Below are 72089 nucleotides of genomic sequence, written 5' to 3'. Positions count from 1 at the left end.
CAAGCCGTAGTTAGTATGGCACGAAGTGTTTAGAAAGGGAGATGTTGCTACCTTCAATAGCGTGTGAAATAAGCAGAGAAAACCATTTTCATGGTACGTCGATATAAGGTATAGGGTTAATATTCTACCTGTTGCTGAAAAAAGTAATTATTTGAATAAAACATGATACACACATAGATAGTGAGAAAGGTTTGGCCATCAAACAATCATGCATTTTTTCGTTGTGGAAGATGATGGATAGCAGATAAAGGGTTTTTGAAAGTTGTATCGGGATTGGGGCAAAATGGTCCCTTAAAATTGTACAGGGGACCAAAATATCCCGTGTCGAAATGAGCAGGGTAATATATTCCCAGTGAATAGTATGAAGTCAGCGCTCCCTGTTATTGAGTGTGTGTCCTTATTTTGTCATTTGTTGGCATGTTAGAGACCTAGACTCGAAATTTTTTGATAGCCCCTCTATTCCACTTCGTATTTTCTTTTTCATTTAGTTTTATTTTAGTATTATTTTCGTTTTTATAGTTTTCCGCTCATTGTTTTATAGTTGTACAACTAATTGTTTCATTAACATTTTCAATGAATAAGGAAACTAGCATTTCTTATTGAAACAGAACATAATTTTGGTTAATATATACGTATATGTTCCAAAGATGGGGCCATTTTGCCCAGGGGGTTGGGGTAAAATGGTCATTCACAATAGATCCATTTATTTGCACATACAACTTGTTTGGTAAAACTTTCACTCCTTCCACCTATTGACATATGTAGAAGATAGAATAAAGAATAATGTACTGCAAAATCATCGACTTTCCATTCTTAGCAACGTTGATATTTCAATTTCAACCTTAAGGTGTCCATTATGCCCCCATCTCCCCTATTCTTGGGAAACTTAATTGATTATGCTCGTAGAAGACCGCTTCTCGTTATCAAATGCGTTTTTTTAAAATGCTATAACAACATACATCGAAAGTGGTTCATTTCTGCAAGTTTCGGTTTGAATAAGTAGCTTTAAATAGGAGATAATGCCTATTTTTAGAATGCTAAATCGATTTTAAAAATAATTGCTTCTCGCTATATATCGTTTCTGCTTCATGTAGAAACTGCTTCCCGGAAGCCCCGCCCGGAAGCCCCCACCCCCTAAATACGCCACTGCTAACTATCGACCCTCTGCATTCCGACCAAATTTGGTGGTGATTCATCCATTAGTTCTTGAGATTACTTGTCTCCTGGGCGGATGGACGGACAAGGTAAGAAGTTTTGGTTAATAATGAAGTAGTAGAGTTTCCAGTTTGTGATATAAATGAAGAAAAACAATTTACATTATTGAAAATAAAAAGTTTAATATTTTAGCTTCTGCATTCGACGATTTTAGAGCCATTTATTTCTTTGTGGTACTAATTGAAACTACCTGTGACATCTAGCGACGGATTCTAGAAGTACTTGAAACAGCAAGTTCATCTGTAGTACGCAGGGCCATCTATCGATTCAAAGTTGTACTTTTTCCATTTTCGTAGCAAATTAAACTTGGGGCAACAAATTTGGGAAATGTGAGGGGAGTGGAACATAAATTTTTGCAATAATATTGCAATTATAACACTAATTAATTGTGTGTAACAAATTTTTTTAAAAAATCGTTGTTGTCTAAATCATGGACATTGGCTTCTGCAGGTTTGGTATGGAATGTCTCGTGTTAACGATTAACCACAGAAAACAACTGGTGCTAGATGTGCGGAACAAGTTTACCTATATCCACTAGAAATGAAAGATACTAAAATAATTGACAAGGACTTTTACCTTCGTATACTTTGAAGTGTAATACAACCCTGATTGATTAAAAAAGATTGAATTACAACATGCAGTAATAATTGAATGCATAGACTTCTGTAAAATCGAATGCATACACCCAACATACATAGAGCTCTGTAGCTTCGAATAGTGTCAATATACGTATATATACACAGAGCCTTGCCTACGGGGGGAGGGGGGGCGAGCGGGGCCGTCACTTCGGGCGCTGATAGCAAAAGAACACCGAACGAACAAGAAAGAAAAAGTGTTGGAAATGAGCAAACAACATGTCGCCCTGTAGAAGTATTGGTGCCCTATTAAATCAATATTGTTATTGGTTTGCAAAGAAATAGATTTGTTAAAAATTTTCTTGCTCGCTCCGCTCGCAATCCAAATGTTTCAATAAAGTTTTTTACTTATTGTTAGAGAAAGAATAATGTAATATTTAAGGTGCCCAGTAATGACTTCCAGTTCGCAGAAGCATTTTGAAAAACAAAAACCGTTAGTCTGAAATACGTGTTCAGTGCGTTGGTGATCAGTAGAGCAACCCACATTATGCTTTATTTTTTGCTTAATTATGCTTTATATTTTTCCAAATTATGCTTTATTGCTAGTTTCAATCATTGTTTAACATAAATCGTGTATAATATACAGATGGTGATCAGAAAAATGGAAACACCTGTAGTTGGTAACACGTCAAATGTATGGGTTGGCAGTGGTGTCGTGGCGCCCGAAGCGCCGGACCGCTGGTGGTGGTGTGTTAGGTCGGTCTCCATACTACGTCAGGCGCAGTGGAACAGCAGTGTCCAGTGGCTGCAGTAGACGGCGGTAGTGTAAAATGGGAGACCTCTCAGATTTTCAAAGAGGGCAAATTGTTGGTGCGCGGTTATGTGGAGTGAGTGTGACGCCAGTGGCTACTGTGTTAGGTGTGTCGCGTGGGACAGTGTTGAAGGTGATGACGGCCTACACAACACACGGGAAAACCACATCGGGGAAGCGGAACAGTGGGCGGAAGAAAATCATGAGTGACAGGTCACGCCGGGTATTAAAGCGCATTGTTACGCAGAACCGTCGTGCCACTGCGGAGCAAGTGACGGAGGAACTCAATCAGCACCTCCCCCATCCTGTTTCGACAATCACAGTCCACCGCGAATTACATGACATGAACTTACGGTGTCGTGTTGCACGGGCCAAACCGCTCATCAGGGACCATAACGCTTTCGCATGCCACAAATGGTGCCGCGACCATGCAACAACTTGGACTGTTGAGGACTGGAAACGTGTGATATGGTCGGATGAGTCATCCCTCACCCTATTCCCAACCACGGACCGTGTTTATGTGTGGAGAACGCCCAAAGAAGCTTATGATCTGCAGTGTCTCCGCCCAACTGTGAAACATGGCGGCGGCTCGGTGATGCTGTGGACCGCCATATCATGGTTTTCATTGGGTCCTGTGGTCACACTTAGCGGACGAATCACTGCCAACGATTATGTCGCAATTTTAGGAGACCACTTGCATCCTATGGTCCGGATGTTGTTCCCGGACAATGACGCCATCTTCCAGGATGATAATGCACCCATTCACACAGCTGGCGTTGTTGCAGCGTGGTTTGAGGAACATTGGGATGAAGTTCAACACCTCCCCTGGCCCGCCCAATTCCCAGATCTCAACATAATTGAACATATGTGGCCCGCCTTGGAAACACGACTCCGGCGACGATTTCCACCTCCATCCGCTCTCACAGAACTGGGCGATGCCCTGCACGAGGATGGTGTAAAATTCCACTTGTTACTATTCACAACCTCTATGCCTCCATCTCACGTCGCATCAAGGCTGTTCTGAAGGCGAAAGGTGGCCTGACACCATATTAATCTGGTAAGTTGCAATTTCGTTCAGGTGTTTCCATTTTTCTGATCACCATCTGTATAATATTTGCTATACATTAAATATGCTAAATATCTTGATCTATTTATTAATATTTTATGCAACTAGTTCCTTTCATATTTAACCCTGCGTTAGGCGCGTACGTTTTGATTGCGCCATTAGGCGCGTGGATGACAGGTGTCACCTACCTATTAAAATGTAACTAGAATAAGTAAGATTATCTTTAAATGGTGATTCTGTCATTTATTTGATAAAACGTTAATCACAGGTTATATTTTTGGTTGTACACAACATTGTACTGAATATAACAGACTTTTGTTTATGACTATTAGACTGATTCCAAGCATGTTACACAAATGTCTTTTAGATGTCCTCCACTCATCCATCTCTTACATATCAAGCACCTGTGTCTTTTAGTTTTGGCTCTACCTCTTCCATAAGTATGTCAACATCCTCTGGAGCATGATGGCATTGACCATTTCTTCTTTTTTAACATCAAGTAACAGTCGCAGTCGCCCCTCTTCCTAATTTCTAGTGTCATTTTTGGAATACAGCATATTCGTTGTATCTGAGATTTAATCATTTCCCAGCCAATATCCTCAAAAAAAAAAAAAAAAAAAAATCCTTCGTGACAATTGAAGTGAATTGGTATTGAATTTCAGGATACAAAGTGCATTAATATCACATATTTTTAGAAAATCAAAATATTACACCATGGACCATCTTGTTCCGACTCTCCGACTCAATGTTGTGGTCACTTGCACTCACGTGATAAATTTCATAATCACTTTCATCAGAACATACCCCCAACTCCTCCTCTTCCTCCTCAAGCCACTGCAGAACGACATTCTTATATTTTGTCATCTCTGTCTTCCGGCGTTTCGACATTTTACTTGTTACGTATATAAGCGCGTGGTTGACAATTGTCACCCAAACACGCTGCTGCAGAGAGAGCGTGTTTTCTTACAAACTGTAGACGGTAAACAGAAATGTGTTACTGCAGCCATAACAAACATCAACAACTAACGTTCAGTTACTAAAAGGCGCGACTCCGAATACCAACGCACAGTGTTACAAATTTGAGATAAAAATCACTGGGTGACACCTGTCACCCACGCGCCTAATCTAGGATTAATGAACTTCCTACTTAATGCACTGTAAGGAGATATGCTTTATTCGAGTCAGTTTTTCCTATCACTTATGTGCGCCTTAGAAGTGCTTATATGCAGAAAGGGAAAGTAAAAGATGCCACCAAAAGTGCTTAAGTTCAAGAGGTACACACGTGGAGTTATTGTGCGCTTTTTGTACATTTCGATTCATCATACATAATTGCGCAGTTACACTTAGAATAAAACTATTAGTGGACTAAAACAGTCAGAAAATATTTCACATCTGGCTACCAACGTGCCATTCGGAGTATAGTTAGTGTATGAATACCTGAACCTAAAAAGCCCAAGACAAAAATTTTTCTACGTCTCCTACCTCGTGTATGACGTTACCAAAATGGCTGTCAAAAATAGTAAAAAAATTAATGAAATGATTATTTAGAATGTAAATTCCACGCAACAATTTTTAAAAGGGAGTTTGGCTACTGGCATATAAATTGTCTGAAAGTACCTCTATAAAAATTGTTGAGGAAGTACCTTAGGATTCTGAAACATGGATATTTGGATAGGGCACATATTAGTGAAGTCTTGACCCGACTACGGTAGATCCCGTAGTCTTGGAACTATGAACCTTTAAAGTTCATTTTTTCATGTTTTCTGCAGTCTGTAACTCCGAAAGGAAGCATTTGTGCACCCAGGTTGATCTATACTTTTTGTCTTATTTTGGTGTCAGGAATCACTTCCCAAACGTTGTCGGTGTTGTTTTAAAATACCCTGTATATTCTAAGGGGCTCAGCCCCCTTGAATTCAACAGTGCTTCTATCCAATCTGATTCATCACTACGGTGAGAATGGAGGTATGAAAATGATAGGGGTGTAGAGACACATGCAAGTTGTTGTTTGTGCAGAAATTTTAAAACTGGAGGTAAACAAGAGGAATAATAACATTTTCGAGCTTGAAGCAGTTGTAGAATAATGGTTAAAGGGGTCAGAACTTAACCCAACGAATTTAGTCTTTTTCAAAGACTGGCCACTTTAAGTATTTTTTTTATTCCATTGATATGTGAAATGCTTCAAATGTAAAGGAATTTATTGAGATCATTTCTCCATCGACTACTTGTATCGCCAGATTTTTTGTGCACATGTATCAAGTTGTGTAATATATAGCCTGTGTGTTAGTGTACTTTTTTAATATGTCCACTAATAATAAGTAACCTTTAATTAAGAACTTCCATTCATTCATTAAGAAAATAATTACTGTAAATACAAATAATTCAAAGATATGTTGTACCCAAACTACGATTTTGAATTTTAAACACAAATATTAAATATGTTCTTCAGCTCTATCAATCAATGTTGAGAAATTCCCAAAGAAGGCTCCTTCTGAATTTCTATTATATATCACAAAATACTTTTTTCCGTAAAAGAATTGAATTTAAAATGCTATTTGTGAGATCACATACAATGAAATTACAGAAGTTTACAATTATTACTGGAAATTAATATCACCCATTTCGAACATTTTAAAAGCACATAGTTTCTAATGTATTGAAATTTCATTTCGTTTAGATAATATGAAATGTTATAAATTTCCATAACTGTTCTCCAAGCGGATTTGTATACAACCAATGTTAGTTCTATCAAATTTAACAAAAAGTCCAAAATAAACATCTTGAAAAGAGTCCTTATTTGTAAAATAATACATAATAATTGCTTTTGGTAGTTTCAGTGGTCTGTCCAAGCAGCTTGATAAAAAATTCAAAATAGCATAATAACAAAAGTTGCTTCTCTTGTATATAAGAAGAAAAAAAAGAAAACGGAAAAAGCTTGGTAAGGTGAGTGTAGGGGGTACTGAATTCTACTTCGCCCCGGGCGCCGAAATCCCTAGCTAGAGCTATATTATATACTAGCTGGGGGCTCCGCCCTCAGACCTCCCGCGTTTACTCGGCCTCTTATGTATCAGCGTTTGCATCAACAGTGAATTTCGTGTATTTTTCTCTTCATATTTCCTGAATTTAAATCGACATTCACAGTTCCTTTTCACCCTTTTGTTTCTTTGCCTTAGGAAAAGGTATTTTACGAACAAAGGAAATTAAATTCTTTCAATTTTATCTATCACAGAAAAAGATAACTTCCAACATAACTGGTTATACATAATAGTTTTACATATTCATGTTTACTACAATAGTTTTAATGCCTACCATTTTAGTGCGTTTAGAGTAACTATTCTATTTACTCAAAACATTGATTTTCATGTCTGACCAATGAACAAAATAATGCCCTATTTACATATTTACAAGAACTTAAACCTAAGATAATAAAATTGAACCCGTACAGGTTAACTTTAGTGTCGCCAAACACAAAATGTATATTAAAACGAATTAGAACAAAATAAGGAACAAATATAGATCACAAAACTGAACGAACAAATTTTCAGTTCGTTACACGTGGGATAATTTTAAGTGAAATATTGGTACTAAAAGAGTGAAAAACAGTGCAGAGAAAACCAAACATGGATTTGTGAAATCTTATACGTCGGAAATCTTAGTTCAAAAGTTAACGGATAAAAACTAAGTTTAGAACTAAGAAAGAAGAAAATGATGGAAAATGGCATAATTTAAATTATTTGTAAATTTGTTACTATTTTCTTTATTAAAATATATGTATAAAGTTGTAGATATGCGTAAATGCTTTCGTGTAAGAACATACACATACCAATATATATATATATATATATATATATATATATATATATATATATATATATATATATATATATATATATATATATATATATATATATATATATATATATATATATATACGGATGTTTCAAAATGTATACACAATTTAGGGGAAGAAGGAAATGTTTTAAAGTTTTCATGTTAAGATGTGTATGTATTTATCTGAAATTAAGGTTACACGTCAATTTACATGTTTACAATAAGTAATATCCTCCACCATTCTTACATTTCTGAGTACGGTCCAATATTGCATCAGCAACTCTTCTGCAATCATTTCCTTCACCTGTTTTCAGAAACTTAGGCCCACAAACTAGAATACATATCAGTGTCTCGTCGTGTGTGGATGGCGCTGCCATCGGTCTTGGAACATGACGTCATGGGTTGTCATAGTAACCGGCGGATTGTTTTCGTCTGCTTCGCATCTCAGTGTTAGATGTAGTGCAGAAATATCAGTTAAATAATGTTCACTTTTTCTTGTACTGTCTCTGGACTGGATGTTCCTTTCCAGCTTTTTTTATATGATAAAATTTTCTTCCTTTTAAAGGAGTTGACTTTGAAAGCATTGTTTACACCACAGAACACCACTGATAGATTTACATGCTAAATGAAGGAAATAACTGATTTCATCTTGTATCACGTATATTTAATGTGACAATCAATTATTCCCTCCAGTTATCAGATATAGCAGTGAAATTAAACCGTTTATCCTTAAAATAATCTAAATACTACTATCAAATATTACGATTGTTTAACAAAATGGGGAAGAAGAAAAATAATTTACTCTGTAGTTACTTTCGAAATTTCCACGTAGGTGACTTCAGATCGACTAGTTAGTTCCGTCGCCGTCTGTTAGAGGCGCTACTGTCCCCAAGTTTCCAGTTTTTCGCTGAGTGTGCGGTCTGTATATTTTAGTTTGTGCTTAGGGGATACCTACCTTACTTACTATTAGATATGTTTTTATAGGGAGAGAAAGGAAATAATCTCAACTACATTTTCTATGTTGTATTTATTTATTTCTGCAAACTATTAACTCAGTTATTGATTGTTCGAATTTAAACAGCACTATTTTAAGGACTAGCTCAGGAGAGTAATGCTCCCGGAAGTAGGAACGGAAAACACAGTTCTGATTGGTTGGCGGTATCTATGTCTTGCCATGTTGCATTCAAATAGGAGAATTCAGACACTTGTTATTGTCGGTCCTCGTGGCCGAGTGGGCTAGCGCTATATGCTAGTAACGAAAATCTCTTTTGGCGTGAGTTCAAACCCGGCCAGAGGAAAGTTTTTTTAAACATTTTTTTTACATTTTTATAACACTTTTTAAATTAAAATAATACGAAAATAATACACAAAAATGTGATTTACTTACTTTTGTGCAGATAAGTAGTAGTAGTAGTAGGAACGGGTTAGAAGCCCCGCAGCGCTAGTTTTGTTGCCCTTGTACTCCATGATATAAGGCTCGTTTTGTTCCCCTTGTACTAAATGATATAGATTTTGTGACCAACTTAAAACAACTGACTAGGATAGCGCGTAAAACAACTGTCTAGAGTAGCGCGCGAAAAAACTACTTCCGGGAGTATTACTCTCCCGAGCGGGTCGTCTATTTTAGACCAGAAATAAAGTATTTTCTTGGAACTTATTCATTGTAAAACTACGAAATACGTTTCATTGAAACCATGAAACACCTTCTTTCATTTAGTAAAGGAATCTGATTGAGTTTGTTTAGTGAATAGTGTAATGTTTGGTAGAGTGACAGTACACGGGCTTTTCTCTCACTTTCTTTATAAATTAAAGTTTTATACAGTTTGTACACTACATTACAAATAAGTAATTTCTCTAATAGTTCTTTCCTCTATAAATTGGATCTCCTACCCACAGCAGTTCGCAGATTTTATAAGGTTTGCTGGTTAAGAACGATCCTGCCCGTTGCAGCTGGGCCTAAAGGAATCTCCTGCCCGATTCAGCGCGGAGATGGGTAAGGAACCTCTTGCCCGATGTAGCGTGAAGATATGGGAGGATGCCTGTTGCCTGATGTAGCTAAGAGGTAATGTAGAGGAGTCTCTCCCGCCAAGTGTAGCTTGGAGAGATAGGTAGGATATAACTAGTTGATAACTTATGTCTTCTGCCTCGAGGTGTCCGCTTTTATAGCTCGTCTTCGAAGACGGACCCCGTTAGAGGGGTTGAAGGGGTACTCTTCGTATTTCTTCGTGTCCTCTTCGTATTTCCTTGGAGATGGCATTCGTCGGCTGCTTGCTGATGCTTATGCCAAAGCACGTGGTGGGGATATTACAACAGATTGAATATGAGAGAATAGTGCAATAGATATAAAGTTAATGTCTTAGCAAGACTGGAATATCACTTCTCGTGGGATAAGTCGAGTACAGTGTTGCCAACAATACTCGTATTTTGGCTAAGTTCCTACAACTAAGTTAAAATGTCCCTACTTTTCAACAAGAAGTCCCTGCAGAAAGTTTTAGCTCATATATTAATACTGAATATTTTATCATACATTACAAATGTCATTATGCATGACTTCGTAAATATTATTGTAGAATTTCGTATTTATAAAATTGTCTAATATGTATTTTTACCCATCAGAAATCTTTTATGCATGCTGATGTTGTATTCTTAGATTATGTTTTTCTGAAAACATTGAACGGTGAGCTTGTACTTCACATAGGGCTCTTTTCCAGTACCATATAACTGGGTTTGAACCTCTTAAAGAACAAGTGAATCTTTATAATAATTTGGTTATGGAGAGATATGAGCTGATTTGTTATGTCAAAACACTCTACAGTCTCTTTCTTGTGTGTTCAGGGAGAAAGTGAATTAAAAAGCTCTGGCCCCAATTTTATTGTATATATATATATATATATATATATATATATATATATATATATATACAGGACCGTATTTAGGGGTGCACCTCCTTCGTTGTAAATATACATTATATAAAAATGAGAAGGTAGCAGTGAAAATAGCAACACTTTCATACGGATTCTGTACTATACAATTATCCACCATATTCCAAGTGTCATGATTAAAGAAATTCCTGAAAGATAAGAAGCAAACTAATTATATACTGAAAATTATACCGATACAAAGTGGTCGTGCCTCAATTGCTACAGCGTTGATTTTTATTCGGAAAGTCGTGCGTTCGATTCTCAAGTACAAATACTCACAAGAGAAGGTCACGAACTGGCTCCGCTTAGATCCGAACGAGACAATTGTCTTTGCATTTAATATGTTATAACTAGACGAATCCCAAAGTTATATGTGCCACCGGGCGGGATATCGTGAGGTAGAACATTTTGTAATGTAGAAGCTATCATATTAGCTGGCAGAATAGTTTGAACCAGATTATTTGTTCGGAAACGGTTGGGTAGGTGGAAAACTCGGTGAACACGTATCCCATCATTTTCAAGGGCACACTTTTCAGATAAAAAATTTTGCCCCGGGGTCCCAGCTAGTCCCAGCTGGGGGTCCAACTCAAAAGTTTCAAATGGTAAGGGGGGTTAAGTAGCACATCATTTGAAAGCTGTTGTGAAATGAAAGAAGATGGAGCAAGTCTAGGCTCTCTATAAGAACCCTATGCAAAATGGCGGTGGATCAAAATGTAAACAAAAACTTAATTGATAAGTCCATGGCCACCCCTATAAATCGGAAACAGTGAGACAAATGTGACAACAGGAAAGCACATTTGGCATTATTTTCAAAGTACTACTATTTAAAGTAAAAATGTATTGTTCCAGGGCCCCCGGAGAGTTCCATGTGGGGCCCAACTCAAAAGTTTCGAAGGCAAGGGGGTTAAGTAGTGCATCGTTTGAAAGCTGTTGTGAAATGCAGAAGGATGAATTCACAATGACAGACTAATTTATGTATGATACAAAGAAGATAGATAATCAAAGTGAGAAGAACGAGGAAGTAAGAAATGGTAAATCAATAAAAACAATAGTAGTCTCCGTTCTATGATGCTTCCAATCATCTGCTGCGGCGGTTAGAGCTGCCGCTTGGTAGCAACAACTTCTGTACTTCGATCGGATCACTCGTAGATCTCTTTACTTTAACGGGTCGAATGAATGAAGATGCAACATAATTGTCAACTGTGATTATCAGATGCAACATAATTGTCAGCATTTATGTACAAACTCATTTTTCACGACGGCAGTCCTATTGGATTACAGGTAATAGTCTTTGACCTTTTGTGGAAATCTACTATTGACAAAAAGATTAACACATTCGAGACGGAGCCCGCCACATAGGCGGGCTATTTCTTTTCCTTCAGTGGACGGAGCCCGCCTACCAGGCGGGCCTAAGGTTTCGTTACTTTGAATGGCAAACGCATGTCCATAGCTGGGTTTCGACTTCTCAGTTATACTTTGTGATGCTTCTAGTACTTGTAAAAAAATCGAAATGGCAGTGCGACCAGTCCAGAATGAGGGAGGGTCGTTGACCTTGAGAGACTGTTTCCGCGCAAATTTGTCAATTGTACTTCAACCGAAGCAGCTGTGAATGATTGCTCTTGCTGTTTAGTAGCTTCTTTTCATTCATAATGGACAATTTGGGCGAAGAAGAGATACGAAATATACTATATCAGATGGATTTGGATTCTGGATTTGAAATCGATGACTCGGACAATGACCCGGATTACGTGGACAATGATAATATGCGCGGTAAGTTCTTTTTTTATTTACTCGGCAATAATTGCAATAATAAAGTTTTGGCATAGGGACAAAAATCTGTCTTTGTAATATTCCACAATATACAGCGATAGTGTGTTCAAATATGGAGCTATCCACACGGATAGACAGTGGCGTACTTACAAAAATATTGGGGGGGGGGTGAATTAGAAATGTTATTTTATAGAAGTCGCGGATATTTTGACATACCACGTGGATATTTTGTCGTACCAAAGTTTCGAGTTTACAGGCATTGATAGGAGCGTTTCGTGCATCTGGCTGTTTATAGCATTTTCTTTAGATAGTTAGTGGCGTATCTAGAAAAATATTTTGGGGAGCTTTGGGGAGAAATATATTTACCGCGAATGTAAAGTCGGTGCAGATAAAGGCGAAGTGTCCACAGGTAAAAGGGTACGAAAAGAAGCTGGGAGTGTGCTAAATGTTGTGTAGCTCTATGTATGCCAGATTGTTTCAGCAATTACCATAAGAGAACGTGATATGAAAAGTAAAATGACATCAGTATATAAGCAGCCAATTTTGTGCATGTTACGCGTGTAGCAATCAAGTGCAAGGCTAACTACTAAAACTTTGAAAATAAATGCCTTGTACAGTCAGCGACTTTAGAAAATGGAGGTTGGATACATAAGAAATGATAGCTTTTTCCAGTAGCAGAATAGTTTCACTGTATGTCTGATAGTTGGACAACCAACATGACAGCAAATACATGCCCGAAAACATAACATGCCAGGATATTCCTCCATTTGGAGGAAAAAGTATTACTATCTGAGAGCATCACTTAGAGAAACAACCACGAGATAAATCTACAGAAATTCCATTTACTTTAAGATCAAAGAGATAGGAATTAATGCAAAGGAAACGAAAAGAATAATACGCATCATGCAGAGACCGAAAAAGTATGGAAAGCTAAACAAAATGAGAAAAGAAGGAAAGAGGGAAAGGAAAGAGCAAAAGGCATGGGAATAAATTAAATTTTAACACTTAAGGATAAACAGTGTCCGTCTTTCCCCCTGACCCCATCGTGGGTTTTCTCCCTTCATAGGATAAATCTCTTTCAGTATCAAACGCGAACATCATTTATAGTGTTGAAAAAAAATTAACTCAGTCTAGGCCGATACTCGAACCCCACACCCTTAGAATGACAGTCTTACGCGGTATCCACTTACCTACACAGGCTCTATCGATAAACCAGCTATTACCCGCGCTGTTATCAAACATGTTAAATCAGCCATTGTCGGTGAATCACCCCAGTTCCATTTGAAGTTTAAATTTTATTTACCTCACTTAGCCATCTATGGGTAGCAGTCCCCTTGCTTTCATAAAAAACATTTGTTCTGTAGATTAAAATCAAGAATGAATTAATCTGTACTCTTGGGAGCTTACTTGTGCACCAACATATCTATCTATCTATCTATCTATATCTATCTATCTATCTATCTATCTATCTATCTATATATATATATATATATATATATATATATATATATATATGTGTGTGTGTGTGTGTGTGTGTGTGTGTGTGTGGAATTGATTTTGGATTAAAAGAGCGACTTCGTAAATTTACGGAACGCGTGTTAACACGACAGTAAGGACATCTCGTAACGTTGTTAGGTAACACACGCAGTGTAAATGAAGTTTCAAAACCAGAAGTCGGAAGATATGCCGTGGGTAAGTCGGTAAGACGTCTGCTTGCTGAGTGGAGAAGTTCGGGTTCAAATCTTGGCTGTTACTTTTTTTTTTGTTCTGTTGAAAATACATTTCTATATTTTTGCGTTTGAAATTGCTTTCTTTCATTTTTTGTAGATTATCTTAAATTAGTGAAGGCCAAGTAAGGTCAGATTACATATATGTCTGATTTATCTGTGTGTACAGTCCAGAGATGGAGTGAGTCAATTGGGTCAAAATTTGTGAGTAGGTCAGTGGATCGTGGGTCAACAGGACGTGACTCACTGTGACACACCACCCCCCGTGACCTCTCTGACTCACACTGACCCTACGTTTTAAATTTTAAGGTCTCCCTCTTTATTCGGCCTCCCTCCTTATTATTAAATTCAATGTATAGATAATTATTGAGTTGAGTTGATTTTGAGTTTAGCGCCCTTTTCAGCAGCGAGGCTATATGAGATGGGACCTACTGATTAACATAGAAACCGAAAAACGTGAGCTCCCGTTGGGAATCAAACCAGGGTCTTCCACGCCACAGGTATATAATAGTGTCTTATATAGCAGTTAATATTCTTGCTATAAAGTATCAAATAACTAAACATTTGATGTAAATAAATGAGAAACCTAAAATATTGCAGATTACTGCAATTGCGATTTAATTCAATTTAAGCATTATACATCCATATGATTGTTAAAGTTGCTTTATAAAGATGCAGATTATGAATTATAGTAATTTTTTCAATGAAATGAAATTAAATTAAGTTTGACGTCCCATGCTTATGTCGGCTAGGTAAAGGAGACGGTGATGATGAGAAGTGAACGAAAATTGTGCAACGATGTAGGTAGAAGGAAACAGGAGAATCCTGAAGAAACGAACGCACACGGTGTTTCTTCAAAACAAATCTGACTTTGTGCAAGCTGGGATCGAACCAAGGACCCCATACACCAGAGGTGAACGTTCTACCACTAAGCCACTTTGGCCCTATGAAAAATACAACCATATTTATTCTCTCTCTCTCCCTCTCCATTTTTATATAGTTATCAGAAGCATGAATAATTTTCATTTTGGGGGGTGCGGTGGCTTAGTGGTAGAGCGTTCACCTCCGGTGCTTCGGGTCCCTAATTCGATCCCAGCTCGCGCCGTTTGGACTTTGTGGTGGACAAACGCCGTGCTGGTGGGTTTTCTCGGGGTTCTCCCGTTTCCTCCCACTTTCTTCATTCCACCATTTCACTCCTTTCTCATTATCACCGTCTCCTTTAGCCTAACCGGCATAACCATGGGACGTTAAACATAAAGATTTCATTTTATTTCAATTTTTGCTTTGAACGTATGGTTTCAAGTTGGTATTAAACTCAGAACTCTTATCTTAATGAGTTGAGTTGATTTGGAGTTTAACGTCTCTTTCAACAGCAAGACCATATATGACGTGGACATATTGATTAACGTAAAACCCGAACCATGTAAACTCCCGCCGTGTGGTGGTGATTGTGATTTTGAGTTTAACTGCCCGGTCAGCTGCGTGGCTATAGGAGACGTGGACCTACTGATTAACATGGAATACGAAACACATGAGCTCCCACCGGGAATCGAACCCGGGTCTCCCAGGATAAAGTCGTGCGTACGCTAACTCCCACCGGGAATTGAAATCTGTTCTCATTGTAAGAATGTTAACGTTCCTTATTTTACCGGTTTTTGTATAATTTCATGGACCAAATTTCACAGAAGTAAATCCCCATGGTAAGCAGGTTTGCATATCCAGACTCCTAAGTATGAAAACATTTACGCTCACTTCAACCTCAAACAATTCATGAATTGAAGAATAAAGGATAATATTCCCGATAAAGTATATGGTTTGAAAAATACCATATAGGAGAGGGACATATCAGTCCTTTCTGCTCATGGAGTTATTAAAACAGGATCATCGGGCAGTGGTCTTTACCATTGAAAGATATTGCTTCTAAAATATTTCCAAGTAACTTCCAATTTTCTTGTTCTTGTTGTGGGGCTCAATGGTAAACCGCTTACGCTGGTGCGTGTGGTCTTTATTGTTTCGATCCCCGGGCAAGTAAGTTTGCGTTGGACAAGATCGTATCCGTAGGTTTTCTCAGGGTACTCCCGCTTTTTGCCACTTTTCATTCAACCAATTCTTCTATCATCATTGACTTGCTTTAAACATTGGAGAGGTCTTGGTCCCTTGAGCATTGCGGTGATGTAAGAATTCAGATTCGGTCCCAAGCATTTGGGTTGTGATGTAAACCTTTGCTGTGGTTCAGTCTCAGTATTTTATTACGCGAGGTAAAACCATCCATACAGCTATAAATGTTGTTTTATCTTACGCAACCAGGTATTGATATTGAGCCAATGCGGAACCTCATTTTTGGCGCTTTGAGGCCAGGAACTGACTTCGGACATTACGCTGTTTTCAAACGACTAGGATCTTTCCAATGTTACCATCCGCGTCCAACAACCCCATGTTTAAAAGGGGAATAGAAAGAGCCCGTGTCTAAAACTTCCGGACCCAGTTTCTTGACGTTCAAGTTTAGGGATCGACTTCTGACATCACAATTGTGCTCAACGGATCAAAACCTTTGAAATGCCGCCAACGCCGTCCAACAACTTCATCTTTAATAGGTGAATAGAAGGGACCCGAATCCATAACGTCAGGACCCCATTCCTTGAGTTGCGTGGCCTGGGCCAGACTTCTGACATTACTACTGCACTCAGGGGACCCGGGCCTTTCCAACGCTACCACTCGCGTCCAGCAACTCCATGTCTAACATGGTCATCCTGACGTAGGAGAATCGACTCCATGCTTTTTTCATAATTATTCTCCAAATGGATTTGTATACAAGGTAGTTTGGCAAGTTTAGCAGCAGGTCTAAAATAAGCCTCTTGAGAGTGGCTCTTATTTGTTAAAGAATACATAACGATCGGTTTTGGCTGTTGCAATGGTCTGTCTAAGCGGCTTGATAAAAAAGAAAGAACAGCGTAGCATAACAACAAAAAGGTGTTTCTCTTATATGTTAAAAATAAAAGCGCAGAAAGAAAAAGTCAAAGTTTGGTAAGGTGAGTGTCGGGGGACGCCGAATTCTACTTCGCCCCGGGCAACGAAATTTCTAGCTACGGTTCTGAACTCCAACACTTATCGGTCATTCAGAGTCTCATCCCTTACCTACAACAGCGTAGTTTGATTAACCTGTTATACCAAAACGTTTGGAAAGAACCTTTGAGTGTGACTTATTGATAGCTATGCAATATGTTGACAGAGTGCTAGTCTTCAGTTTAGCAATGAAGGTGCCCTTAGGCGAAATTTCACGTTGCTCTCTACTTTTGTCTGTGCCTTGTAAACCGTAACATTATGTTTAAAGGCAAGCAGAAACAACGTCAGTTGTTTAGTACTTCTTTGCAGAGCCACTGATAAGGCGTTTGTGTCTTTTACACAAATAATTTTTGCCTGATTGCTGTTTGAAGCCTTTTTGTATTATACACTATAAAACAACATATCCAGATTCAGAGAAATACACAGAAAGTTTAAAGAAGGGGGGTTAAAAATATCGTTATTATTCAGATGCTTTATTATTATTATTATTATTATTATTATTATTATTATTATTATTATTATTATTATTATTATTATTATTATTATTATTATTTTCTTGAGTACAGAGATACAAAGAACAAGGACTCCGTCACCATTAACATGGAAGCGAAAATGACTTCGAATTGGAAATAATAGATCAATGCATTTAATTTCGAGGAGAGGCTATAGGGCAGACACGGATCCAGGGAGCGATCGGGGCAATCGCCCCCTTCCCACGGAAGAGGAAGCTTTCTTATTTTATATATAAATAAAACCCATCCCAAAATTTGGAGCTCTTAAAACTAGCTAAGTAGCAGTATTACAATCCACGCCCCCCCCAGAAGTCCGTTCTGGATCCGCCCCTGCTACAGGGGTACTTTAGAGTTCACTGCTTTTCCTTGCAATCCACGCTCATTGCTGGATAAGTATTATATTTTATTATATTATTTGTCAAATTGAGCGAAATAGTTTTACCACAGCGGCAAATTCAACAATTAGGTTTAGGAAAAACAACTCATTGGTTCAAACACACACAGAAAGAGAGAGTCCATTTGTTCGGGATGTTTTTTGAGGTTCGCGGCGTCTCCCAAGAAGAAATCTTGCTAAAACATATGTTGTTTTTAACAAGGAACGTAAATGGGTATCAGGTATATCAGTACTTCAAATGGAAAGCAAAAAGAAAAGAGAGATAAAGATGAGTAATTTCCTATACTGTATTTTTGGCATTGAAGAATACCGTTACTGTTTTATTGATCTACTGTACGCACTTCTGCGTTTTACTAACCAACCCACAATCATGCTATATATACCATATATCGGCTAGGTCCAATCTGCTGCCAATGCGCCTTTTCTTCAAGGAACATTTTTTTTTATTATTACACGCTCAGAAACAAGGATAATCACCCGAAACCTGAGAAGATCTGGAGAATGACCCAGTAACAATAAACTGACAAAGGGAAGGAAATACAAAAGTGGAAAACTATTGTAATTCAAAGTCGAGGCATTTTTTCTTGCAATAACCGACCCTTCAAGTCGGGGGAAGTTTCTTGAAATAATAGTAATATATTTTTAACTTGCTCCTTATTTTAGCTTATGTAGTAATTTAAGACACAAAGATGTATCGCAATTTGCAATACATTTTTCAATTTGCAGTGCAAACATGTAAATGCAATGTTGCATTTCCATGTTTGCGCTGCATTGCATTCCCATTTGCACTGCAAACTGCGATGCGATACTCCATTTAAAAATGCAAGGAGATTCCTGACCAGTTGTTCTTTCAGAAAAAATGTTCAGGGTGAGGGGAGCACTGCTGGTACTATTCTATTTATTATTGTATTATAGACGTAATATTTTGGTCTCCTCCGGGGGCACTCTCAGAGCTCCGGGAGGGGGGCAGTGACCCAAAAACATATCTGGAAGAAATACTGTTCCTGACACCAAGATAAGGCAAAAGGTAATAACAAACCTGGGCGCACAAATGCTTAATTTCGGAGTTATAGGCTGCCAAAAAAATGAAGAAATGAACTTTAAAGGTCCATAGCTCCAAAACTAGGCGACCTACCGTAGTACGGTCAAGACCTTATTTAGGAACTAGTACGTGCGCTGTCCAAATATCCATATTTTAGAATTCTAACATACTTCTGCAACAATTTTTATACAGGTATTTGGTGAGTACTTCAAATTATATGCACATAGCCAAAGTTCCTCTCTAAAAATTGTCGCATGTGTACTTTAGATTCTGAAACATTGTATTTTTGGATAGCGCACATATTAGTTTCTAAGTGAAGTCTTAACCCGACTACGATAGGTAGGGATGCGCACGAGACAAGATTTGAGGCTTTCTCGTCTCGAAAATGTGCTGTAAAAGTGATGTCTCGACTCGAAAAATGTATTCTTTTTTATTGCAAGAGCTGTGTCTCGACTCGAAATTTGTCAGGAAAATTTTGTCTCGACTCGTCTTGTGCACATCCCTAACGATAGGTCCCATAGTTTTACAGCTATGAACCCTTAAAGCCCCGGATCCAGGATATGATCAAGGGAGTGACTAAATCACTGTTTGCCGCTTTATCCAGTGTAAAGCAGGATTGAAGCCTATTTTATCCAGTGTATACCTGAGTGTCAAGAGGGCTGTAGCTCCCCTTCAATCCGCACCTGTATAATATATATATATATAACTGTTTCTGAGTGATTAGTTTCTTCAAAACTATTGTTAAAAATATGTGAAGAGTTTTGAGACATTCGAGTCGAATCAAGATTTTTACGAGCAGTCTCGATTCGACTCGAATTTTACAAATTGTGTCTCGACTCGTGCACATCCGGTTCGGTTCTCGGTTCGGTTCGATATTGAATAAGCTGTGAGCCAAGCCGCACAAGTCGTTGACAACCGTAGACCCAGGCAGAACAGTTTTAAACATGTTTTCCTGGCACGCTATAACTTTTAACAAATTTTGGCCCAAGCACGAATACTTGATCCTCCGGAACTCAAACCCAGAACCTCGTGAACGATGTCCTTGTGTCCTAGATTTCACGACTACCGAAATCGGCAGTTAACTAGTTTTTAGTATTCAGATGGAAACCGCCTATCTTTCAAGCTTAATTACAGAATTTAATAATAATAATAATAATAATAATAATAATAATAATAATAATAATAATAATAATAATAATAATAATAATAATAATAATAAGCTGTAGTGGAAGTAGCAACATTGATAATAATTATATTGTTTATGCAGAATAAGTGAAAAAGGAACTTGAAACTACACACAAGATTTGGCTCGATTTGGCTCGACTCGACTCGAAACTCGATCCAAATTCGAGTCCAGTTTCGAGTGGAGTCAGAAGAAATTTTTCGAGTCGAGTTCCCGAGTCGAGCTAAAAGATGTCTGTTTCGAGTCGAATCAAGTTTAAAAAAAAAACACTCGAACTCGCTCGTGCCCATCCCTAACCACTGCCCCTGAGTGCAGTAGTAATGTCAGAAATCAGGCTCAGACCACGAAGCTCAAGGAATGGGGTCCTGACGTTATGGGCTCAAGTCCCTTCTATTCACCTGTTAAAGATGAAGTTATTGGACGGCGTTGGCGACATTTCAAAGGTTTTGATCCGTTGAGCACAATGGTGATATCAGAAATCGATCCCTACTCTTGAACGTCAAGAAACTGGGTCCGGAAGTTTTAGACACGAGTCCTTTCTATTTCCCTTTTAAACATGGGGTTGTTGGACGCGGATGGTAACATTGAAAAGATCCTAGTAGTTTGAGGACAGCGTAATGTTCGAAATCGGTTTCTGGCCTCAAAGCGCCAAAAATGTGGTTCCGAATTGGCTCAAAATCAATACCTGCTTGCACAAGATAGAACAACATTTATAGCTGTATGGATGGCTTTATCTCGCGTAATAAAATACTGAGACTGAACCACAGCAAAGGTTTACATCACAACCCAAATGCTTGGGATCGAATCTGATTTCTTACATCACCGCAATCCTCAAGGGACCAAGGCATCTCCAATGATTAAAGCAAGTCAATGATGATAGAAGAATTGGTTGAATGAAATGTGGGAGGAAGCGAGAGTACCTGGGAAGACCCACGAATACGACCTTGTCCACCACAAACTTACTAGGCCGGGAATCGAAACAATAAGGACCCCACGCAAAAGAGGAAGCGCTCTACCACTGAGCTGCCGTGCCGAATGATTAAAGCAAGTCAATGATAATAGAAGAATTGATGGAGTGAAAAGTGGCAAGAAGCGGGAGTACCCTGAGAGAAGCTACGGATACGATCTTGTCCACCGCAAACTTATTTGGCCGGGGATCGAAACAATAAGGACCCCACGCGCCAAAGTAAGCGGTCTACCATTAGCCACCGCGCTCAACAAGAACAAGAAAATTGGAAGTTACTAGGAAACATTTTAAGAAGCAATATCTTTCAATGGTAAAGACCACTGCCCGATGATCGTCTTTTAATAACTCCATGAGGAGAAAGCATTGATAAGTCTCTCTCCTATATTGTCTTTTTCAAACCACATACTTTATCCGGATACTATCCTTTATTCGTCATCCGGATGTAATCAGTTATCCGAATGTTCTATTATCCAGATATTATCCGTTATCTTAATTTTATAAATTATCCGGATAAATCCATTATCCGGATATTATCCGACATCCGGATAACATCCGTTATCCGGATCTTATCCGTCATCCGTTATCCATCATGCGGATAGTATCCGTTACCTCTATATTATCCGTCATTCGCTATCCGGATATTATCAGTCATCCATTATCCTGATATTATCCGTTATCCGTCATCCGTTTTGTTGTCCGTCAACCGGATATTGCAAATCCGGATAAGTTTCTATCCGATATCAGTATAAAAATTATCCAGATGTTACAATCCTTAATCACCATCGCAGGAGCTAAATATCTTCAAAGTCTGCTACACAAGAGCGGGGGCGGATCCAGTGGGCGATCATGGCGATAGCCTCCCAGAAAGGGAATATTTGTGTTTTTATATAGAAATAAAACCCATTCCAGAGTTTGGAGCTCTTAAAAGTAGCTCTAAATAGGAGTATTACCAACCACCGAGCCCCCAGAAGTCCATCGTAGATCCACCTCTGGACAAGAGAATGGGAAACACTTATTATTCACATTCAGTTTGCGCATCTCAACAAATAAACAATATTTTCTTTCACTTCTGCATTCTACTACTGCATTCTAGTGAACTGTAATGCCTTTTATGTTTAAAAATAATTATTCATTTTTCAATAATTTTCAATGTTTATAAGTTCAGTAATTCACCATGAATAGAGTCAACTAGAAGTGTTTTTGTAACGAAGAAATAACAACATGAACTGTGAAATATCTTCTTACAAACTGTCGAGAGTTGAGAGTCGACAAACTTTGCTCTTTCGTTTACCGATTACCTCGAAACCGCGGTAGCCAGAATTAGCCCAGGATAGGGGACTTATATTAAGAAAATGAAAATCTTAGGAAAATGCAGAAGTCTTTTAGTCTGAGAGAAAAAAGGAATGAAATCTTTAATTTCTAGTTCTGTTAGTCTTGTAGCTCTTAGTCCGTACCAAAGTACTGATAGAAATATGGCCAATGAATTATGACTATTTTGTAGAATATTCCACTTTAATATTACAGGAAATTCATCTTCCGGCTTGCTTGGTTGTGAAAAGTTATAGAGTGTATTGGTATTGGTATACTATGTAAAGTATGTGTACTGTCGCTGATTTGTGATAACAATCAGAAACAGAAGTAAAAGGTAAATTGCAGTAGTAGTTTTCTGTTAATTTTTATATTCAAGGGGAGAAAGAAAACCTACTTTTATCTTAACATTTGTTTTTCTTAAAATTTCTATTCGGGTTCACACTCTTCCCCCTCAACATTGAATAGGGAAATGGAGAACTTATTTAGAATTTGATTGTTGATTCCAGTATATTTCAAGCATCACTTCTCGGACCTGGGCCTGTGATATGTCGATAAATCGCTATCGTCGATATATATATATATATATATATATATATATATATATATATATATATATATATATATATATATATATTATCATATATCAACATTCGATATCGCGAATATATGGACATGAATATATCATTCGAAACTTTCGATATCGATATTCGGGGGGCGGCGAGGTATAAGGGGCCCCTAAGACTGGCGATGGATGAAGAAATTAAACTTACTTATTACAATATTGTTTTCTAATCATAATATCTTTATTACCACAAATTGCAATGTAAATACATCCACTTGCAAATTTGCAATATTATATGGTATAATTTCTTAGGCGCCAGAACTTTTCTGTTCCCTGAAAAAAGAAACAAAATATCACGTGCAAAAGCAAGTGCTTCGAACTTTGAACTAGAATTTACCAAAAAAAACTTTTTTTATTTCTCTCTCTTGGAGATTGATTGATTGATTTTGAGTTTTACGCCCCGTTCAGCAGCGAGGCTATATGAGACGTGGACCTACTGATTAAGGTGGAATCCGAACCACATGAACTCCCTCCGGGAATCGAACCCGGGTCTCGTTACAAATCGGAGGATAATAATGGAAAACATACTTTATATTTTGTTTTCAGCTATGGATTTTAGATTTGCAATTGATATATTGTTCCGTCTTAGCCGAATTTGAAACAAAAGAAGTTTCCAATGAGTTATTCAAAGAAATGTTTTCCGCCTCCAAATGAAAATAGGAAGACACTTAGAGAAACTTATTATCGGGTTTTAAAACACAAACATATGATTGATAGAGTATCGACCTAAACCACTCGACCATTTTGCATGCTTTTGCAGGCTTTCTTTTAACCTTTGTGAAAGCAGTTTACTGTTCCATACTCGCTTTTGTTTATTGCGATACGACTATGAGTTCTCAGTGAATATTTAGACGTCACAGCTCTTGCAATGTATAAAAGTGTTTGTAGAATAAATCACATTCAATTTTACGTCCTAATAACATATGTAAATCAGGTTGAATTCATGAAATGATTGAGGTTGGAGTGAACGTAAATGTTTTCACACTTACAAGGAAGGGTCACGCAGTGGCTCCGCTGAGATCGGAACGAGACCATTGTGTTTGCATTTTATATGTTATAACTAGATGGATCCCAAAGTTATACGTGCCACCGGGCGGAATATCGTGAGTTACAACATATTTTGTAATGTAAGAACTACAAAAAATTACCATGCAGAATAGTTTGAACCGTCATTTGTTCGGAAATGGTTGAGTAAGTGAAAAACTCTGCCAGCACTTATCCCACCATTTTCAACGAGAAACTTTTTGTGGTAAGAAAAAAATGCCCCAGGGTCCCCCGCGGGGTCCCAGATGGGGTCCAACTCAAAATTTTCAAATGGCAAGGGGGGTTAAGTGGCATATCATTTGAAATCTGTTGTAAAATGAAAGAAAACGCAGCAAGTCTCGACTCTACAACAACCGTGTGCAAAAGGGCGACGGGTCAAAGTGTAAACAAAATCTTAATTGGAAAGTCCATGACTACCCCTATAAATCGGAAACGGTAAAACAAATGTGGAAACAGGAAAGAAAGCGTGGCATTATTTTCAAAGCACAACGTGAAAATGTCTTGTTCCAGGGTCCCCACATGGTCCCAGGTGGAGTCCAACTAAAAAGTTTCAAATGGCAAGAGAGGTAGGACATCGTTTGAAAGCTCTTGTTAAGTGAAAGAAGATGGAGCACGTCTCGACTTTCTCCGACAATCCTGTCCAAAATTGCGGCGGGTAAAAATATAAGCAAAAGCTTAATTGAAAATCTATGGCCACCTTGAATCCAAGAGACAGCTTAAAACCTATATCGAAAGGATAGGCATACCAAACTGCTGAAGCTAGGAAAACCAAATTTGGCATGAATGTTGATCAGTGGATGACGAAAAGATGCGAAATGTTCAAAAAACGAAACGTCTTGAGTTCAAAATGCCATAGGATGTATCGAACGCATGTCCAGCTCAAACCACTGGTGTTGGAGGTAATCCAATATAGCTGCCAGCGTGAAAAATGAGTTTGTATATAAATATGTTATTTCTTGGAATACCGTAATTAAACCAACAAAGTTTGGCGCAACTCGAAATACTGAAATGACTTACACATGGTTTGGTACTACTCGCCAATCTTGCAAATGATTTTTTTTTTTTTTTTTTTTTTTGTATATTTGGTATTGCTTGGAGTATTGTGATCAAACCAACGAATGACATACAAATGTAACCGCCACGAATGCGCAGTTACGAATTACAATAGAGCCACCCACCTACTGGTGCATCAAGTCCTTTATGCATGAACTACGTATGACAAAATTAGAGGAAGTCAGAGTTGTGTGTTCATCGCATATTCGTTATATTAAAGTAAATGATGGCGAGGGAACCAAACAAAACATATATGTGTTGTTACCGAATGAAATTATAGTTGAGGTGAATCGAAATTCAATTGTTCTTTAATCTCCCTATTGTTTCTAAATATATAATAGAGAAAAATAGAGATTTAAATTTGTACTGTTATGAACGACATAAGTTTTAACCGGCCATCTTGGATTCGAGGTGGCCATAGTTTATCAAATAAGCTTTTGATTACTTTTTGACCCGCCGCAATTTTGGACAGAGTTGTCGTAGAGAGTAGAGACTTGCTCCATCTACTTTCATTTAAGAAGATCTTGCAAACGATGAGCTACTTAACCCCTCTTGCCATTTGAAACTTTTTAGTTGGACCCCACCTGGGACCATGTGGGGACCCTGGGACAAGACGTTTTACCTTAAATTGTTGTACTTTGAAAATAATGCCACACTTCCTTTCCTATTTTCACATTTTTCACCGTTTCCGATTTATAGGGGTGACCATTGACTTTTCAATTAAGTATCTGTTTACATTTTGACCCTCCGCCATTTTGCACAGGGTTGTCGTAGAGAGTCGAGACTTGCTGCATCTTCTTTCATTTTGCAACAGCTTTCAAACGATGTGCTACTTAATCCCTCTTGTCATTTGAAAATTTTGAGTTGGACCCCATGTGGGACCCTGCGAGGATCCTGGGCAAACTTTTTTATCCGAAAAGGTGTGTTCTTGAAAATGACGGGATACATATTATCCGAGTTTTCCATTTACCCAACCGTTTCCGAACAAATGATTCGGTCAAAATATTCTGCCAGCTTTGTAGTTCTTACATTACAAAATATATTGTAACTCACGATATTCCGCTCGGTTGCACGTATAACTTTGGGATCTGTCTAGTTATAATATATCAAATGAAAACACGGATCGGATCTCAGCGGAGCCACTGCGTGACCCTTCCTTGTTAGGAGTCTGGATATGTAAACCCGCTTAACGTAGGGATTTATTTCTGTGAAATTTGGGACATGGCGAATAAATACCAGTGAGCTTGGAAATGTGAAAGTTCATCTGAATTTGTTTTACAATCACTTCAAAATACAACTTTATATATACTTTTAAAAAGCCATCCCTATTTTGAAAAAAAAAATTACTGTACTTAGGCTCGAACCGCCGCCCTCCGGTTCTAGAACTTTAACAGCGCTATTAAGCACGCTTGACCACAGAGGCAACTCACGAAAATGCGTTGTGATATAGCTAATAGAATCGCTCCAAGCACAGGTTTACACTTGGAATTTTAAATAACCAGTTTCTGTCTTTTTCAGTAATTCCAAATGAAGATATTGACTGATTTCCCATATTGGAACTTTGCGTGAAGTGTGAATTGTATGCTCATTTCAAAAATGCACTATTTTCTGTTCTTTCAATTTTACGTATTTGCGAGTGTTCCTAAGACCTGTTGTGTGCAGCGATTTTCACACAGTTAAGCGTTTTACTAACCCCCGGAGGCATAATATGTTAAACGTAGGCAGCATTCTGTTGTTATCATAGTAGTCACTTGTAAAGGCACACCTAGTATTAGTTTTTCATTTTTGTTCTTGTGTTGACCTTGAAGGACCAACAAATGCCTTTCGTGAAGCTACAAGTTTTCTTTAACTTTATACTTTATAGCAAGAATATTAACTGCTATATAAAACACAATTATATACTGTGGCGTGGGAGACCCTGGTTTGATTCCAACGGGAGCTCATGTGTTTCGGATTACATGTTAATCAGTAGGTCCCGTCTCATATAGCCTCGCTGCTGAAAAGGGCGCTAAACTCAAAATCAACTCAACTCAATAATTATCTATACATTGAATTTAATAATAAGGAGGGAGGCCGAATAAAGAGGGAGACCTTAAAATTTAAAACGTAGGGTCAGTGTGAGTCAGAGAGGTCACGGGGGGTGGTGTGTCACAGTGAGTCACGTCCTGTTGACCCACGATCCACTGACCTACTCACAAATCTTGACCCAATTGACTCACTCCATCTCTGGACTGTACACACAGATAAATCAGACATATATGTAATCTGACCTTACTTGGCCTTCACTAATTTAAGATAATCTACAAAAAATGAAAGAAAACAATTTCAAACGCAAAAATATAGAAATGTATTTTCAACAGAACAAAAAAAAAAAGTAACAGCCAAGATTTGAACCCGAACTTCTCCACTCAGCAAGCAGACGTCTTACCGACTTACCCACGGCATATCTTCCGACTTCTGGTTTTGAAACTTTATTTACACTGCGTGTGTTACCTAACAACGTTACGAGATGTCCTTACTGTCGTGTTAACACGCGTTCCGTAAATTTACGAAGTCGCTCTTTTAATCCAAAATCAATTCCACACACACACACACACACACACACACACACACACACATATATATATATAATATATATATATATATATATATATATATATATATATATATATATATATATATAGATAGATAGATAGATAGATAGATAGATAGATAGATAGATATGTTGGTGCACCAGTAAGCTCCCAAGAGTACAGATTAATTCATTCTTGATTTTAATCTACAGAACAAATGTTTTTTATGAAAGCAAGGGGACTGCTACCCATAGATGGCTAAGTGAGGTAAATAAAATTTAAACTTCAAATGGAACTGGGGTGATTCACCGAGAATGGCTGATTTAACACGTTTGATAACAGCGCGGGTAATAGCTGGTTTATAGATAGAGCCTGTGTAGGTAAGTGGGTAACGCGTAAGACTGTCATTCTAAGGGTGTGGGGTTCGAGTCTCGGCCTAGACTGAGTTAATTTTTTTTCAACAGTATAAATGATGTTCGCGTTTGATACTGAAAGAGATTTATCCTATGAAGGGAGAAAACCCATGATGGGGTCAGGGGGAAAGACGGACACTATTTTTTTAGCTTTCCATACTTTTTCGGTCTCTGGATGATGCGTATTATTCTTTTCGTTTCCTTTGCATTAATTCCTATCTCTTTGATCTTAAAGTAAATGGATTTTCTGCAGATTTATCTCGTGGTTGTTTCTCTAAGTGATGCTCTCAGATAGTAATACTTTTTCCTCCAAATGGAGGAATATCCTGGCATGTTATGTTTTCGGGCACGTATTTGCTGTCATGTTGGTTGTCCAACTATCAGACATCGAGTGAAACTATTCTCCTACTGGAAAAAGCTATCATTTCTTATGTATCCAACCTCCAGTTTCTACTGTCGCTGACTGTACATGAAATCTTTTCAACCTCCAGATTTATATAGTTTTTAACGATTTTGATTGATTACTAATAGAATAAAAATAAGTATACTGCAAATAAATAATTATCCTTGTATTTGTAAATGCAATGAATGTAATATTTTAGTGCAAGGCAAATTACTTGTTTGTTATAAGGAAAACATTGTAAATGTTATATACAGAATGGCCCTTATCAACATACAATAGGGTATATAGAGATTCGACGTCATCAAGATACATAACTTCTTTACCTTGGTTCTGTCGGTTTGATTCATTTGCAGCACAAATCAGCCTTGCACTAAATTCTTAGTGTAACCCAATATTTTGCAATTTCATGATATGCAATCGCTGTAAGGTTCTTGTATTTCATTATAAATGATGTAACTGCTTGTAAAAGTTATAATATGTACCTCAGTATTCAATTGTATTGCTCGTCGGACTTTTTTTATAATTGCAAAAAGGGTCATTTATAACAAATAAATAAAAATATATAGAAATGAACAAATGATTTCAGATTTGTTTACTAAATAGTTCTAAGTGTATATGCTCAGAAATAAAAGATTTTGTAATTGTATTCTTTGTAGCAGATTTTTTACAAAATTCCAAAAACATGGTGAAACCGCCGTCCTGAGGGAGAAACCACGCAAAGAGGGCCCCCGACTTGAATGTGTTAAATGCCACATTTCGCTTTTCCAGCTCCAGTGGTTTGAGCTGGACATTTGTGTGATATATAGTGTGGCATTTTGAACTCAAGATATGGCGTTTTTGAACATTTCGTATCTTTTCGTCATCTGCGCTTACTGATCAACATTCATGCCAAATTTGGTTTTCCTAGCTTCAGCAGTTTAGAGTGCCTATACTTTTGGAATAGATTTTAATCGACCATCTTGGATTCAAGGTGACCATAGACTTTTCAATTAAATTTGTGTTTATATTGACCCTCTGTCATTTTGCACAGGCTTATCGTAGAGAGTCGAGACTTATTCCATCTTCATGTAACAACAGCTTTCAAACGATGTACTACTTAACCCAGCTGGCCATTTGAAAACTTTGAGTTGGACTTCACATGGGACCCTGCGGGAACCCTGGGACAATAGTTTTTACTTTAAATCGTTGTACTTTGAAAATAACGCCACACGTGCTTTTCTGTTTTTACATTTGTGTCACCATTTCCGAATTATAGGGGTGACCATTGTCTTTTCAGTTAAGTTTTTGTTTACATTTTGACCCACCGCAATTTTGCGTCGTAGAAAATCGAGACTTGCTCCATCTTCTTTTATTTCGCAACAGCTTTCAAATGATGTAATACTTAACCCCTTACCATTTGAAACTTTTGAGTTGGACTATCTGGGCCCTTCGGGGAACCGTGGGGCAAACTTTTTTACTCCAAAAAGTGTGCTCTTGAAAATGATGGGATACGTGTTCGCCGAGTTTACCATCTACTCAACCGTTTCCGAACAAATAATCTGGTTCAAACTATTCTGTCAGCTAATAGCTTTTAGATCACAAAATATGTTCTAACTCACGATATCTCGCCTGGAGGCACGTATAACTTTGGGATTCGTCAAGTTATAACATTTCAAATACAAACACCAATTGTCTCGTACAGATCTCAGCGGAGCCAGTTCGCGACCTTCTCTTGTGAGTATTTCCAGGGCAATTCCTTATTCACACCACACATGCCTAAAGGCATTTAAAAATTCAAATTTAATTTAAATGTATTGGTAGTTATTGGTGCACCCCTCGTCAGAAAATCCTGGATCCGACCCTATATACATATATCATAAAATGTTACATGTTTAAAGATTATGGTGAAAGTTTATTCCTTTTGAATGAATGAGGAACCGGAACTCGTTCATTTGATGGAATACTAACGTGATGAAAAGTTATTTGATTGAAAACGAACGTAAATGGAGCGGTAAACATATTCCAAAACTATCTTTGATCTATTGTATTTAGCAACACGGAAATTTTTGAAAATGGCAGTTAATTTGGGATTACAATATATTTTTGCAAGGGTAATAAACAAAATTTCATTGCAAAATTTTAATATTGCTCAATAGTATTTACAATATGTTTTCGAAAACAAATACAAAATATGTTGAGGAATACAATGAATCCTTCATCGAAGTCAATCGAATCCGCACTTGATCTTGAACCAATGGCGTACGGAAAGATGTTTTAACCTTCTTCCTTTAACAAGATATTATGGGTAAAAAATAGGTGTTTTCATACAAAATATGTATAGACACAAAATTCACGTGTGATAATGTGATGACTTTGAATGTTTTTGACCTCCTCAATGAAATTCTGTGTTCACTGCTCTGAACGATATTTAATATATTTTAATTATAATTTTACACCTAATTTATGCATAATCTGATAGAGGTTTTCGAACCACACGTGTGAGACTAAAACACCGGATCATTGCAGTGTGGAAATCAGCTGGAAATTATCACACTTATTTCCGTAATATGTAACTCGGATAGTTACGTAAGATTTTCTTTTTTAATGAGAAAGATAACACGAAGGAAGAAAGGTTCGAAACCTTTAATATATTACAAATGTCATTGTATGATTAGAAATGCAAATGTATGGTAGTTATCATTAACTTCTCGTAAATCTTTATCTCTTAAGCACTTATGGTATAACTTGATTGCTCTCTGTAGAAACACAATTATCCTGACTCATAGCAAACATATAGTTGAGATCAATGTCGTATCGAGGCAGCTTTTCCCTGAGATATCTCACCACATTATTCCCTAGCTTCCTTCTACGACTCATGATGAAGCTGGAGAGATATCGAGTGCTACCAGTCTTTTCAGCACAGTGAAGCAGCAGTGCCCAAGAACTATAATCAGAATCCAAGACATATGTGTTGTAAATTCCTTCATCTGAAATAATAATAAAGAGAGAAAGAAATAAGACAGAAAAACAAAGCTTTTATCTAAGGATATAAAAATTAAGACATAATCTTGTTTACAAATGACTATTACTGCAAGGGGAAGTCAAAAAGTAAAGGGACTTTTGCAATTTCTCGCACTATGATTTGGTAACACTGCTAGAATCCAGCGCTGAATTATTGTCGTCTGCAACACATCTATGCAACGTGTCACTCTTATTCCAGCATTAGTCGTTGGAGTAGTGTAGCAGACCGTTAAACATGGCAGCTCCATTGTCAATCTGCACCGAGGAGGAAATGAGAGCAGTGATTCGCTTTTTATTTGCAGAAGGTAGTAAACCTGCGGAAATTATTTGTCGAATGCAAGCGCAGTATGGTGGCAGCTATTTATAGCGAAGTAAGATTTACGAATGGATACAGGGAAGAACTTCTTTATGTGACAAGGAAAGATCGGGCAGGCCATCGATGTCAACGACTGAGAACAATTTGAGAGTCGTTGAGAGTATTGTGATAGTCCGCCATACAGTCTAGACCTGGTTCCTAGCGATATTCATATGTTTGGATCATTGAAGGAAGAGCTCAGGGGAAGTAAATTTGTAACCGATGTAGAAGTCATTGATGCGTTGCAAAGTTGGTTGCAGGTGCAACCGAAAACCTTTTTTCCTACGAAATCAAAAAACTTGTGAAACATTGAGAAAAGTGCGTTGAAGTACAGGGAGATTATGTAGAAAAATAATGTATGTTTTAGCTTTCTATCATTAGAATGAATGTACCTTTTCTCGTCTCTTTACTTTTTGACTTCCCCTCGTATTTTACAAAGCCCTTTACAAGTAATATGTGCAGTGATTATTTCCGATTTTTTTCGAGGGACTTATATGTAATCACGTATCATACAGTATGTAACAAACTTGTTTGTACACTTCGAATTTACTGGAGAAAATGCTCTGTAAAAGCCAGAAAATGAATTTAGTCATTTTTTTTTTTAAGTTTAAGGAAATATCACAAGCAAAAATATATTAAAACTATGAACCAGAAAAGAATTTAACAACCTAAAAATATAATTAATTGGACAAAAGTATATTTATTCTTGCAATACAGTTGTTCGTATACCAATGATACTCTCAGATCGGAAAAAAATTTCTTTTATGCTGTTAGCTTCCTTGTCGCCCCTACAGCCAACATTGTGCATTATAGAAGGCGATAGCACATTGTGCTCTATTCTGTGAATCTGCTTTCGACGAACTGGAGCGTCGAAATGATTTAAGCAGTTGCTTGAAGAGCATGATTCTGGATCTTGCGCTAAAAGATAAATCATTTAGAGACATAGATAAACTTGCTTAACTATTCATTACCTAGTGAAAATATTTAAATATAACGGCTCAACCAGAATTTACCGTGCGGCAGAAGTTTGCACGGACCGGAATTTTTAGCCCGGGCCCGGCCCGTGAATTTACAATGTGAGGCCCGACTCGAGTCCGGAATATGGTTTAGCATTTAGGCTCGAGCCCGGCCCGAGCTCTGTGATAATCAAATGAACCCGAAATAAGCCCGAATTACAGAAACGTAATAATTAAGGGGAAAGACTACTAAATATTTTTGAAAAACTAATATTTTTTCTTTTGCCCATTTTTCGTAAGTGGAACGAGGTAATAAAGTGTCACATACCACAATAATAGATAATGTTATTCTACACCCGAAAATACGAATTGGAAGAATTTTCAGTGCTGCCATCCATAGAAATTATAGTATGAGCAAAATTTGAATTACTCAAAAATCTAGGTAAAGGCAGCGACTAGAAAAATGAACTCATCGGTAATTGATGACTTATCATGCTGTCTATGTTCCTTGTTTACTACTTTTTAAATAATGTTTCTATTTATTTTGTAATAACTTATTTATTTTGTAATAATTTATGTAAGTATTACAAAATATATAGAAACATTATTTAAAAAGTAGTAAACAAGAAGCATAGACAGCACGATAAGTTATCAATTGCCGTTGAGTTTATTTTTCTAGTCGCTGCCTTAACCTAGATTTTTGAGTAATTCAAATTCTGGTCACAGTGTAATTTCTATGGATGGCAACACTGAAAATTCTTCCGATTCGTATTTTCAAGTGTAGAATAACATTATATATTATTACGGTAAGTTACATTTTATTATCTCTTTCTACTTACGAAAAACGGGCAAAAGAAAAACTATTAGTTTTTCAAAAATATTCAGTAGTCTGCCGCCTTAACGCAAAATTGTATTTCTGTTTACAGCAATTAGAAGTTTAAGTTTGCAGTTGTGCTTTAAAAGTTCTCCAGGAAGAACGGTGCAATATGTATCATTGTACAGTATATTTACAAAGTTAGATCCGAAAAGGCCCGAGAAATATGGTTGTATATTTAAAATTTACGCCCCGGACCCGCCCCGGGCCAGAAGTGATATATGCCAAGGCCCGAGCATCCGGACGATACATAGTCAGAAAGTTTGGGATTATGCCATGTGGTCGGAAAATACAAAAATAAATTTATATGGCTCAGATGGGGTCACAAGAATGTGCAGAAGAGCAAATATAATGATCCCATAACACTCTTCCGACTGTAAAATATGGTGGGAAATCGTTCTTTTGTCATTGGAAACTAAATAGGGATTTCTCGGTATGTCATACCGTTTTTATTCCATGCACAACAGTACTGAAACCGCAAGTAATAGCCAATTTTTACGTCTTCCAGTTTTAGTACAGAGATAAGGATAGAGATGGACTTTATTGTTAGGACGCTGAATGGATTTTAAAAAAGGACGCTTCTCACTATCTACAACCGCTTTTGTTCTATGCGATCAATGTTGAAACCGGAAATGGTTGATTTCTATACTGCCGGTTTCAATAAAGGGTATATTGAAGAAGATGGAACCTAGTCTTAAGATGTTGATAAATTTCAAAAATACGCTTGTCGCTATCCCTCACCGTTCTTCCTCCGCTACTTGTTGACAGATGCAGCACCAGATTGTATATACAAGCGTTCGCCCATTGTATGCAAACAAAGACACATTGCAGTTTTTCTTGTCACAATACATTTTGCTGTTGAATTTGGCTAGCGTTTGGATCACTTCCAGCAGTGGCGGCCGGTGGATTGTGGTTTCGGGTGTTGCAGTACGAGCGATAAGAGACAGAAGATATAAAGTTGACTCATTGACTAATCAGCATAACTTTATATGCAAATGCTATGTGACATGCTAAATTAAATAAAATTCTGTTTTTAAAAAATAAAAATGCAGAACATTTTATCCGATTAATCACCTTAATTACTTAGTAAGTTCATTCTCCTCTCTTTGATTGGAGCAAATCTGTCTAATACATGCTGGTTGAACTCTGGTATTCTTATTGTCAGGTCTTTTTCGATGGAAAGCATAACCAATGGTGATAACCTTTCTTTGGACATTCAATTCCTTGAAAGTGTCAATTCTTTCTCATGTGGAAAAAAACTTTTCGTCTTTTGCTGACGCCATAGGTACTGTTAATATTAATTTCAAAGCTTTGTAGATTTACTAAATATTTTTTCTAGATTATTGCGAACGATTCATTCTAGCAAACTCAGTCCTTGACAGTGATCCGAATTCCTCTTCAGCGTTGACTGAAGAGAGTTCGTAGCAGAGATTAGTGTTATTAAAAAAAAATGTACATTGAACACACTTTATTCACAGTTTATCCAGGAAAATTTAAAATAAATTGAGGAAATGTATCTGGTGCAAACAACACTACTGCATAAGATATCCTGTAAATTTAAACTGGATTTTTTTTTTCGAACACTCTCCTGAATTGCCCTTTGCTTGTTTTGTCTAAGCCTTAATTGCAAATTTTTCCTCAGTTGAAAGCTGGTCAATGTTTTTTGTAAGTTATTTACAGAAGTCATGGTATACAATTCATTCAGAATTTGTAGGTTATTTACAGAATTAAAGCACACACAATAAAATTAAACCTAATAATTAAAAACCAAAACAGGTGATACAAAATAGGTACTGGTATATGAATTCCAAATGTCACATATTCATACATCAACACACACACACGTGCGTAAAAGAAAAAAACTACATTCCAAATCATCCGCCTTGCTTGTTACGCAATGCACGATGAACAAAATATACTTCCACATGAGGCGAAACAATGCCTACCAATGTGATATGTTATGGAAAGGAAACCTCGAAACCCGCCAGATGAAGGATCAGCATGTAACAGAAGCCAAAAAAATCAAAGAACATCAAAACAAACAGCACTGCCAGTTCTACACCCAGAAATGTTAACTGGGAGGGGTCCAAAGTATTTGAGGGAGGTCTAATACCTCTACATAATATGGAACCTGTCTTATACTGCACCCGAAAAGACGATAAGTAATTCATACTTACTGTCACCTATATTTTTAGAAAAAATGATAGAACGATTATTTTTATAAGAAAAGAAGAGTACATGATGAGGCGTAAAATAAAATATTTAGCCTACATCAATCGTTTCTGTGTTAGAAAAGTATAGTTTATTAAGAAAGTCTACAAATGTTAGTCAAGTTTCGAAATTTTTGGGAGGTCCGGACCCGGTGGACCACTTCGTGGCTACGCCCCTGAGCATTGCTAATTAGTCCCAAATTCAATGTGGAGTTCCCCATCAAAATATACTTATTTTATAAAAGAAATATGTTTATACTAAAATACTATCCACAGAGGAGGGGGGGAGCGATTCTACATACTGACTTATTAATATTTGATTCACAAATTACTGTAGAAGAAGCCTTCATTATCAATATAAGCTAAGAATTAACTTGTAAATGTGGGTCTACTTTCATTTGTTTTCTCCTCTACTAGATATTTTCTTTCTTATTTTGTAATTTTACAATCACTTTTTTTAATTGTCATTATATTGATTTGCTTCAGTATGGTCCCGTAATTTAAAAATATGAATGCATAAAAACAAATTCCATTTGTTAATTGCTAGTGAAAGAAAATTCAGAAATCTTATTTAGCGTAAAAAACCTTCTCGTTCACTGGAAATCGTGCTGTGTTGCAGAAGCACTGCAACGACCAGTCCCTTTAACTTCTGAGATAGGGAAAAGGAGACTTAACATTTGCTCCAATTCCCGCGCTGAAGGAATCTGGTCGTTGCATGCTCGCTGCAACACAATGTAAATTAGAGACTCTATGACGGATTATTTTTCGCTTTTTAAAATGGATTAACGGAACGGATAGTTACAGAAGTAAAAAATAAGTTATTTAAAGTGTATATATGCAAGTATTAAAAAGTATGTTTCTGTTCTTTACTGCTATTAATAATAATATTTATTTCTTGACATACTTTGGTCGTTGCGCAACGCTGCAACACTTACATTAGCCGCCACTGACTTCCAGAAAGAATTATTTGTATGCTCGTGTCAGTCGCATACGCGAATCACTTACGTATTCAGTGGACAAATAAATTCTCTCATGTTAGACCGCTCAATGTCAGAATTTGCATGACAATAACAAATGGTTTCTGTCATGTCTTCTAAGATACTGTGACTATTTTGCCACATTATGGTAGCTCCAAAGAAAATCTTAAGAATAGTGCTTTTCACATGTTTTTCGCATGGAAGAACTTTTTTTCTTTTACATTAGAAAATAACTTAGTATATATAAGACAAATTTGGATGATAGCCCAACTTGCTGTACATAATATTATCAACGAAAGTGTTCCCTTTTATGAAAGTGAGTGTCCGCATCCGTAGCCGCGAAAAAGTTTTACGTCCTAGTTACGAAAAAGTTATGCCGGCTAGGCTAAAGGAGACGGTGATGATGAGAAATGAGTGAAATGGTGGAATGAAGAAAGTGGGAGGAAACGGGAGAACCCCGAGAAAACCCACAAGCACGGTGTTTGTCCACCACAAAGTCCACATAACGTGAGCTGGGATCGAACCAGGGACCCCAAGCACCGGAGGTGAACGCTCTACCACCACCGCGTCCCCTCGCAGCCGAGTGGTCTAAAAATGTTATGTAACAACGTGTTCTATTATGAAGAACAGAATCCCCAATTAACAGGGCTCCGAACAACGGACGAAGCTTGAATACCAGTCCAGTGGCTGGATGTGCAGATCGTCCTACAAGACGATCCGATCATAGTGCAAGCCGTTCCCCACCCACTACCTCGCTTCCAAATGAGCTAGATTACAGAACCACGTCACCATCTTAGTAATAATACGAGTGTAGATCAAAAAGTAATGCCTCGTCGCTACAATTTTGTTTCTGTTACAGCTATTGAACTATCTGTACATGATATCATAGAAATAGCCTCACTCACTAATGTTGTCTTTTCTTTTCAGATTGACTGATTAGAATCATGGATATGAAGCTAAAAGAATGAGTCGTCATTGAATTTCTGGCAAAACAACATTGTCTACTTAAGGAAATCTATAATTGCTTGAAAAATGTTTATGAGGACGCTGTAGTGGACATCAGCAATGTGCAGTGTTGGATAAAGAAGTTTCGAAACAGAAATTGCAGATAAACCAAGAAGCAGCCGGCCGACATCAGTCACAGATGCAAATCGAGAACGTGCTGATGAATTGATTTGAGGAAACAGGCGCATTACAGTTCAAATGCTACTGATGTATTGAATGTCTCGTATGGGTCTGCCCAAGGAATAATTGCTGATTTGGGTATCACAACGTTTGCGCTAAAACAGCTTTAAAATCAATGGTCAAAAAGCAAACCTTTGAACTTTTTCAAAATGGTTTCGATACCTGGGATGGTGCAAATTTGTTCAAAATCATGGAGTCTGTATTGAACGGTAGTTTTCGTAGAGGATGGTTCAGGCCATGATCTGTAATACATTTTGTTGTTGTATGTCCATTAATAAATTTTTATGCCACAGGAGGCATTACTTTTAGATCCATCCTCGTAAAAGTGGCTTCTGAAGCGTTAACTTCTGTCATAGATTCAAGTACCACTCCGGGTGTGGATGTTTCTAATAGTTTTTCAAGTTTCTGTATTCAAATCTCTGTCCAATTGCTTCAAGTAAATATACAAAACAAACGGAAGACGATCAGTGTTTTAGTTTTAGACTAGTGTCCCCATATTTTGAGACTAATAAACCAGGAGACTCTTTGAAAATTACACTGTATTAATAGTTATACACTTGCTCTTTCCTGGAATCAACATGGTCAACCCTTGTAGTAGTAGAAATCTAATGCACATTGCAAATAAGTTTAGTCGTATCGTACAATCTCATTTAGTGACAGAGAGTAGATATTTCCTATCAGTACGGAATTGATGACAAATAAATCCGGGATTTTTTTTCTTTCAATATCGCACGAATGATATTCATTGATGATTTGGAGAGAAACCAGGACATTGGCAGCCCCGAGTAATTCGTTTGGATCAGGAGAAAAGATGATAGCCAAAACTAGAGGTCTGAGCGGAAGCGGATAACCGCCGATATATCCGCATCAAAATGAGTATCTGCGGATATATACTATATTTCTTTTCTGTGCTGATAGCAGATAAAGTTGCGGATATGGTTTCCTACATCTGCATTTGTAGAACTTGGGTAAGTACATAGATCGTTCAGTAATTTATAATTTGTATCTGTACGGTTTATATCGCATTTTATTTAGCGTAATTGGAATTTGGTCACGAGGAAACTGATATAATGTATTGTTTCGTTTGAATCAGAAAAACTACACAACTATTTAAAATGTGTTTAAAAATATTTTCGGAAATCATGACTACTATAGAAGTCGTATATGTTTGCTACCGCATTATCTGCGGATGCGGATAGAGATGTTGCGGATGCGGTACGGATGCGTATGCGATATTTTATATCCGCGCAGACCTCTAGCCAGAACTGTCCCGGCTAAATCATGACGTCTGTGAGTCCTGTTTTAGACAGGAAAAACTGGCTTGAGCGGATGTGCTTTCTGTGCTCGTGGCCCGGGTTACAATTCCTTAGGAGGATGCTTGCCTAGAATATAAACCTGAATAGTGGGTCTGATCCCACTTTAAATAGTGGCTACCGTCTAATTTACCCTCGATACTGAAAAGGAGCGTTAAACTGTAATTAACCAAACTAAAGAATTTTGGTGAGTGTACTTGATTTATACGTACTTGATTCTTGAACATGATATATTAAATTCGGTACTTTTAGAGAATATTTGACTTACAAACACCCCGCACTATATTTATACAGAGTGTCTCAAGAGTACAAATCTTCTGGAAATTTTCTTGTTCTTTTGCAGTGAAATAACGTTACACGTTAATTTTGTTCGTATGCAGAGAGTATACACAAAGAGCTCTTGCGTGAAATGGAAACCGATAAGGAACACACCAGACACTGGTTTCTGAGTTCGAGTTGGGTAAAGGTAGTACTGCTTCCGCAGCCTGCCGCAACATTTGCCAGGTATATGTGGCAGACTTGATAATACCACATATCCTTGCTGCTTTCGAAAATTCAGTGTGGAAACAGAACCAATCAAGATCAGCTATGACCTGGACATCCAGCAGTGCTTTTCGAAAGTTTTGATGAAGTCATAAGAAATAAGCTGAAACCAATCACAGTGAAACTAGCGGATACCTTCCAGGTACAAAAGACAGTTGTTGAAAGAGTCCCAAAGTGCTCTGGATTTAACCACAAAGTTCGATCTTTCGTTCAAAAATCGTATTAGCAAATCCAAGAAGTAGGAAAGTCGTGACCTGTGTTTCCTTACCTTTTCGGTACAGAAAACACCATTTCTCCCCACACATTCTCACGAACGACGAGAAGAGTTGGTTCTTACCGTAATATAAAGAATGCAAGACTGTACGCGCGGTTTTGAAGTGCTGCTATCGACATCCAAATCAGAACTTCATCCCAAGAAGGTATAAGTAAGTGTGTGATAAAATATCAAAGGAATAAGGAATAACAAGGTCCTGGATCCTAATCGAACAACTACAATGCTACTTTCTATTGTAAACACCTGGACAGATTGTCAGCAGAACTGCGATCGAAGGATTCAGGCCTCGTCAACGGTCGAGAAGCCACCATCCTCAATGATAATCCTCCAGACTTAGGTCCTGCAGATATCACCTGCTTAGCGTGTTGCAAAACTCTTTCTCTGAGAAATTTCTTCAACTACAAAACTCAGGACATTTATCGGCATGAGATTCATCTTCTACCAGCAAGTTGCCAAGCGGTTGGCCAATTCTACGATAAAAGGTGCAATGTGCATACGTAGTTGAATAACTTTTTCAATATAAACCTTTCTAAAGTTGTGAATAAAAACAGAATAAAATATCATTTATTACATTGATAATCTCTCTAGTTGCAATAATAGTACTTCTTCTACAAGATCAAAATCTACTCTTTACTTATCTTACTAGGCGAATCAAAATTCTCTAAATTTCATTTCCACATAGTTAATTTAAATGCATAATTGATTTACGAAAGTGTATTTTGGGTATATATTCAGTATGGATGGCATATTTCTGGTATTGTGCTAGACAAATAGTCCCACCGATTTATAGCTAAAATTATTGCAGAAGTTGGGGATGCAGAAAGAAATTCAATAAATTTAAAGCACCTTAAGCAAGTAAAGACTATCTGGGAAGAATTTGTACTTCAGATAGTGGTTTATACTGATGCTTCTCCATTATCTATTGCAGCAGTTACTAGTGATGGTAATGCACTATTTGAAATGCAATTTTCTCGACACTGACTGAATTTTTGGCTGCTGCAACAGCTGTGGTCACGTGTCACCCTTTTAACATTCCCTTTTTATATGATACAATGAGTGTAGTATACTGTTTGCGTACAATAATTTGTAGAGTGCCTTTTCTATACTTCATTGCGCATATGCTATACAATTGTTACAATTATGATATACAGTTTGAATACTCAGAAAAAATAAAGCATTTCAGTTCTCGTATGCTTACGGAACGATTCTCTCCGATCTCAGGTAATCACAAGCAGTTCTTCATCCCTCCTATGTTTACACTATGAGATCCAGGAGTGGGAGAGCTCAGTTGTGAACAATTGGTGGATCCGGGAAGATCGAACTAGTGAGCACGCCAGTTTCTTGATTGTAAACATTTTAAGTACGCGTTAAAGATGAAAGTCAGTGTTTGCGATAAAGCTCCCACAGACCACATGGGGTGGCAGGGGGAAACTGTTCGAGCCCCCTTAAGTTATGAAACTCCATTAGAATGGGATTTATTTTCTAGATCTGTGGGTGAGGGAACAAACCCCGTTTCGCCACTACTGGTGAAAGTATTTTATTTTAAAACACTACTACCACATACACAATCACTGAAATTTTGCTTCTTTATTGTTAAATTCCGTTACATTAATTTAACTTTTGGTTTAGAAAGTTTTAACCATTTTTAGCAATATTCGTTGCGTCATTTAGCTATTTTCTGAAGTCACCTGTTGGCAACACTGATTTACATATCTACAAAATTTCAAAACTATAGTTGGTTATACAGAAGCGAGTGAAATTTAAGTTACAAGATTTGATATTAACAAACAAACAAAAAAATTAACAAATAAAAGCATTTAAAAAAAAAACACTATTTAAAATCTTATATTTATTTCTACTTGCATTTGCAGAGCTCCCTCGTAGCTAAGCATTTTGCATACGCGGCTTTGACGTAAGAGACTCAGGTTCGATTCACGACGAGAGCTCATATAGTTCGGATTCCACGTTAACCTGTAGGCACATGTCTCATATAGCCTTGTTGCTAAGAGAGACGATAAAACTAAATCATCATCATTATCATAATCTACTTACATGTGTCTTCTGCGTGGACCCAGTGTGCCGGCTGTCGAGAGTTGGGAATTGCCCACGTGATGTTCCCAAGCAATTTCTCAGAGATTGGGTCATCTGTAAAGCTATATGTGAAGTTCATACAGACTTCTAGTTTGTTAGGCGACATGGAGAACACTGCTCTCATACAGCGATAGGCAAGAGCCTCTTCTGAGCTTGAATAATACTGGACAACAAACCACTGACCTAGGAACTGAAAAAAATATATATATAAATAATAACAGTAAACAGTGTTATAAAGAGACATGATATTCACATAGTCTAAGTTAGATAATGAATTATACAATATTATTAGGGTTTAACGAAAAAAAAGTTGTCCATAGATTATATATATATATATATATATATATATATATATATATATATATATATATATATATATATATATATATATATATATATATATATATATAATCTATGGACAACTTTTTTTCGTTAAACCCTATATATATACGAGGGCAAATAAAAAATTACCTACACTTTTGCCATAACTTTTCTTACATTGCGCACTTTGTCTTCTGTCCTCGCATATTTTATTGTTATACTGTTGTGGTAATGCTGTGAAAGTGTGATCTTAATTCCTCCATTTTTCTTCCTTCTGTTGCAGATATATCATGGCTGTTCCATTAGAAGTTTGTACCAAAGAGGAACAACGATCTGATTCTTCTGGTCGGAGGGTGTCAAAAGTCACTCATCGCAGACTATCATCGCAATATGGGAGAAGTGCACTATCACGTAAAACTGTGTTTTTGTGGCTCGAGAAGTTTAAAAGTGGTCGAACAAGTGTAACGCATGCAGAGGGAGCAGGACGGCCATCAACCTCCACTACAGATGACAACAGTCAGCAAGCTCGAGAGATGGTTCTGGCGAATAGGCGAATCACTATCGATCAATGAGGTAGCATCTGCTTTGAACATCAGTGATGGCTCTGCCCATCAAATCATCCACGACAAGCTCGGTTTTCATAAAGTCTGTGCACGATGCAAAAGTGGCTTCACGACCAACCGAAAACCCTTTATTTGGAAGGAATACGTAAGCTCGTTGACCGTTGGGCCAAGTGCATTGATAAGGAGGGAGATTACGTAGAAAAATGATGTGCATAGTATAATCCTAGCTTCATGTAAATAAACTGAAGAATGAAAAGTGTAGATAATTTTTGACTTGCTCTCGTATATACATATGGGAGTTCTAAAAATGGCGCCCATGGACTATAGAGCATTATTATTCAGGGTGTTCAATATACAATGCAACCCGGAGTTTGAGATGATAGAACTTTTGAACCTGAAGCGATACACAAATAATGGTTATACCAAAATAAAGCTTTGTTTATGCATATATTTTTAAAGTAGGAAGCAACGATTGAAGTACACTAAGAACCACAAAATGTTGCCAGATATAAACGAAAGTGTAAATTATTATTATTATTATTATTTTACAAAACACGTAAATTGACTCATAACCAGTGGTCGAAGTGAGACGGTATGCGGTGGTATGCCATACCGCCTCTGATTTTTCAGTAATGAGGACATATCGTTTCTGGTTTTTCAGTGATCAAGACAATATTTAAATAGCCGTGCTTTTTTTCCACTTCGAACACTGCTCATAACTCATATGTATGGATGTTTTGTCGTTAGTTTTTAGTTTGTTTAGTTGGAGTAGCTTGGAAACTATGGAGCAGAAAAAAAGAATTTTTCGTTTCCACCCATAACGAACCGAATGAGGCTTCTGTAAGAGGGAACTAGAGAAATCGTAGTTTTCATAAATTAACACTCTGAATTGGCAACACTGCCGATGTTTCAGTGCATCAAAAGGTGTGTTAAGGATTTGGCTCCATTATGCAATTCCTGAAAACATGAAAAAGAAACTTTGAAATTATCATGATATAACTTTTACTTACATACAATCGGCAACACTGCTGTTATCACGAAATGAGTTATCAGCTCTACAGCAGATGCTGGAAGTGTCCCCTGTTTTCATTCAAGTACTGGTTCACACGTTTCCCCATGTTGGCAGCAGCTTTACGAAGAGTAGAAGTGTTAATGTTCTCAATGGCACTGCGAATGTTTGTTTCCAGGTCTTGTATAGCTCAAGGATTGTTCTTGTATACTTCTTGGTTTAAGTACCCTAACGGCACAGTGTCTAGTATGTGCCTTATGTACCTCTGAGAGAGAAATCACATGGATGGCAAATGATAGTCACAGTCTGTCCGCCCCTAGACATATGTCTGACATGTACCTGGGGAATGTGCCTAGTATGTTCTAGGTATGTTCCTCATGCTGTAAGCGTCAATGAACCACGAAATTACTCCCCTAAAATATGTTAAATTGCTTTTATGCGTAATTTGTTTACATTAAGGTGAGTTTAAAAAAAAAAAACTTTAAACAAGTAAAGAAAATGTACCGGCGGGTGGGCGCGAACCACCAACCTTTGGATTACTAGCCGTATACTCTTCCGACTTTTTTTTTTAATTCTTTATTAGCAGTTCTATCACATGTACATTAGACAGTTATAAAAGCAATACAAGAGCGAGTTGTTTAAAAAAAAAACTGGTTATAAATCTGAAAAGTTTACAGAATTGTTATGGAGCTAAGACAACAAAATAATTTGCGAAGTGTTGTTTATACTGCACATTCATTTGCTGCAAATGGTACCTTAAATAAGACAAATACACATCGACATGATATGGTCGATGTGTGGTGAGCACATAAAGAAGCGTATATGCAGCGAGCCAGACTACACTGTTATTTTTTGCTTTAGGAAAATAGTTAAAATCTGGATATATCAGAACATCAGTAGCAGTAATATGAGATGGTGAAGAATGACAAATCTTACTTATGAGTGTACTAAATTTGGTCCATATATGTTGAATCTCTGTACAGTATTGGAAGCGATGCTCAAGAGTATCTATATTATGACAGTAGTCACACAGATTACAAGATACTATACCGAGCTGATATAGTCTGTCTCGCGTTTCGTATTTATTATTAACGATAAAATACCAAAGAGATCGTTGCTGGGTAGTTAAAAAGGGAGCATTAATATTTTGCCAAATATAATTCCAATGAAGTTGTGGTTCTTTCAATTGAATGTGGGGCGTGACGATATGTTGCGTTCTGAGATAATGTCGGTAGAGTGCTTTGACAGGCATTAACTCAATTTGTGCTCGTTCAATTAATGCATAAGCGATATCTAAGACGGGTTCACACAAGTGTGGGAATTTAATTCCCCAAGGAAAAATATGAATCGGAGCTTCAAGGTCAATGCAACCTAAACATGCGGAGAGAACAGATGACGACACACTGACCCTATCGTTCGTAAACAATTCAATGCTTCTTTTCAGCAGTAGTGATTTTGCCTGGAGGGCTATGTTTACATAAGCTACGCCACCCTGAGCTGGTAAAAGCTCAAGTTGATCACGTGCAATTCTCAAGAGCTTGTGTTTCCACAGAAAGAACAAAGCGTGACTGTTGAGGAAGTTATATGTTTTTGTGGGAAGAGGGAAAATCTGACAGAAATACCACAAAAGACTCAATGCTTTTTGTTTGAGAAATGAATTCCTACTGATCATGTTCATATTGCGAGGCTTATGCTGTATTAAAAGACCACGTATTTTGTTTGCAATTATGTCAGAATTGTAGTGAATGGTTTGTTTGGTGTTATTGAACCATTCAATACCTAGGATTTTAACTGAGTCAGCAATCGTATAGTGCGAACTGTATGTAGTCCGGTATTCGGGGTGTATACATAGTAGTTTTGTTTTGTCTTTATTTAAAATCGCTCCAGAAATTTGTTGATACCTGTGTAAAAGGCTCTAAATATCTTCTAAGGTAGAAATACTGTTAACATAGAAATGAACGTCATCAAGATAACTTGCGACAGAAATGGAAGCTTGATAAACTTGTATGCCAGTGAGTCTGGTTTGTGCCGCGTATATGAGAGGTGCAACCGAGAAACTGAATAAAAGGCTCGATATGCTATCACCTTGAAGAATACCATTACAGAAAGGAATGACACAACTGAGACTACCATTGAGTTTTAATTTAGTTGTCCTGTTATGATATACTCCTTGGAGCATGGACAAAAAGGCGCCATTGAAACCAAATTTTTGTAGAACTTTAAAAAGATACTCGTGTGATACCCTATCAAAAGCTTTCGAGAAATCGGTAGATAAAATAGCAACGGGCGTAGGAGAGGCAGTCTCATGATAGGCTATAAAATCTCTTATGTTAGCTAAGGCTTCATGAATTAAAGCTTGTTGCCCATGTCCATATTGACAGGAACTTAATAACTCTCCCAGATATTGTTTCATACGAAGCGCGAGACATCGTGTTAAAATTTTTAAGTCTGCACTTAAAAGGCTGATAGGACGATAATTGTCTATGAAGTTAGAGTTAGGCAGTTTAGGGATTAATACAGTAATACCCGTGGATAGAGATTCCCCTAAGGTACAGGTATCTCGATATTCATTGAAGAGATCCGTAAGAAACGGGGCAAGAATATCAATGAAAGTAACATAAAATTCTAATGGTAAAGAGTCAATACCAGTAGATTTACCACGTTTCCCTAATTGAATTGATCTCTTGGTTCATCAAGTGTGAAGGGACTGTTGAGATACTCTTGAGCATTTACATCTAGGTTTAGAGGAATAAAGTCCAAAAGAGATTCATCTTCATTATGTACATTAGGTTTTGTATACAATTGTTTATAATACTGAACAAATTGGGGAAGGACCTGCGAACCTTCATAAATTTGGCCATCCTTGCCCTTAATAGAAGAAATTAGCTTTTGTTTGCCTCTGAGTCGTTCTTTGTGAATTTGCACGATGTTAGCTTGTTCCGTGTCATCGGCCTGGACAAGTTTGCTTCTAACAAAAAAACCGCGCATGTGTTGTTTATGCAACGACAATAAATGCGCTTTGATTTCTTGAATTTGAGGCCTGACCGGACGGCCTGTATTGTTGCATGCATGTTCTTGTTCTATCCTAAAGACACCTTAAAGCCGCTCACTTGTAAGCCTTAAAGCCTTAAAGCGGCACAAAGACACCTTAACGACGGTAATACTGTTGTCAGCGAGATCAATAGGAAGTAAATATTCCTTGTCACTATCGGTGAATTTGACTTCACCATGAGTAGAAGATAGAATTCGTTCACACAGAACCTTGTTGACTAACTTAATGTACAATTGTTCTTGCATGTATTCTTTGAGAAGACTAGAGTAATAGTTGTATTGAGTATTGTATGCCTGGGTCCGTTGAATACAATATTGTTTACTTATGGATCGAAATCTAGGTTTAATTCGCTTGTCCCAAAATACATAAGTTTGCCCTGATAGCGTGATATTAACGGAAACAAGATCCGCCATTCCTCTCGAATTAAATGCTGATACTCAGGGTCCATAAGTATAGAGGTGTTAAAATACCAAAGGGGACTACTTCTCAAAAATTTGGATACTGGTAGGGTTATTCTCATAATTAGAGCATAGTGATCACTGAAACAAACAGGTTCGAGCTTAATATGGCGCACTTGTGCAACAAGTGAGCGGCTTATGTAAAAACGGTCCAAGCGACTAGATGAGTGTGTAGTATGAAATGAGTGACCCGGTTCAGCGGGTCGAAAATGACGCCACACATCCACTAAATCATACGTATTTACTATGCGCTGGAGTTCGGGAGAAAAGTTAAAGTTCGGAGTCTGGTCAATGGGTTGTAAAACGGAATTAAAATCTCCACCTAATATACAAGGGTGAGTACCATTAAATAGAGCCTGAGCAAGGTCAGTATTGAAGAAATCTTGGCGCTCTCTCTTGTTATGAGAACCAGAGGGGACATAAATATTGCATAATTTGATGCGTTCAAGCATACCAAGGGAGATTCGTTCATTTGGGTAATCATTAATTGTCTTAAAAGCTAGATCACTACGATATATAATTGCTGTACCTAGCCCATTCTCTGTAAAACGAGAATAGCATGTATGATTGGAAAGAGAACCATATTCTGGAAGGGCCACTTCTTGAGCGAACAACACATCAATACCTGCTTTGTAAATAAAATCTCTTAACGCTTCTTGTTTAACAGGAGAAGTAAATCCATTTAGGTTAATGGTGGCAAAACTAAAACTATACATAAACAAAAAGAAAGTGAAACGAAGTGGTAAACACTGCATAAAGGGCTGAAAATGATACCACAATAATACAAAAAAGATAATTATAAATCTTCCCCAACAGGTGTACCAGCTTTCAACTTTTTCAAGGTGGCCCGTGTTCGTGCACCTGAAACAGGTGTAACATCTGAAGAACGACCTCCTTTAGAAGTTTTTGAAACTCCAGTAACAGTTGCCTATAATTTGGAAAGTTTACGTTTTTCATATACAGGAGCACTAAGATCGGATTCACTGGCGGAATCACTTGTGAGTGATTGCACATTCCGGTCACGGTTGGTATTCGATTCGGCTACCAATGGCACAACAGACTGATTATCGTGGTCCAAGGGAGCACTAGAATCCATTTGTAAGTCCTTTACTGACTGTTGGTCACCTACCTGAGCTAGTTGTCCTTCCTTGAGAATTTCTTGAGCCTTGCATTCAGGAGTAGACTGAGGTACTGCAGTAGATTCCAGAGGGGCAATAACTTCCGGGTCAGTAGTACGATCTTCTTCCATTTGTAGGTCGGGGCGAATGACGGGATCGTGGGATGTTTCAGGTGCTGGAACGTCAGGACTTGAAGAAATACCAGGGTGAGCAGACGCGAGCAGAGGAAATTCCGTATAGTTATCAGTATGCAGAGACACCTTTTCATGTGGGAGATTACAAGGGGTACGAAGCGGTGGCAGTGGAGAACTGCGAACTGGCGGGTGAACTTTGAAGGGCGGACCTTTTTTTCGGGGGCATTCTTGAACAAAATGGTCCTGTGAATTGCACAACGCGCAAGTTTGGATTTGACCGGAATAACTACAGAAGAGGCGCAAACCACACACAGTAATAAATGAAGGAATATTTTGTTTAACCTTCATTTTAATTAATTTACGTCCAGTACGGGTGACATAGACATGATCCGCAGAATACTGTTCGTCTAGGATTGACTGTATTTCACCATACTGAGAAAACACTCGTGTTAACTGTTGATTACTAAGTTCCATGGGGCACAAAGACACCTTAACGACGGTAATACTGTTGTCAGCGAGATCAATAGGAAGTAAATATTCCTTGTCACTATCGGTGAATTTGACTTCACCATGAGTAGAAGATAGAATTCGTTCACACAGAACCTTGTTGACTAACTTAATATACAGTTGTTTCTTGATATAGTCCAGTTCAATGCTGTGTATTTGATCTATGGTTAATTTAAACGTGTTTCGGATTCATTCATGGACAAAAATTGTAGAAGGCTTTTGACTTACTTGACCAAAATTTATACGTAAGGTATTTTCACGTAAACAACTCATGTCGAAATTTCGTCGTAGAACGACCACAAAATCACTCGAAGAAATAAAGATATGAAGAGCTAGAAGACACTAATAAATTCAATATCCCACTAAGATAATCGCACAGTACACAAACTTAAATCGACTCGTCGTGTGTTACAACACTAACAGCGAGCGGGAGACGATGTGAATAGCACGAAGTCTCACGAACGTATGACTTGGCCAAAGAAACGATGAAGAGAACGTCGCTTGTAGAGAGATAAATTGTAGAAGGTCTTTTGAATTTGGCTAATCAGAGTGCTAATTTAACCGCGTATATTCGACTATAACCGTTTGGGAGCAGATAAAATCTGCTCGCCATGTAATTTTATAACAAAATGACGAGTGTCTATTTACTTTATTTCATGGTTCTTCCATATTCACTTTCAAATGATCGGTGACAGTTGCCATCTAATAAATTTGATGCGTTTCTTTCTTCTAGTACACAATCGCTTAGAAAAAGAAGCAACAAATAAATCAAATGTGGGAGATGAATTTAAAACACCCAAATGGCGCATGCCTAGCAAATCTTGTGCTGTTAGAGCATCTGAAACAGTATGTACCTAAAGGACGTACCTAGAACATGACAGATATATGTCTTAGGTGACGACATAAAAACAAATGACTGTTAGGGTGCGAAACTGAGCCAGGTACATAAATGCTATATTTGTGGTACATACTTTCAAATATCAATTAGGTGTAACAAGTACTTAAAACTGTAGGTAGCTGAAGTACATACTTAGCACATGAATATCATATGTGTCAAGTGTTGGGTACCTAAAAAGTAGCTGGGACACTTAAATGGCACATGCCTAGCACATCTTGTGCTGTTACGGTAGCCTCATAGAAATGAATAGGAATGTTGCAGGGTGCATGTAAGTAAAAGTTTTATCATGATCATTTCGAAGTTTCTTTTTCATTGTTTTCAGGAATTGAATAATGTAGACAGATCCTTAACACACCTTTTGATGCAATGAAACATCAGCAGTGTTACCAATTCAGAATATTAATTTATGAAAACTATTTCCCACTTATAGAGGCCTCATTCGATTGGTTATCGGTGGAAATAAAAAAAAATCTTTCTGCTCCATAGTTTCCAAGGCACTTCAACTAAACAAACTGAAAATTAACGACAAGACATCCATACATCAATGTCCATACGAGATATGAGTCAATTTGCGTGTTTTGTAAAACAATTGATTTACATCTTCGGTCATATATGGCAACATTGTGAGGTTTCGAGTTTACCTGAATCGTTGCTTCCTAGTTTAAAAATACATGCATAAACAAAGCTTCATTTTGGTATAACCAGTATCTGTGTATCTCTTCAGGTTCAAAAGTTGTACTATCACATACTCCGAGTTACAATGTATATTAGACATACTGTACAAGTCAAAATGAAGCGAAAAGTATATATAATTGTATACCTTTCGTGTCCTCGTCTAGAGACGCGAATTGTATCATGTGGCAACGTCGCAGATAAAGAATCATAGGGTAGATCTACCAATCCATCAAATAGTTACATCGACTCTTTCCAGATGGCTGTTAATGTCGATAAACGTTGACATGAACACCACTTGTAAGCGTAAGAATTTGTATAACTGCTTCATGGATTCGAGGAACAATGTTAATGGTTCTAAGTTGATCTGCGACGTTGGCACATAGTGAAATTTTGATTCCCCAATAGCGGTTGAAAAAAATGAAATGAAATATTTGAGTTTTACGTCCCACGTTTAAGGTCCCGGATGGCGCCCAGTTTCCCGTGTGCGCTTTTTAGAACACTCAATATATATATATATATATATATATATATATATATATATATATATATATATATATATATATATATATATATATATATAGTAACTTCGTTCCTTTTCATTCAAAACAAGTCATACCATGACCATGATATCCAACACTATCTTACTTTCGATGCGCATTATCCTGTTTATCTCCATTGTGCTGTATGCGTGATAGAATATTCCAAAGTTTGGATGTTTGTGATACTATAACATCGTTAGTTTGCAACACTGAACAATAAATATTGTATTTTAAGTTTTGTTTGGCATGCTGATATGTAATAATCTGACGTAGTGCTATTTGAAAAAAAAACATTACTTTATATTGGGTTGGCAACACTGTTGGGTATTTCTGTTTAATATGTGGAAAGATGTCCTCGTCCTTAAAGTTGCTTCGTGCAAAGTTTCACTTTTCTCTCTGTTTTGGTTTCTCCGTCATAGATGATGCTCAAGATAAATTGTCCACTCTGTATATATATATATATATATATACCAAGATAAGACAAAAAGTATAGACCAACTTGGGTGCACAAATGGTTCCTTTCGGAGTTATAGACTGCCGAAAACTTGAGAAAATGATCTTTAAAGGTAAATAGCTCCAAAACTATGAGACGTACCGTAGTCTGGGCAAGACTTCACTTAGCAACTAATATGTGCCCTATCCAAAAATAAATGTTTTACAATCCTAAGGTTTTCACGCAACAATTTTTATAGAGGGAGTTTGGCTACGAACATTTAATTGGAAGTACTCACAAACTACCTCTATACAAAAACTGTTGCGGAAGTACCGCAAGATTCTGAAACGTGAATATTTGGATAGGGCACATATAATTCCTAAGTGAAGTCTTGATCCGACTACGGTAGGTACCATAGTTTTGGAGCAATGGGCTTTTAAGGCTCACCTTTTCATGTTTTCGGCAGCTTATAACTCCGAAAGAAAGTACAGATTGGTCACTCTTGTTTTATCTTGGTGTCAGGAATCACCTCCCAAAGATTGTCGGTGTTGTTTTGAAACACCCTATTTATATACTAATTGATAGGTTTTATTGAACTAATCAAAATGATATGTGTGAGTGTAAAAAGTCACGCACAGTTTTCGAGAAAATGGAGGAAAACGAATATTTTTTTTTTTATAAACTTAAAAATTGACAATGTATAGCTAGCGACAAAAGTTCTTCCCATTTGATGAAATTAGTTTCGTGAACAACTTCAGAATGGAAGAAAAATTTGAGAATAAGTTTCAGTAAATTAAAAAGAATATAATTTTATGTATGTTCCTGCCATACCAGCATTGTACTTTCTTGCCATACTACAGTTATTCCCAAAATAAATGTTACCAAACGAAAAGAACATTTGTTACTGACTGTACGAGAACCATGCCACTCATTGAAATTAAAGTAACAGCAAAATATAAGCTCCTTAAGATCTTCATCATGACACAAAAGACGACAGTACATAGTAGGGTCTATGGTTGATGAGACATGCCCTAAAATGTCTATTAATTTTTAAATTTCAATTTCTGTTTACCTAAAACATTGGTCCAATGTAAGGCATGTATTGTCGATCAGGCACGTACCTAGCAATTTTTGTTGGGAGGGGTCCAAAGGGTTGCAGAGAGAAAGAAAGTCCATTATTACAAGACACTACGTCTAACTTGCGTAATATTGAACCGGTGATATTCTGTAACCAAAAATACGATGTACAGCCAGCTATATTTGCAGAAGAAATAATAGAAGTAAATTCTTTTTATAAGAAAAAAAAAAGAGTGCAGATGAAGAATAAGATCAAATCTTTAATCTGTGTCAGGGGCTGATCCAGGGGTAGCGATTGCCCCCCCTCTAGAAGAGGAAACTTTCTTATTTTATATGTGAATAAAACCAATCCCAGAGTTTGAAGCTCTTAAAAGTAGCTCTAAGTAGCAGTATTACAATCCACCGCCCCCACCCAGAAGTCCGTCCTGGATCCGCCCCTGCAGTCATTTCTCTGTTAAACAAGTAGACTATATAGTTCATTAAGAAAGTGTACCAATGTTTCTCTAAGTTCCAAAGCTTTAGGGGGTGGGGGTCTACACACGGTGAACTCCCAGCGTGGGTGCTCCCCGGCTGTCGATAAATCGCATTTAGTTCAACAAGATTACATGTTTCGGGGTAAATTCTCACTTCCAGTCGAAGAAAAGAACTTTTGTGACGTGTCGTTCATTGCCAATAATAATTTGACAGTTTCTTTTTTAAGGGAGGATTTTGTATTTAGTTATATACTGTCTATGTAGCAAAATACACTATTAACTGGTAGACGGTTCTACATGGTTTCCTAACGGGGACACATATTACCTTACTTAGAACTTTGTACGGAAATTAATTTATTATGGGATTTTCTTTGGTTTCCTCTATTCATGTGTTGTGATCATACGACAACCAACACTATCTACCGAGAAATCTTGAACATTTCGCTCTTGTGTATGGCTAGCGTGTGTGCCTTTGCTGCGAGATCATAGGTTCGATTCCGGTGAATACTATAGTCGTTCAGATTCCGCTTGAAACTGTAGGTTTCGTTCCATATACCTTCGCTGCAGGCAAAATGATGTGAATGTCAATAAAACATCATCAGCATAGATGAGAATACCGGGAGGGTCAATGTACCCTCATGCAAGAATTTGTGGGGCATTGTCTTCCCAAGGCCCATGCATTTTTTTTTTTTTGACAAAAGCGCCATTTGTTTCCTTTTTTAAAAAATCAATCAAAAAATGACATTCTTAAATCCATTACGGATAGATATGACCGTTAAACTTCAGCAAAAGAACCCAATCCTATTTGGAACTAAGTACAAGGCAGAAACAATCGGTGAAGGGAACTACGAAGCTCCCGGCGTGCAAAGGTTTGGAAAAAGAACGTACCCACGGGGGGTCCACTGGGTCCAATCCCCCCCCCAAAAAAAAAACTTTTTAGCTCAATATACATTTGTATACTTTCTTAATAAAACTATACTTGTTTAGCAGAAAAATACTTGATATGGACCGAAGATTTGACCTTACTTATCATCTGTACTATTTCTTTTCTGATAAAAACAATTTAATTTTATCATGTTTCGTGACAATATAGGTGTAAGTAGTTAAAAATTACTTATTTTTTTCAATTGTAGAATAATATCTGTTCGATTAAACATAGTGTCTTGTATTATTAGACCTTCCCCAACAAAAAATTCTGTTTGGAACACTGCCTCTGTTACCCATTACATTAATTCCCAATAGAAACTACAAATAAAGTAAAACATAGAAGCTGAATAAAGCCGAATAGAGCCTGTCCATGGCCAAGCCACACAATATAGCGGTCTTTATTTCTTAGATGAGGCCTACTTGCCCATCAAATTTCCTTCCGTGAACATTTTAAATGAAATCTTTCAGTTTAACGTCCAATGATTATGCACTTCAGTAAGGGCGCCGATCCCGAGGGGTCCCCCCAAAGCTCATCTGGGCCCTCTTACTGTATTTGTAAATTTGGCATTATTTGAATGCAATTTGTTTTAAAATCCTCATATATGCTTTCTGCATCTGAATGGGCTCTCTCAAATTTACAAAGAAATCGGCGCCCTTGCACTTCAGACTAAGGGAGACGGATTAATAAAGCAACTGAATGATGATGGAATAATTGGTGCAATAATAATCGGAAACGGAAGTGCCCCGAGAAAATTCTACTGACACGATGTTATCTACCATAAGCTTACTTGGCCTGGATCGAACCAGGGACACCACTAACCAGAGATAATAGTTCAGGGCGCAAAATTTCCGGTCGACAGGTTGACATTGGCGACTAGAAATTTAGAGCTGTCGACCAGAGGGCTGCTTAGTTTCTGTTTCGCATGAAAATAACTGAGTGAGAGAAAACACGGAATGAAATCTTCACAACGGACATAAAAAGTAAACTTTTCACGAAGTTGTAATTCGCCCCTCCTTTTCCACCCTCAATGGTTTGCCTAGTGGCGCGTTAACGCGAGAGATCATTTCCCGCGCTGTTTGGAGCCTCAACAGAGGGGGAAGCCCAGTATCTAGAATAGTTAAAAAAAATTACATTCTCGATGTTAGTGATAAATAAATAATTAACAAAATAAGTAAATACATAAAATATTTTGTAAAAATGATATTTGCATGAGATACTGTTATCACTGCAATCGACAACTGGTACTTCAGTACAGAGAGACCGCTACATAAACGTGAAGCCTTAAGGTAAGATTTTTTTTTTTTAACATGTATATGAATTGTCCACTTTGTCAAAGCAAAGACCGTGGGGGGGGGGGGGGAGGAAGGACCTCTCATAATTTGTACGTGAGAGATACGACCATCATTTTCGGATTGGCGAGTGCGTCTGACTTTTAAATTTTGCGCCCTGTAATATACAGTTGTAAATCACCCGTTATCAGTCGTTACAATTGAATGACAATTCGCTACACTTAATTTCCATGATTCGTTTTATTCTGTTTAGTGCCTTCCTTCTATATTTACACCTTGTTTTTCAATAATGAGAATTGTATTACATTATTGTTCATATATATGTTGGTTTACGATTTTGTTTCGGGGAGGGCTTTGCCTGAAAATGTGAAAATTCTGCAAAATATTTCATATACTTTACTATAGTAAGTAAGATTTCCGGGGGGGGCTTAAGCCCGAAAGCCCCCCTAAATACGCCACTGTATATATATATTACCTGTAATCTAGTTTATATGTTACGTATAATGTCGACACCTTTAGATGTGTTTATTCAATACATATATGCAGTATGTGTGTGTGTGGGGGGGGGGGGGTTTATCGTCCATCTTGGTTTACGTATCTTCGTTTATGATCAGCTAAAGAATATTTGCCAGATCACCTTCACCTCTTCTATTTCTTGCGAAAATTGAAGACACTTTGAAAATTGGTGCGTGAATGTAAACAGCTAAGTTCCTGTTTAAACGCATAAGTACCTAAAAATAACTGAATTCTGAAGTCGCTTACGCATACAATGTTTAATTGCACTTGACGCCTTCGTTCCACTAGACCCGAATCTTAGCCTGTACATACGAGAACTAAAAGTTAACACACTTGTAAGCAGTATATTTTGCTTAGAGAAAATACAGAGTGCTCCAATAAAATGAATACAGCCTTTGAATGACTGGGACACTAATACTTATTATGATACGGAAAACATTTCAAAAATCAAATGTAATGTCAACAAATGTAGAAACCAGCCATTTATCGAAAGTGTTCAAATTGTTGTTCATTGTGGTGGTCCAAACGCAGCTAATAGCGCTGACAGATGAAATCCAAAACGTTGCAGTTGCTATTTGGGCACATTCATTTTCAATGGTTGCTTTCAACTCATTGATTGTGGTTGGTCTTGTGATATAAACATTGTACCATTGTGAACATTGACATGCCTCCATAGGAAAACAATCCATAAGAGTCAAATCTGGTGAGCGTGGAAGGAACTCGATACTGCCTCTTTGTCCAATCCATCTATTCGCTAGGCTCTTACGTTGCGATGGTAATGGGGAAGTGCTGGAAATCCTGCTGGAAATATCGTTTTTAACACTTATGAGCTGTTAAAAAGTGTAACATTTAAATTTTAAATTTTAAATTTTAAATTGTAAAAAATGTTAAACAGTACAGATTTTATTGGGACACCCTGTATTTACAAGCAGTATGTGCGAAATGGCTAGAGATATTTGCATCATTGTGTACCACCATTAGAACACAAACAAAAGTAGATACACAAATAAAAATCTGCTAGTCAACAGCGTATTTTTGTACCACATGCAGCGCATAAATAAATATTTTTCAGTACAATAAAAACTGCCAATCATTCTTGCCAATGAACGCCATACTTTGTAGCGCCATAGAAATTATCCTTTTTTTTTCATTTTCTTGAAATCTAAGCATGAACATTAGTTCCGAAATAGATCATCTTATTCAGTTGCATTACATCTATCGACTAATATTCCGGTACGCATCATCTTTGAACATTATTATACAGTGACCGCGAGAACTCGTGAAACCTGAGTACTACATCAATCATAGAACTGCTTTGCCTCACGTGTGGTGCATCGGAAGAATTCAGCACGATTCGTGGAGCTGCTTTCCGAACGCAAACTTGAGAAATCGTGAAACAGCAGAAGACCACCAACAATGTTACCAAATTAGAAGACATGGCGAACAAGAGACAAAAAGCAGACTTGAAGAAATATAACATAAACTCTAACAATTATTCAAATTAAACGATAACAATAATACAAAAAAGTATTTTTAAAAAACAACAACAACAATAACAACAAATCGAAACTTAGTGGCAATTTAACAACACTGTACCCTCAGATGATGTTCTCCGCAAAGCGCGAGAGGCTAGAATGGCAACATTTCATGAATGGGAGGTTGACGACCGGGACTCGCTCTCGCGTTCTATTGAATGGTGACATTGGTAAATCTAGGTCAAACTTCACGACTCCTCGCGATCACTATAGTTGAAGTGACGCTTAAGTTTAAGAGTTAATGATATTTTTGAGCTACACTTCATATAATTATGTTTGTAGTATCATACTGGAGAGCTTTATGTTAGTGTGCTGCAGAAAGATGACGAACACAATATAACAAATCTGCTGAAATCTTATATTGGGTTAAAGATCGAACAGTTGTTCGACGACGTGACTGTAAAACAGTTGTTTTTGGTGGTTGTAGCATTGGGAATCACAAGTGAAATATAGTGCATTTAAATAAAATTTATTTTCGATGTCACTGTGCTAAAAAGGAAGGAAGGCGGAGCTTAAGCCATATCACCCTCCTGCTTACATCACTATATATTGTTCCATTTCCTTTGGATTTACTTTACCTCAGCGACTGTATAGTTAGTACCGCTGATATTTCATTCATAAATCGAATGTTACGTATTTGTATTGACTGGGAAATTCTGATTACGCAACGGAAGTGGTTAATATACTAAAGCATGTTTAAAGGAAGTAACCAATAAAACATCGTGATTCACTACTATAAGAAATACAGGAAAGGTAGTATTATTTTCTGCTGCCTCCTAATCTGACCCACATGGTATTTTTCGAAATATACATATTACTTTTGGGATAATGTCATCGAAATACCACCACAACTTGAAATAAATAAATTTAAAAACAAATGGTAGCGACACGTGTGCACCACGCGAAGATGTTTAGTACTAATACTAGAAGCGATAGTAGATTTGTACCACTTTAGGTTCTAGTAGAAAGAGATTAGATTGGAGATGGAATATATATTTTTGGGACGCGTAATTGGTTGTATTAAAATACTTCTGTTATCCAGAGATGGTGTGGGTAAATGAAAACTTTACCCATGACCCACTGACCCACTATCCACTGTGACTCACTGTGACCCACGACCCACCATGACTCACTCATGAGATACTAAATTCTTCTTTTAAAAAATCGAACCTCCACTCCGCCCTTAGGATAACTATTATAATGAAAGCGATATGATAACATCCCAGTTGGAATCGGGGCCTAACTATATACCAAAAGTAATTTCATTTGGCTTTGACATTTGGCCGTGATCATACACACATAGTTACATTCATTTTTTAATATAATAGTTCACACATTAGATATGATTCAAAAATATTTTTTTTCCAGTAGCTAGCTCTTCTGAAGACTCATAGGCTAAGTCTTGAAAGCCAAGTAGTAAGTTCTATTGCTATTATTACAATTACAAATATCAATATCGAAAAGTGCCTGAAGTTCTTTCACTGACCACCGTTCTTCTGTTAAATACACTCATCTTAGCTAAGTAAATAGAAACAAGTGAAAAAAAGAAGAAAATAGAGGCCTTGAAAGCAAAACGTAAACAAATTCACCAGTGTTCAAAACATGCTGTCGACAATGCAGTAACCAGAGTGCAGTGGCGGCGATTCGACGTTAAAAGTGGGGGGGCAAGACATGATCTGAATATTTGTATATCAATGTTAATATACAAATTTCCCTGGTTGAAACTAGATACATTAATAGGCCATTTCAGAAAAGTGGGGGGGCAACTGCCCCCCCTAATCGCCGCCCATGCCAGAGTGAGTCGGTGGGTCACGGTGGGTTGCAGTGGGTCACGTCCTGTTGACTCACGACCCACTCACAAATCTTCATCCACTTGACCCACGAACCACTCCATCTCTGATTACTGGAGGTTTTACTTTTATAGCAAAAAGCTTTAAAACCGGAAGTGGTTAGTTTCTGCTACTTACGATTTAAATAGAGAGTTAAAACAGAAGATGGTATCTATTCTAAAAATCTAAATCGATTCCGAAGAAACAGCTTCTCGCTACCTATTATCGATTTTGCTTTATGTAGATCAATATTGAAACCAGAAGTTGTAGTGCATTTCTATCACTTCCGGTATTTAATAGAGAGCTAAGGTTGGAGAGGAAATATATTCTTGAAACGCTTAATTGATTGCAGGAAATAGCTTCTCTCTATCTATGAGTTTTTCCTCTACACTGATCAACGTTAAAACCGAAAATGTTTAATTTCAATAACTTCCATTTTGAATACCGCCTCCATCAACAAACCCAATTCGTAAATTTTGACCCTCTATATTTTGCCCAAAATTGATATTGATCTACCAAGTAGTTCTTTTTTTTTTTTTTTTTTTTTGCCTCCCCGACGGACGGACTGACACATGAGCAGGCAGGTTAAATATTTAAAATAATTTTCCAAAAGTTTAACTCCTTAAAAACTATTTTGATTTGATTTAATTCGATTTTATTTTATTTTATGTCATTTGATTTTATTCTATTTAATTTCATTTCATGTCATGTCATTTGATTTAATTTCATTTCATTTTATGTCATTTGATTTGATTTGATTTCATTTCATTTCATTTTATGTCATTTGAATTAATTTGATTTGATTTCCTTTGACTTTATGTCATTTGATTTGATTTCATTTCATGTCATGTCATCTGATTTCATTTGATTTCATTTCATTTCATTTTATGTCATTTGAATTAATTTGGTTTGATTTCCTTTGATTTTATGTCATTTGATTTGATTTCATTTCATGTCATGTCATCTGATTTCATTTGATTTGATTTCATTTCATTTTATGTCATTTGAATTAATTTGGTTTGATTTCCTTTGATTTTATGTCATTTGATTTGATTTCATTTCATGTCATGTCATCTGATTTCATTTGATTTGATTTCATTTTATTTTATGTCATTTGAATTAATTTGATTTGATTTCCTTTGATTTTATTTCATTTCACTTTATTTCATTTTAGCGTCCCTTTTAGCAGTGAGACTATATGAGACATGGACCTACAGCTTAACGTGGGATCCGAACTACATGAACTCCTGCTGGGAATCGAACCAGGGTCTGTCATGCCAAAGGCGTTTAGGCAAACCACTTAGACACGAGGGTGTTCGAAAAATCTATTTCAAAATTGTGGTTACAACAATAGAGGAGAAAGTACTAATACAGGATATGGTTGTAATACAGGAATCGCTAGAACTTGCCACAAATAAACTCTAGCAGAATTGCTATTCAAAACCAACACCAAACAATCCCTCATTTTACGCTAGAGGACCTGCTGTAATCTGTTAATAAACATGGACAAGAGTTCATAGGTATTGTTTTCAGTTTTACCGAAACTTTTGCAAGGCGAGACATTGGTTTATTTTTCTTTATGTTGTGAAGCAAGGAAGACAGATCATAATATTATGCGGAATGATGTAGAAGATGAAATGTAGAATGAGTAGAAGATTACGGTACAATTTAATACACAATAACGTTTCGAGGGTCAATTTAGAAAGGTTCGTCAAAAACATGGTGCAGGTGGCAATATGGGAATTAGCGAAATTATTACTCCCATAATTATCCTTCTAGGAAAGCGTAACGGTTTTCATAATAACCGATTTCAGGGATTGAGATTCATGTCTACCTGGAGTAGGTAGGGTTGCCAACTATGGAAAATAGAAAAACCGGCGCCCCCTCAATATTCCCTAAGATATAGGTCTAAGTGTGAACTATCTCTGTTCGAACCCCCCTTCCCCTTCATGGAAAGGAAAATACTATCGTGAACAAAAGTGCATTAGCACCTGTATTTTGCATATCCTTAGTACATTCACTAATAAGCTTAATAGATACAATGTGCTATAAATTAGGGATGGCCAAAATTTTCCGGAATTCAGATTCCGTAAATTTCACTTTCCGGAATTGGCCATCCCTACTATAAATAAGAAACTGAAATCGGCATTGATCATTTTATTGTATTTATCACCACCTCTTTAAAATTATCAAAAAAAATAACAAATTAATCTTTACGTGACAATTTTGAATTTGGAAAATGAAATTTATTCTTTAAACTTATACTTCAACTACAGGAAATTGTTTTAAGAAGTCCTTTTTTACTCTCAATAAATGTGTAAAATTTCTTACAAGTAAATTTCAAATTTTCCGTGATACAGTCCCTGTCATCTCTAAAATTATGTAAGAAGATGAACAAAATATATTAATCATTGATAGATGTGAAAGGTGGCAGTTTTGGATTTACAGAATGAAAGTTACTTTTTCAGTCTTTACTTCAAACTAGATACAAGTCTGAAAAAAAACGGTCATAAATGGGCTGGTAAGAAGTTTGCACCGGTCACCGGCTTTAATCAAAATAACAGCAATATTTCCAGCCAGGCCGGTGAAAAACCGGCCAGTTGGTAACCCTAGGAGTAGGGTGAGTTCAATGTATATAGTCTGTAGTCAGTGGGCACACTTTAATGTACCAGCTGTGAAAAAGAATTGTGTATCCGTAATCCGAATTGTGTATTCGTAAAGTAGACTACACCGTCTATACTATATACTTCTTGTCTCGTCTTCAATTTAAAGATATACTACTCGTTTCATCTTGAATTTAAAGATATATTTCTCGTCTCGTTTTGAATTTAAAGATAAACTTTTCGTTTCGTCTTGAATTTAAAGATATATTTCTCGTCTCGTTTTGAATTTAAAGATAAACTTTTCGTTTCGTCTTGAATTTAAAGATATATTTCTCGTCTCGTTTTGAATTTAAAGATAAACTTTTCGTTTCGTCTTGAATTTAAAGATATATTTCTCGTCTCGTTTTGAATTTAAAGATAAACTTTTCGTTTCGTCTTGAATTTAAAGATATATTTCTCGTCTCGTTTTGAATTTAAAGATAAACTTTTCGTTTCGTCTTGAATTTAAAGATATATTTCTCGTCTCGTTTTGAATTTAAAGATAAACTTTTCGTTTCGTCTTGAATTTAAAGATATATTTCTCGTCTCGTTTTGAATTTAAAGATAAACTTTTCGTTTCGTCTTGAATTTAAAGATATATTTCTCGTCTCGTTTTGAATTTAAAGATAAACTTTTCGTTAGTCTTGAATTTAAAGATATATTTCTCGTCTCGTTTTGAATTTAAAGATAAACTTTTCGTTTCGTCTTGAATTTAAAGATATATTTCTCGTCTCGTTTTGAATTTAAAGATAAACTTTTCGTTTCGTCTTGAATTTAAAGATATATTTCTCGTCTCGTTTTGAATTTAAAGATAAACTTTTCGTTTCGTCTTGAATTTAAAGATATATTTCTCGTCTTGTGCACAACATTACAAACTACTACTAGAATATGCACGTTACTATGTTCACTAACCACTTAAGAGTAAAATATTTTCTAGAGCTTCAAATATAAATGCAGTTCAAGGTTATAGCCACGACTATAAATGTTTTTGTTAAGGTCATGAAAGGTTAGGAATTTTTTAGCGCTTGCTACGTTTGAGTACAGCACATTTTTGTACACAAAACATTAAAATTTCTTTCAATATTCTTCCCTAAGATATAAAGGCATTTCAATAATTAAATTATAATTGATAGGAATAAATGCGAATGTCTCTTTAATAGAAAAAAAAACTTGCTAATTAATTAAAAGAAACGCTAAAGAGAAAGTCATTTACTTATATTTATGAAACAGTTCGCTAGGTTATATACTCAAAGAAATGACATTGCTGGAGGATGACGCAATGCGTTGATAAGTTTACGACGCTATGGTTATCTTTTGACCCATTCCAACATTTGCGTTTTATCAAACAACGCACAATGAAATGAATTCTAATCAGGATAACTGAGGCTTAATTTTTGTCACTACTGAGTTTCACAAAGATGTAGTATGTGTTACATAGTCGTAGCTTCAGACTTGCTCTGTGCTCTGTGACTAGACTTCAGACTTGAATATACAGAGTGCAGAAAAAGTCCAGGAACGGTCCAATATCTCGCGAAATATACAATCAACAAAACAAACAAAAACGCGTGTTAAATCATTTTCAAGAAGCTATCCAATGATACCAAACGCAACCCTCTATCTCCACCTCCTTTTGCAGATCTTATAAGAAACAATATTTTGAATTTTAAGGTTTAGTTTTATCAGTTTCAGCATTCGTGAACTGTTAGCAAACATCTCAATCCACTGAACTATTTATTTGACAAGTAAACTTTCAAAAGTATACAGTATACTGTAACTACTATAATGTTTTGCCCAAGACTCAGTTGTGCTTCAGATATTTCCCGAGGCACAATGAACTAGGTCAGCGTTTCTCAACTGCTGTGTCGCGAATACATATCAGGTGTGTCCCAAAATTTTTAATGTCTTCTAAGAAGATCTTCCCCAAAGAAATTATCTTTAGAAGAAATTAAAAATTTATCGCCAATCGACTTGATTTCACGATTGTCTTCCAAGTTTGCTTTTAAGGCCGTGTCTAATGTTTTCAGCATGGGCGCCGATTTTCCTGTAACTTTGGGGGGGGGGGGCATTCATAAAAAATACATGTAACAATACATATAACAATAAAAAATACATGTAAAAATACATATAAAAATATATGTTCATAAAAATACTTGGGGGCCCCATGACCTTGGGGGCCTCCTCGGCGCCCTTGATCATCAATCCCTATGTAATAACATGTTGAACTTCTTTCCAAAGTATTATGAAAACTGTTTGTCTTATGCAATTCAAAATTTCTCCAGATGTTAACCTACCCCAATACTACGTGTTCATTTTTTAAAATTTTTAATCTAGTTCCTATAGTTCATTAATATTACTTTTTACAAAGAAATGTGACAGCGCTGTAAATACTATATACACAAATTCAGGTATTGGAGAATCAGCAGGGTTTCTTTTCCTGCTCGTGGAGGTGCAGATACAATCTCTCCTGATCCATTCGCACCATTGTTCCTCATTGATCTTCAAAAAGTTGGTAGGGGAAGAAAACAAGTTACGAAATGAAAAAAGGTCGTTCACCTAATAATGTTCAGAATGCATATTTTTTGAAGTAATGTTAGTTGACAAGCTGATCATATGGTTCGGAAGAAGAAAGGGTTGCGGAAGGCAACACTAACTGCTGTCAAAAATGAGAAAATTTTATCTATCTACACATCTTTTTACTTGTATTTTATAGCAAGTCTTGTACTTTACTTATTTTCATTTTTCAACCGTATTTGATCCTAAATCTTGATTCTTGCGTGGTGGAAAAAAGACACGACAGAGAGAACGCAAAACTAAAAGCATTATCATCAATATTTTGCTTTCCAAAATAAGGAATGTAACTTTCAAAATTAAAACTTATAACTCTAAAAGAAATATTTGGGAAGTTGAAAAAACAAATCATGGAATTTTAGGCGTGCCTAACAGTAATATAGAAAATAAAAACAAATATTACAATATTTCTGAGGGTCTAGATCATTTGGACCCGATATTGGTATTCCAAAGATAAGCAACTGAAATATTTTTTCAGTTATTTTTCACTGAAACCAATACAGAATTATATATACATAATGTGTGTGTCCATTATATAGTATTTTGACTCAGTTTCCTGACCAACGTTACATTACATCTTAGGAATTTACAATTATGTCACTTTTGAACAAAGAGACGATTATCCTTGTTTCCCCTACGTAGTTCATAACATCAACTCTCCTGATTCATTTAAAGAACCAATTACCGGTTGGTCGCAAACTGGAATTTTTATTTTCGGTTTAGGAATCTTATAAAACTCTTAATCAAATCTGGCCGATAAACAGTAATGGCGTTGTCGTAAATTGAAATGATCATAAATCGCACGGAATCAATAAAAATATATCCACAGAAAGCTATATTTGTCCATATATCTACATTTGTGCATACTTTTATTTGGTAGTTGACCATTCATCACAACATAGTTAATATTTGATCTGTTGATGATTTGCGGGTGAAACATTGCAACTAAAATCTCGAGACCTATAATCTCGAATGGCGAAAACCTCGCGGACCAAAGTCTCGCATAATCAAAATCTTGCCGGACGAAATCTATCCTGGCCAGAGCCTCGCGGGATAAAACTTAGCCGTCTAAAATCTCGCGGAATAATGATGTCAACCGGCTCGGCTCGGTCCAACTAAGCCATCGGCTCGGCTCAGGTGAGCCATCGGCTCAGTTTGGCTCTGCTCAGGTGAGTCACAGGCTCGGTTCGGCTCTGCTCAGGTGAGTCAGAGGCTCGGTTCGGCTCGGCTCAAGTGAGACATCGGCTCGAGCCGGCTCGGTTGCGATGAGCCATCGGTTCAGTTCGGCTCGGCTCAGGTGAGCCATCGGCTCGGTTCGGTTCGGCTCAAGTGAGTCATCGGCTCAGCTCAAGTGTTCATTTTTCTTTGGAAAGAAACATTGGGCATGAAAGTGTATGTCAAGAGTTCGTCTACGCATAGATATGTATACTTTGCAAAAATCCTCAGGGACAAATATCTCGTTAGTTTTAAATTTGATGTCTTCCTATTTTCTGGTGATAATATTTTTTTCTCATATTCCTGCTTAAGAGTCATAAGTTTCTTTTATGTTAATATATTTCTATTCAAGAGTCTTACGTAATTTGTTTGTAAGATTTGTATCTCATAGTTATTCCATAATAAAACCAGTTGAGAATGCTCCAAGAGCACTGCCAGAACGAACTTAAAAAGAATAGAGAGATGGAGCGGGAAGGATAACTGTGATTGTTCCTACATGTAAATCTTTTTATCCTCACCTTGTTTTGTTTCTCGCATAAAAAATCGCAAAATATTATCTCTCTATGACTTACAGTTCCCGAGATATGACTCCTTAAATTCCGAAATATGGCTCTTCCGAAATTCGAACTTTTTTTCGCTAACCCTAGAAAGACTAAGAGGGGTCAATTTTGCCCGCGAGTTCTGTTTTATTTCGTTTATATGGATTAATATGTATTCAGGATTCTCTGTTTTTTTGTTATTGTTCCTTTTGATGCAAGGTTCATTTTCGCTTTTTTTTCAACTGGAATATACTGCATTGTGTTTTGGTAAAAAAAAAAAAAAAAATGTTGTGCGGGCGGATTTGATTCTCCCTTGGTCATAGGCGCTACTCATTTTTTCCCAAAATCCCTTTCATTTGTTTTTTTTATATCTAAAACATGTATTACTTTTTAAAAATGTTACTTTTCTCTGTTATAAAAACACTTAGGCTTTCATAGAACTTGTAGAGTGTTAGTTATAATAGTGGTTTTCTGCATAGTATTATAAGAAATTTGGTATAACATACAAGGAATTTTACGCACTGTACTGAGCCCGTCTTTTACAAATAACAGGCACAATTCTTGGAAAAGTTACTTTTTTTTTTTTTTTAATTTAGTTCAACTCGTTAACTCAAATTGAGCAAATATACTCCATAAACTACTTAAAACCAGCGCGGGCAAATTTGACCCCCCCCCCCATGGTCCTTCACGTAGCTCATGCGAGGATGGCCTTTCTAGGGTTAATATCTGGGGGCGGTGGCCACCGGTTACTATTTGATATCAAAATGTTCACCATCCTCTTAGGTATAGATCAACACCAATATCATCTCTCTATACCGTACAGTTCCCGAGATATGGCTTCTTAAGTCTTCCGAAATCGGAACTATTTTTGGCCAATATCACGGGAACGGTAAATCATAGAGATGATATTGGTGTTAATAAATATCTAAGGGGAATAGTAAACATTTTGGGACCTATAATAATTGATAGCCACTGGCCAAATCAGTTGCCAGTTGGGCTTGCCACCGGTTACTATTTGGTACCAAAATATTTACTATCCTGTGAGGTTTTGATCAACACTAATATCATCTCTCTATAACTTATGATAAATCTCGGGAAATCGGCCATTTTTTGTCCAATATCTCGGGAACGATACGAGTGATGCGAAAAATTCCACCACTTTCTCAGATAGTTTGTGATGCTCTATCGAATGCAGGATTCAAAATTGAAAAAATCACAAATAACAGACAGACAGACACACAGACAGAGAGAATTCAGGAACGAACTTTTTAAGTTCGTTGAAAATGAATGTATTTTTTGTGTGTGTGTGTGTGTGTGTGTGTGTTTGCTTTTTTGCATCTAAGGGAAAAATCACATGTAGGGGTGTTGCGAAAATTTGAAAAGGTATTTTGGTGTGCTCCCAAAGGAAAAAAAAGGTTGAGAAACGCTGAACTAGTCTTATCTTTTAAATATGTGGATCATAAAGCAAAAATAAAGAAAGATAAGGGAGTAATAATAAAAAAACGGCAGGTATGATATGTAGTACGTCAGTAATATATATATATATCATTGCTGTTCAATACCAAGAAACAATGGTGGATCGGTTTGGTGCTAGGACTAACACACTGAGAAAGTCTTCTAGGCAGGAGCATCACTAAGGGAGTCAAGGGTTCAATCGTCTCCTGCGCTTCATAAATATAGATACTTATCAATTTAATGAAAACATCAAAAGTTAGAAACACGTCAGATATTTGAGTTCAGAACGGTCAAGCGGCGAACGCAGCACCATCTCGTTGCTAGTGGTGTACTAGAGAAAATTTTGTACTACATGAGTAGCAATGGAACAGCAGTATGAAGTAAAAGCAGACGGTGATAGCGTAAAATGGACGAATATCTAATTTCCGAAGATGACAAATACATGACACTTGGTTGTGTGTTGCGAGCGTGACGGAAGTGGTATGTGTATTGAATGTGTAGCAAGGGACACTGAACAAAGTGATGACAGCCTACAGAACTCACGGCAAAGCCACATGGGCGAACAGGAACAGTAGACGGAAGAAAATCTTCAGTGGCAGGTCCTGCCAAGCAGTAAATAGGATTGTCACTGTGAACCATCGTGCTACTGCAGTGCAAATGACGGAAGAACTTAAGAGGAATAATCAATTCGAAATTAAAATACCGCTAATTTTACAGTAATTACGTGATATCTTCAAATAGATAAAAGATAATCAAAATGTGGAACAAGAGCGCCCTAGACAATATTATTTTACAATGAGATACCGTTATCACGAGTCACATAGCATTTTTCCGTTTGCAGCCATTTAGAAACGCGAAAATAAATGCCGATTTTCTAAATGGCTGGAAATCGAAAGCAGATAAGTGAGTTACATAACATGGACGTACGGGCTCGGGTTGCATGGGCGTAACCGCTGATAATTTGACCATAACGCTTTAGCATGACATCAGTGGTGCAGCGAACATATAAGAAGTTAATGTATGGCGGCTGCTCAAAGAAACTTATGATTCGCAGGGTCTCCACCCAACCACGCAACGTGGTGGTGGTTCTGTGATGCCTTGGGCCGCTATATCCTGGTTTTCAGTGAGTTCTTGGTTGCGTCACTGTCCTTGACTATATTACTATTTGAGGGCATAATGTGCATTCTATGGCCCATTTGTTTCTGGGGAATGATTCCATATTACAGCCTGATAACGTGTCCATTTACACAACTGAAACTGATGCGGCGTGGTTGATGAGCATCAGAATGAAGTTCAGCCTCTCCTCCCCAGCGCATTTCTCACACCTGAACATAATTGAACATTTATGGTCCGTTTTGGAGTCATGAGTTTGACGCAGAGTTTCGCTTTCATCCTTTCTCACGGAACTGACTGATGCACTCCACGCGTAATATTTCATTGCTACCATTCATGGCCTCTATGACTGTATTCCACGTTGCATCAGAACTGTTCTGAGGGCGAAAGGCGATCCAAAACCATACTAATCAGGTAAGCTGCACCTTTTTTAAAAGGTGTCTGTATCTACTAACTGTAAGTACAGTCATCAACGAAAGTTCATCCTAATTAATTTTGATTATACAATTATATTTTCTCAAATTTTCAGTAATGAATGCATCGTTTGATGTCTGTTTGCTTAGATAGGGTTACGGAAATATACACATAAACTATTTTCTTCGTTTTGAAATTACCACAAACTCCATTGCTATGATAGCCTACATGATTTCCAGTTGTATATGTTAACAGCACATCGACTTCTAGACCGAAATTTACTACCTCTTAATTCAGGTTGTTTCCCAACTATCTCATGAAAGTAGTTAAAGAATAGGAATATTTAGGATGAAGTTTAATACTTCACAAGCAAAAACTAATATCTAAGCAGAGGTAAAGGCATAGATGGAGTTAGGAATTGTTTGCTGGGGGGGGGGGAGTGGGAGGGCAGTCCTTTTGGTTGGTCTCGGAGGTTGGTGGCCATTTTAAAGGTGGCATTTTTTTTTGTCAAAAAGTTGGGGGCCCCCATAACTCCGCCCATGGGTAAAAGTGCCGGGGAATGGGGGAGGACGCCGTCCCCCACCTCCAAAAAATATTTACGGCGTACCCCCAGTACAATCGACATAGATAGGCACGGGGGACGGCGCCACGTCATGCCGCTACCTACCGTCCCCCTACCTTTTTAGATCCACTTTTACCCTTGTATCTAAGGAAATTATTTATGCAATCAACAAACCACTAAGTTCTTTAGAAATAACGTATATAACATATGCGTCATTTTCAGGGAATTTTTCATAACAGAACTACTGAAAACTGTGTACACTCGTCCAGACAACTTACATCCATTTATGGCGGAAGGTAACAGTAGTTTGGTGGTAAAGGACTCACCTCTGGTGGGAGAGGTCAAACCCAGGGCAAGTGATCTTGTGAAAGACAACATTGTGACAGCAGCTTTTCTTGGGAGTTCTTTACTATCCTCTCACATTATAATTCCACAAATTCCTCCATAATTATTCAGTCATTACGCATCTGTCTCATTTAGCTCAAAACATATTCGTGGGACTTTAAATTAATGATTTTTCCGTTCATTTATTCTAAGTTATTGTAGCCTAAAACAGTCCACCCACGCACCTTGGGCACCCTAAATTTACTATGTTAAACCCCTGCCTTAGCTCGTTCAGGTTTCTAGACTTTTCAGTGAAAAAGAAATGAAATAAAATTTCTAGGAGACGGATTATTAATGAAAGTGAACGATTACGAAAAAAATTGAGGAATTATAATGTGGGAGGAAACGGTATAATCCATAGAAAACTCACCAACACGATGATGTCTACCACAAATTCACATGGGACCACTCGAATCAGAGGTGAGCACTGTGCCACTGAGCTATCATGCTCCCACTTCTCAGTAAGTTAGGCCTACCAAATAAACTTCATCATTCAAATATACCGAATTCAAAAGAATATTTAAGGTATTTGGAGTCGATTTTATTCCAGAGGTTATTAATTTCGTAGTCATTGTCCTATGACTGGCCACTCTATTCTTGATCTGAACGTCTCATAATTACTAATTTAATATCGTACATTCTTTATATTAGCCTACACGGAATCGAACTTGAAATCCATGCATCAAATACATGAACATTCATCTCTAAGCTAAGTTACTAATTATTAGCCAATATTATTGTAAGTAAAAATAAATCAATAATAATTTTAAGTGCACTCACCCCATGCAAATCAAAATTCCTGATAGGCCTTACATGAGGACATTTTCGTTTGTCATCCCGTTTCTTCGCACTATTCACTGCTACAACAGCTAGTAACAAAATGACAACTACCACTATTTGTCGAAACATGATCAATTCACGAAACGATTCAAGAAGAGGTAAAAAAAAAAGATTTTAAAAGAATTCAAGCGAGTAATTTTACATTGCACACGTTAACATTTGCAATAAACAAACACACATGACAAGTATAGTCGAGTGACATTAACCATGTGAGTCCTTACTCTAATCACGTTATAAACTCCCATACTACCCGTCCTTTAAATGCGTCTGCGCATTGTTTTGCTGTCCGTTTATTTTGTTCTTTCCCCCGCCCGCAGTCAGTTTGTTGGATATATTCTGACTAGTCTGCCCACTTCTAGATTCATTAAAATCAATTTAAAAAACTCTTCCATAGTTTATTTTTAAAAAAGAGAAGTCTTTCGGGTGTTTGTTTCTGCTGAACACTTGCAACTTCAATGCGAATGCTAAACCTTTATCTTTCCCTTTAAAAAAAAAAATTAGCTTATTTTTGTCGTGATCTCTAAATACGAACTTTGAACTTACAAATACTGTACAGTTTTATCTATTCTTGTGCTCAGTTGCATGTGCTTTTCGGTTCCCTTCTAACTTGTATCCGTTTCTCCGCCCCCAATCCATGACAGTGGTAGCAAGTAGCAACATCAATTTCCTCATTTGCTGGTCCGTCGCTTATCAAATATCCTTTTCCGCCCCGACAATGTACGATATGTCCCT

At 37.1% G+C, this 72089-nt stretch overlaps 1 protein-coding gene across 1 annotated transcript; it reads right to left on the bottom strand.

Annotated features, from left to right (window-relative positions):
* Positions 1-30596: 30596 nt before the first annotated feature.
* LOC145684147 (apolipoprotein D-like) lies at positions 30597-71864 on the bottom strand. The gene is made up of 3 exons (XM_081756096.1): positions 71298-71864; positions 42233-42461; positions 30597-31459 (listed from the first exon to the last, which is right to left on the bottom strand). Exons 1-3 carry the CDS (start codon positions 71424-71426, stop codon positions 31206-31208), a joined length of 612 nt encoding a protein of 203 aa, XP_081612222.1. The 5' UTR covers positions 71427-71864; the 3' UTR covers positions 30597-31205.
* Between the last annotated feature and the right edge of the window lie 225 nt (positions 71865-72089).

This window comes from Thermobia domestica, chromosome 4 (genome assembly GCF_964235325.1).
Source record: "Thermobia domestica chromosome 4, izTheDome1.hap1.1, whole genome shotgun sequence".
Taxonomy (NCBI): domain Eukaryota; kingdom Metazoa; phylum Arthropoda; class Insecta; order Zygentoma; family Lepismatidae; genus Thermobia; species Thermobia domestica.
Note: the sequence above shows the minus strand (reverse complement) of the source record. Positions and strands in the feature narration are given on the sequence as shown.

Bases quoted from the DNA above. Each gene is read 5' to 3' on its own strand.
- LOC145684147 (XM_081756096.1), bottom strand. From the start codon at position 71,426: ATGTTTCGACAAATAGTGGTAGTTGTCATTTTGTTACTAGCTGTTGTA. The intron at 42,462-71,297 runs GTGAGTGCACTT...TATTTTTTTCAG, and splicing joins GGAATTTTGATTTGCATGGG to TTCCTAGGTCAGTGGTTTGT. The intron at 31,460-42,232 runs GTAAGTAGATTA...TTATTATTTCAG, and splicing joins GGTCCACGCAGAAGACACAT to ATGAAGGAATTTACAACACA.